The following is a 72,089-nucleotide window of genomic DNA, read 5'->3' as shown; positions in this document are numbered from 1 at the left end:
ATACGGCGTCGTCGATGTCGAGGTTGCAAGAGTGAGCAGCGCTCACGGCGTCGAGAGGGCTCGAAGTCGATGCGATCAGCAGCGGTGCAGACACGGGGTCACTTGGAGCTGGAGCCGAACTCACTACTCACTGGCGTTGCTGCTGGCGTCGATCGGGCCCGGCGGCCGGCGTCGAGGAAGCGGGACACTGGAGCCGTTACTCACGATGTCGAGCTGGATTCGGCGGCGTCCGTCGGCGTCGAGATTGCTGGATTCTTTCAGAGGTGCTGGATTCACAAACTCCAGCAAATAGCACTTTAAGCAGATGAAGTCCTTTAGCCCTGTGACTTCAACAGGAGACTGGCACTCTTCCAGCCCTTGGAGATTTTCTCAGCAAAGAGTGAGAGTACACACAAAGTTCCTCTCTCCTGGTTCCTTGGCAAAAATAAAGAAGCAATGCAGGATTCCCCCAACAAACAGCACTCTGGCAGAAGGGGTAGGCAGTCCTTAGATCAGCAGGCTTCTTGTCCTTGGTTCAGGTTTCCTTGTCAGAAGTGATCTGATTTCTTGGTTCAGGGGTCCTTCTCTTATACCCCTTTTTGGCTTTGATCCCTTTGTCCATGCAGGGGAATTTCCCCCCATCCTAGGTTTGTTGTGGGTGTTGCCAGGCCAGAGCACCTGGCCTATTCACTGGGCAGGGCAGAGTCCTCAGCCGCTCAGCAGGAGCGGAGCCAGCATTGTCACTGGCAGGGGCAGGGCCATCAGCTGCCCGGCAGGAGGCGGGCCAGGAAAGTCCCAGGCAAGCACAGAGTCATCAGTCGCCTGGCAGGGGGGGCGGAGCCAACATTGTATCAGGCAGGGCAGGCTATCAAGAGCTACTCTCCCCTACTCTCAATGCAAATGCCCCACTCATCCCACAATGACTCATTCAGACTCTCTGGAGCCACCCAGCTCCTGTCACACGCACACCAGAACCAGCAGAGACCGGTAGACAGTTAGACAAGAAAATAGCTACTTTCTAAAAGTGCTATTTTCAAACACAGAGTCCAAAAACCATCCACACAAACGGATGCGTTATTACACCCTGAGTTCAGGGATACCAAACTCGACATTGCACCATGCTCCCCGAGCCCGCTAGGATTATAGCATTAATAATCCTGGCAGCCCATTCTAACTGATGGAGAGCAGGTTACCTTACAATAGTGAAAAACGACTATGGCTGTAATTCACTATTAGGACATGCCAACCTTGTCAGGCTTGTCCTACCTTATGCTTACAATGCACCCTGCCCGTGGGCCTACCATAGGGGTGACTAACATGAAGTTAAGGGAAGGTTTAGGGACTGGCAAGTAGGTGTACTTGCGCAGTCCTCGTGACAGTCAGACTGCACGTGGTCTGGCAATGGCAGACCTTCAGACATACTTTTACTAGGCCGCTCTTGTGGGTGGCACAACATGTGCTGCAAGCCCACTAGCAGCATTTGTATTTACAAGCCCTGGCACTCCTGGTGCACTCTACTAGGGACTGATAGTAAACCAAATAAGCCAAACATGGAAGTCAATCAATACAGCAATTTCACATAGGGAGCACTTGCACTGTGGCACTGATCAGCAGTGGCACAGTGCCCAAAGCATATACCAGCAAAAACATCGTAAACAGAGGAGGCAAACAGAAAAAAACGGAGGAGAGACTCATGCCAATGATGCCAGGTCTAACAGTGCCTAAGATCACACTGTGAGTGAAGCTTGATTCACCCATCAGTATGATTTTAGGCAGAGACACACATACTGTTTGCAGAGACAGACATGGTAGATTATATGTAACATTCTGATCATGTGCCTAGATCACACTGTGAGTGAAGCTTGATTCATCCATCAGTGTGATCTTAGGCAGGGACACACATACTGTTTACAGAGACAGACATGGTAGATTATATGTAACATTCTGATCACGTGCCTAAAATCACACTGTGAGTGAAGCTTGATTCACCTATCACTGTGATCTTAGGCAGAGACACACATACTGTTTGCAGAGATAGACATGGTAGATCATATGTAACATTCAGATCATCTGCCTAAGATCACACTGTGAGTGAAGCTTGATTCACCCATCACTGTGATCTTAGGCAGAGACACACATACTGTTTGCAGAGGCAGACATGGTAGATTATATGTAACATTCTGATCATGTGCCTAAGATCACACTGTGAGTGAAGCTTGATTCATCCATCAGTGTGATCTTAGGCATAGACACACATACTGTTTGCAGAGACAGACATGGTAGATTATATGTAACATTCTGATCATGTGCCTAAGATCAACCTGTGAGTGAAGCTTGATTCACCCATCTGTATGATCTTAGCCATAGACACACATACTGTTTGCAGAGACAGACATGGTAGATTATATGTAACATTCTGATCATGTGCCTAAGATCACACTGTGAGTGAAGCTTGATTCATCCATCAGTGTGATCCTAGGCAGAGACACACATACTGTTTGCAGAGACAGACATGGTAGATTATATGTAACATTCTGATCATGTGCCTAAAATCAAACTGATGGGTGAATAAAGCTTCACTCACAGTGTGATCCTAGGCACATGACCAGGATGTTACATGTAATGAGAAATTAATGTTATGTCTTGCTAATATATAGGTAGCCTTTTTTTTGTCTGTAGAGACAGTGAAATAATATGAGCAGAGACACACATACTGTTTGCAGAGACAAACATGGTACATTATATGTAACATTCTGGTCATGTGCCTAAGATCACACTGTGAGTGAAACTTGATTCATCCACCAGTGTGATCTTAGGCAGGGACACACATACTGTTTGCAGAGGCAGACATAGTAGATTATATGTAACATTCTGATCATGTGCCTAAGATCACACTGTGAGTGAAGCTTGATTCACCCATCAGTATGATTTTAGGCAGAGACACACATACTTTTTGCAGAGACAGACATGGTAGATTATATGTAACATTCTGATCATGTGCCTAGATCACACTGTGAGTGAAGCTTGATTCATCCATCAGTGTGATCTTAGGCAGGGACACACATACTGTTTACAGAGACAGACATGGTAGATTATATGTAACATTCTGATCATGTGCCTAAAATCACACTGTGAGTGAAGCTTGATTCACCTATCACTGTGATCTTAGGCAGAGACACACATACTGTTTGCAGAGATAGACATGGTAGATCATATGTAACATTCAGATCATGTGCCTAAGATCACACTGTGAGTGAAGCTTGATTCACCCATCACTGTGATCTTAGGCAGAGACACACATACTGTTTGCAGAGGCAGACATGGTAGATTATATGTAACATTCTGATCATGTGCCTAAGATCACACTGTGAGTGAAGCTTGATTCATCCATCAGTGTGATCTTAGGCATAGACACACATACTGTTTGCAGAGACAGACATGGTAGATTATATGTAACATTCTGATCATGTGCCTAAGATCAAACTGTGAGTGAAGCTTGATTCACCCATCTGTATGATCTTAGCCATAGACACACATACTGTTTGCAGAGACAGACATGGTAGATTATATGTAACATTCTGATCATGTGCCTAAAATCACACTGTGAATGAAGCTTGATTCACCCATCAGTGTGATCTTAGGCAGAGACACACATACTGTTGGCAGAGACAGACATGGTAGATTATATGTAACATTCTGATCATGTGCCTAAGATCACACTGTGAGTGAAGCTTGATTAACCCAACAGTATGATTTTAGGCAGAGACACACATACTGTTTGCAGAGACAGACATGGTAGATTATATGTAACATTCTGATCATGTGCCTAGATCACACTGTGAGTGAAGCTTGATTCATCCATCAGTGTGATCTTAGGCAGAGACACACATACTGTTGGCAGAGACAGACATGGTAGATTATATGTAACATTCTGATCATGTGCCTAAGATCACACTGTGAGTGAAGCTTGATTAACCCAACAGTATGATTTTAGGCAGAGACACACATACTGTTTGCAGAGACAGACATGGTAGATTATATGTAACATTCTGATCATGTGCCTAAGATGACACTGTGAGTGAAGCTTGATTCATCCATCAGTGTGATCTTAGGCAGAGACACACATACTGTTTACAGAGACAGACATGGTAGATTATATGTAACATTCTGATCCTGTGCCTAAAATCACACTGTGAGTGAAGCTTGATTCACCCATCACTGTGATCTTAGGCAGAGACACACATACTGTTTGCAGAGACAGACATGGTAGATCATATGTAACATTCTGATCATGTGCCTAAGATCACACTGTGAGTGAAGCTTGATTCACCCATCAGTGTGATCTTGGGCATAGACACACATACTGTTTGCAGAGACAGACATGGTAGATTATATGTAACATTCTGATCATGTGCCTAAGATCACACTGTGAGTGCAGCTTGATTCACCCATCAGTATGATCTTAGGCAGAGACACACATACTGTTGGCAGAGACAGACATGGTAGATTATATGAAACATTCTGATCATGTGCCTAAGATCACACTGTGAGTGAAGCTTGATTCACCCATCAGTATGATTTTAGGCAGCGACACACATACTGTTTGCAGAGACAGACATGGTAGATTATATGTAACATTCTGATCATGTGCCTAGAGTACACTGTGAGTGAAGCTTGATTCATCCATCAGTGTGATCTTAGGCAGAGACACACATTCTCTTTGCAGAGACAGACATGGTAGATTATATGTAACATTCTGATCATGTGCCTAAAATCACACTGTGAGTGAAGCTTGATTCACCCATCACTGTGATCTTAGGCAGAGACAAACATACTGTTTGCAGAGACAGACATGGTAGATTATATGTAACATTCTGATCATGTGCCTAAGATCACACTGTGAGTGAAGCTTGATTCATCCATCAGTGTGATCTTAGGCAGAGACACACAGATTGTTTGCAGAGACAGACATGGTAGATTATATGTAACATTCTGATCATGTGCCTAAGATCACACTGTGAGTGAAGCCTAAATCATCCATCAGTGTGATCTTAGGCAGAGACACACATACTGTTTGCAGAGACAGACATGGTAGATTATATGTAACATTCTGATCATGTGCCTAAGATCACACTGTGAGTGCAGCTTGATTCACCTATCAGTGTGATCTTAGGCAGGGACACACATACTGTTTGCAGAGGCAGACAAGGTAGATTATATGTAACATTCTGATTGTGTGCCTAAGATCACACTGTGAGTGAAGCTTGATTCACCCATCAGTATGATCTTAGCCATAGACACACATACTGTTTGCAGAGACAGACATGGTAGATTATATGTAACATTCTGATCATGTGCCTAAGATCACACTGTGAGTGAAGCTTGATTCACCCATCAGTATGATCTTAGGCAGAGACACACATACTGTTGTCAGAGACAGACATGGTAGATTATATGTAACATTCTGATCATGAGCCTAAGATCACACTATGAGTGAAGCTTGATTAGCCCATCAGTATGATTTTAGGCAGAGACACACATACTGTTTGCAGAGACAGACATGGTAGATTATATGTAACATTCTGATCATGTGCCTAGATCACACTGTGAGAGAAGCTTGATTCATCCATTAGTGTGATCTTAGGCAGAGACACACATACTGTTTACAGAGACAGACATGGTAGATTATATGTAACATTCTGATCCTGTGCCTAAAATCACACTGTGAGTGAAGCTTGATTCACCCATCACTGTGATCTTAGGCAGAGACACACATACTGTTTGCAGAGACAGACATGGTAGATCATATGTAACATTCTGATCATGTGCCTAAGATCACACTGTGAGTGAAGCTTGATTCACCCATCAGTGTGATCTTAGGCGGAGACACACATACTGTTTGCAGAGACAGACATGGTAGATTATATGTAACATTCTGATCATGTGCCTAAGATCACACTGTGAGTGAAGCTTGATTAACCCAACAGTATGATTTTAGGCAGAGACACACATACTGTTTGCAGAGACAGACATGGTAGATTATATGTAACATTCTGATCATGTGCCTAGATCACACTGTGAGTGAAGCTTGATTCATCCATCAGTGTGATCTTAGGCAGAGACACACATACTGTTTACAGAGACAGACATGGTAGATTATATGTAACATTCTGATCATGTGCCTAAAATCACACTGTGAGTGAAGCTTGATTCACCCATCACTGTGATCTTAGGCAGAGACACACATACTGTTTGCAGAGAAAGACATGGTAAATTATATGTAACATTTTGATCATGTGCCTAAGATCACACTGTGAGTGAAGCTTGATTCATCCATCAGTGTGATCTTAGGCTGAGACACACATACTGTTTGCAGAGACAGACATGGTAGATTATATGTAACATTCTGATCATGTGCCTAGATCACACTGTGAGTGAATCTTGATTCATCCATCAGTGTGATCTTAGGCAGAGACACACATACTGTTTGCAGAGACAGACATGGTAGATTATATGTAACATTCTGATCATGTGCCTAGATCACACTGTAAGTGAATCTTGATTCATCCATCAGTGTGATCTTAGGCAGAGACACACATACTGTTTGCAGAGACAGACATGGTAGATTATATGTAACATTCTGATCATGTGCCTAATATCACACTGTGAGTGAAGCTTGATTCACCCATCACTGTGATCTTAGGCAGAGACACACATACTGTTTGCAGAGACAGACATGGTAGATCATATGTAACATTCTGATCATGTGCCTAAGATCAAACTGTGAGTGAAGCTTGATGCACCCATCAGTGTGATCTTAGGCAGAGACACACATACTGTTTGCAGAGACAGACAGGGTAGATTATATGTAACATTCTGATCATGTGCCTAAGATCACACTGTGAGTGAAACTTGATTCATCCATCAGTGTGATCTTAGGCAGAGACACACATACTGTTTACAGAGACAGACATGGTAGATTATACGTAACATTCTGATCATGTGCCTAAAATCACATTGTGAGTGAAGCTTGATTCACCCATCACTATGATCTTAGGCAGAGACACACATACTGTTTGCAGGGGCAGACATGGTAGATTATATGTAACATTCTGATCATGTGCCTAAGATCACACTGTGAGTGAAGCTTGATTCATCCATCAGTGTGATCTTAGGCAGAGACACACATACTGTTGGCAGAGACAGACATGGTAGATTATATGTAACATTCTGATCATGTGCCTAAAATCACACTGTGAGTGAAGCTTGATTAACCCAACAGTATGATTTTAGGCAGAGACACACATACTGTTTGCAGAGACAGACATGGTAGATTATATGTAACATTCTGATCATGTGCCTAGATCACAATGTGAGTGAAGCTTGATTCATCCATCAGTGTGATCTTAGGCAGAGACACACATACTGTTTACAGAGACAGACATGGTAGATTATATGTAACATTCTGATCATGTGCCTAAAATCACACTGTGAGTGAAGCTTGATTCACCCATCACTGTGATCTTAGGCAGAGACACACATACTGTTTGCAGAGACAGACATGGTAGATCATATGTAACATTCTGATCATGTGCCTAAGATCACACTGTGAGTGAAGCTTGATTCATCCATCAGTGTGATCTTAGGCAGAGACACACATACTGTTTGCAGAGACAGACATGGTAGATTATACGTAACATTCTGATCATGTGCCTAAGATCACACTGTGAGTGAAGCTTGATTCACCCATCAGTGTGATCTTAGGCAGAGACACACATACTGTTTGCAGAGACAGACATGGCAGATTATATGTAACATTCTGATCATGTGCCTAAGATCACACTGTGAGTGAAACTTGATTCATCCATCAGTGTGATCTTAGGCAGAGACACACATACTGTTTGCAGAGACAGACATGGTAGAGTATATGTAACACTCTGATCATGTGCCTAAGATCACACTGTGAGTGAAACTTGATTCATCCATCAGTGTGATCTTAGGCAGAGACACACATACTGTTTGCAGAGACAGACATGGTAGATTATATGTAACATTCTGATCATGTGCCTAAGATCACACTGTGAGTGAAGCTTGATTCACCCATCAGTGTGATCTTCGGCAGAGACACACATACTGTTGGCAGAGACAGACATGGTACATTATATGTAACATTCTGATCATGTGCCTAAGGTCACACTGTGAGTGAAGCTTGATTCACACATCAGTGTGATCTTAGGCAGAGACACACATACTGTTTGCAGAGACAGACATGGTACATTATATGTAACATTCTGATCATGTGCCTAAGATCACACTGTGAGTGAAGCTTGATTCACCCATCAGTGTGATCTTAGGCAAAAACACACATACTGTTTGTAGAGCCAGACATGGTAGATTATATGTAACATTCTGATCATGTGCCTAAGATCACACTGTGAGTGAAGCTTAAATCATCCAACAATGTGATCTTAGGCAGAGACACACATACTGTTTGCAGAGACAGACATGGTAGATTATATGTAACATTCTGATCATGTGCCTAATATCACACTGTGAGTGAAGCTTGATTCATCCATCAGTGTAATCTTAGGCAGAGACACACATACTGTTGGCAGAGACAGACATGGTAGATTATATGTAACATTCTGATCATGTGCCTAAGATCACACTGTGAGTGAAGCTTGATTCACCCATCAGTATGATTTTAGGCAGAGACACACATACTGTTTGCAGAGACAGACATGGTAGATTATACGTAACATTCTGATCATGTGCCTAAGATCACACTGTGAGTGAAGCTTGATTCACCCATCAGTATGATTTTAGGCAGAGACACACATACTGTTTGCAGAGACAGACATGGTAGATTATATGTAACATTCTGATCATGTGCCTAGATCACACTGTGAGTGAATCTTGATTCATCCATCAGTGTGATCTTAGGCAGAGACACACATACTGTTTACAGAGACAGACATGGTAGATTATACGTAACATTCTGATCATGTGCCTAAAATCACACTGTGAGTGAAGCTTGATTCACCCATCACTGTGATCTTAGGCAGAGACACACATACTGTTTGCAGAGGCAGAAATGGTAGATCATATGTAACATTCTGATCATGTGCCTAAGATCACACTGTGAGTGAAGCTTGATTCACCCATCAGTGTGATCTTCGGCAGAGACACACATACTGTTGGCAGAGACAGACATGGTACATTATATGTAACATTCTGATCATGTGCCTAAGGTCACACTGTGAGTGAAGCTTGATTCACACATCAGTGTGATCTTAGGCAGAGACACACATACTGTTTGCAGAGACAGACATGGTAGATTATATGTAACATTCTGATCATGTGCCTAAGATCACACTGTGAGTGAAGCTTGATTCATCCATCAGTGTGATCTTAGGCAGAGACACACATACTGTTGGCAGAGACAGACATGGTACATTATATGTAACATTCTGATCATGTGCCTAAGGTCACACTGTGAGTGAAGCTTGATTCACACATCAGTATGATCTTAGGCAGAGACACACATACTGTTGGCAGAGACAGACATGGTAGATTATATGTAACATTCTGATCATGTGCCTAAGATCACACTGTGAGTGAAGCTTGATTCATCCATCAGTGTGATCTTAGGCAGAGACACACATACTGTTGGCAGAGACAGACATGGTAGATTATATGTAACATTCTGATCATGTGCCTAAGATCACACTGTGAGTGAAGCTTGATTAACCCAACAGTATGATTTTAGGCAGAGACACACATACTGTTTGCAGAGACAGACATGGTAGATTATATGTAACATTCTGATCATGTGCCTAGATCACACTGTGAGTGAAGCTTGATTCATCCATCAGTGTGATCTTAGGCAGAGACACACATACTGTTTGCAGAGACAGACATGGTAGATTATATGTAACATTCTGATCATGTGCCTAAAATCACACTGTGAGTGAAGCTTGATTCACCCATCACTGTGATCTTAGGCAGAGACACACATACTGTTTGCAGAGACAGACATGGTAGATCATATGTAACATTCTGATCATGTGCCTAAGATCACACTGTGAGTGAAGCTTGATGCACCCATCAGTGTGATCTTAGGCAGAGACACACATACTGTTTGCAGAGACAGACATGGTAGATTATATGTAACATTCTGATCATGTGCCTAAGATCACACTGTGAGTGAAACTTGATTCATCCATCAGTGTGATCTTAGGCAGAGACACACATACTGTTTGCAGAGACAGGCATGGTAGATTATATGTAACACTCTGATCATGTGCCTAAGATCACACTGTGAGTGAAGCTTGATTCATCCATCAGTGTGATCTTAGGCAGAGACACACATACTGTTTACAGAGACAGACATGGTAGATTATACGTAACATTCTGATCATGTGCCTAAGATCACACTGTGAGTGAAGCTTGATTCATCCATCAGTGTGATCTTAGGCAGAGACACACATACTGTTGGCAGAGACAGACATGGTAGATTATATGTAACATTCTGATCATGTGCCTAAAATCACACTGTGAGTGAAGCTTGATTAACCCAACAGTATGATTTTAGGCAGAGACACACATACTGTTTGCAGAGACAGACATGGTAGATTATATGTAACATTCTGATCATGTGCCTAGATCACACTGTGAGTGAAGCTTGATTCATCCATCAGTGTGATCTTAGGCAGAGACACACATACTGTTTACAGAGACAGACATGGTAGATTATATGTAACATTCTGATCATGTGCCTAAAATCACACTGTGAGTGAAGCTTGATTCACCCATCACTGTGATCTTAGGCAGAGACACACATACTGTTTGCAGAGACAGACATGGTAGATCATATGTAACATTCTGATCATGTGCCTAAGATCACACTGTGAGTGAAGCTTGATTCACCCATCAGTGTGATCTTAGGCAGAGACACACATACTGTTTGCAGAGACAGACATGGTAGATTATATGTAACATTCTGATCACGTGCCTAAGATCACACTGTGAGTGAAACTTGATTCATACATCAGTGTGATCTTAGGCAGAGACACACATACTGTTGGCAGAGACAGACATGGTACATTATATGTAACATTCTGATCATGTGCCTAAGAACACACTGTGAGTGAAGCTCGATTCACCCATCACTGTGATCTTAGGCAGAGACACACATACTGTTTGCAGAGACAGACATGGTAGATCATATGTAACATTCTGATCATGTGCCTAAGATCACACTGTGAGTGAAGCTTGATTCACCCATCAGTGTTATCTTAGGCAGAGACACACATACTGCTTGCAGAGACAGACATGGTAGATTATATGTAACATTCTGATCATGTGCCTAAGATCACACTGTGAGTGAAACTTGATTCATCCATCAGTGTGATCTTAGGCAGAGACACACATACTGTTGGCAGAGACAGACATGGTACATTATATGTAACATTCTGATCATGTGCCTAAGATCACACTGTGAGTGAAGCTTGATTTACCCATCAGTGTGATCTTAGGCATAGACACACATACTGTTTGCAGAGACAGACATGGTAGAGTATATGTAACACTCTGATCATGTGCCTAAGATCACACTGTGAGTGAAACTTGATTCATCCATCAGTGTGATCTTAGGCAGAGACACACATACTGTTTGCAGAGACAGACATGGTAGATTATATGTAACACTCTGATCATGTGCCTAAGATCACACTGTGAGTGAAGCTTGATTCATCCATCAGTGTGATCTTAGGCAGAGACACACATACTGTTTGCAGAGACAGACACCTGATGGGTGAATAAAGCTTCACTCACAGTGTGATCCTAGGCACATGACCAGGATGTTACATGTAATGAGAAATTAATGTTATGTCTTGCTAATATATAGGTAGCCTTTTTTTGTCTGTAGAGACAGTGAAATAATATGAGCCGAGACACACATACTGTTTGCAGAGACAAACATGGTACATGATATGTAACATTCTGGTCATGTGCCTAAGATCACACTGTGAGTGAAGCTTGATTCACCTATCAGTGTGATCTTAGGCAGAGACACACATACTGTTTGCAGAGGCAGACATGGTAGATTATATGTAACATTCTGATCATGTGCCTAAGATCACACTGTGAGTGAAGCTTTAATCATCCATCAGTGTGATCTTAGGCAGAGACACACATACTGTTTGCAGAGACAGACATGGTAGACCATATGTAACATTCTGATCATGTGCCTAAGATCACACTGTGAGTGAAGCTTGATTCACCTATCAGTGTGATCTTAGGCAGAGACACACATACTGTTTACAGAGACAGACATGGTAGATTATATGTAACATTCTGATCGTGTGCCTAAAGTCACACTGTGAGTGAAGCTTGATACACCCATCACTGTGATCTTAGGCAGAGACACACATACTGATGCAGAGACAGACATGGTAGATCATATGTAACATTCTGATCATGTGCCTAAGATCACACTGTGAGTGAAGCTTGATTCACCCATCAGTGTGATCTTAGGCAGAGACACACATACTGTTTGCAGAGACAGACATGGTAGATTATATGTAACATTCTGATCATGTGCCTAAAATCACACTGTGAGTGAAGCTTGATTCATCCATCAGTGTGATCTTAGGCAGAGACACACATACTGTTTGCAGAGACAGACATGGTAGATTATATGTAACATTCTGATCATGTGCCTAAAATCACACTGTGAGTGAAGCTTGATTCACCCATCACTGTGATCTTAGGCAGAGACACACATACTGTTTGCAGAGACAGACATGGTAGATCATATGTAACATTCTGATCATGTGCCTAAGATCACACTGTGAGTGAAGCTTGATGCACCCATCAGTGTGATCTTAGGCAGAGACACACATACTGTTTGCAGAGACAGACATGGTAGATTATATGTAACATTCTGATCATGTGCCTAAGATCACACTGTGAGTGAAACTTGATTCATCCATCAGTGTGATCTTAGGCAGAGACACACATACTGTTTGCAGAGACAGACATGGTAGATTATATGTAACACTCTGATCATGTGCCTAAGATCACACTGTGAGTGAAGCTTGATTCATCCATCAGTGTGATCTTAGGCAGAGACACACATACTGTTTGCAGGGGCAGACATGGTAGATTATATGTAACATTCTGATCATGTGCCTAAGATCACACTGTGAGTGAAGCTTGATTCATCCATCAGTGTGATCTTAGGCAGAGACACACATACTGTTGGCAGAGACAGACATGGTAGATTATATGTAACATTCTGATCATGTGCCTAAAATCACACTGTGAGTGAAGCTTGATTAACCCAACAGTATGATTTTAGGCAGAGACACACATACTGTTTGCAGAGACAGACATGGTAGATTATATGTAACATTCTGATCATGTGCCTAGATCACACTGTGAGTGAAGCTTGATTCATCCATCAGTGTGATCTTAGGCAGAGACACACATACTGTTTACAGAGACAGACATGGTAGATTATATGTAACATTCTGATCATGTGCCTAGATCACACTGTGAGTGAAGCTTGATTCATCCATCAGTGTGATCTTAGGCAGAGACACACATACTGTTTACAGAGACAGACATGGTAGATTATATGTAACATTCTGATCATGTGCCTAAGATCACACTGTGAGTGAAGCTTGATTCACCCATCAGTGTGATCTTAGGCAAAAACACACATACTGTTTGTAGAGACAGACATGGTAGATTATATGTAACATTCTGATCATGTGCCTAAGATCACACTGTGAGTGAAGCTTGATTCATCCATCAGTGTGATCTTAGGCAGAGACACACATACTGTTTGCAGAGACAGACACCTAATGGGTGAATAAAGCTTCACTCACAGTGTGATCCTAGGCACATGACCAGGATGTTACATGTAATGAGAAATTAATGTTATGTCTTGCTAATATATAGGTAGCTTTTTTTGTCTGTAGAGACAGTGAAATAATATGAGCAGAGACACACATACTGTTTGCAGAGACAAACATGGTACATTATATGTAACATTCTGGTCATGTGCCTAAGATCACACTGTGAGTGAAGCTTGATTCACCTATCAGTGTGATCTTAGGCAGAGACACACATACTGTTTGCAGAGACAGACATGGTAGATCATATGTAACATTCTGATCATGTGCCTAAGATCACACTGTGAGTGAAGCTTGATTCACCCATCAGTGTTATCTTAGGCAGAGACACACATACTGCTTGCAGAGACAGACATGGTAGATTATATGTAACATTCTGATCATGTGCCTAAGATCACACTGTGAGTGAAACTTGATTCATCCATCAGTGTGATCTTAGGCAGAGACACACATACTGTTGGCAGAGACAGACATGGTACATTATATGTAACATTCTGATCATGTGCCTAAGATCACACTGTGAGTGAAGCTTGATTTACCCATCAGTGTGATCTTAGGCATAGACACACATACTGTTTGCAGAGACAGACATGGTAGAGTATATGTAACACTCTGATCATGTGCCTAAGATCACACTGTGAGTGAAACTTGATTCATCCATCAGTGTGATCTTAGGCAGAGACACACATACTGTTTGCAGAGACAGACATGGTAGATTATATGTAACACTCTGATCATGTGCCTAAGATCACACTGTGAGTGAAGCTTGATTCGTCCATCAGTGTGATCTTAGGCAGAGACACACATACTGTTTGCAGAGACAGACACCTGATGGGTGAATAAAGCTTCACTCACAGTGTGATCCTAGGCACATGACCAGGATGTTACATGTAATGAGAAATTAATGTTATGGCTTGCTAATATATAGGTAGCCTTTTTTTGTCTGTAGAGACAGTGAAATAATATGAGCAGAGACACACATACTGTTTGCAGAGACAAACATGGTACATTATATGTAACATTCTGGTCATGTGCCTAAGATCACACTGTGAGTGAAGCTTGATTCACCTATCAGTGTGATCTTAGGCAGAGACACACATACTGTTTGCAGAGGCAGACATGGTAGATTATATGTAACATTCTGATCATGTGCCTAAGATCACACTGTGAGTGAAGCTTTAATCATCCATCAGTGTGATCTTAGGCAGAGACACACATACTGTTTGCAGAGACAGACATGGTAGACCATATGTAACATTCTGATCATGTGCCTAAGATCACACTGTGAGTGAAGCTTGATTCACCTATCAGTGTGATCTTAGGCAGAGACACACATACTGTTTACAGAGACAGACATGGTAGATTATATGTAACATTCTGATCGTGTGCCTAAAGTCACACTGTGAGTGAAGCTTGATTCACCCATCACTGTGATCTTAGGCAGAGACACACATACTGATGCAGAGACAGACATGGTAGATCATATGTAACATTCTGATCATGTGCCTAAGATCACACTGTGAGTGAAGCTTGATTCACCCATCAGTGTGATCTTAGGCAGAGACACACATACTGTTTGCAGAGACAGACATGGTAGATTATATGCAACATTCTGATCATGTGCCTAAAATCACACTGTGAGTAAAACTTGATTCATCCATCAGTGTGATCTTAGGCAGAGACACACATACTGTTTGCAGAGACAGACATGGTAGATTATATGTAACATTCTGATCATGTGCCTAAGATCACACTGTGAGTGAAGCTTGATTCACCCATCACTGTGATCTTAGGCAGAGACACACATACTGTTTGCAGAGGCAGACATGGTAGATTATATGTAACATTCTGATCATGTGCCTAAGATCACACTGTGAGTGATGCTTGATTCATCCATCAGTGTGATCTTAGGCATAGACACACATACTGTTTGCAGAAACAGACATGGTAGATTATGTGTAACATTCTGATCATGTGCCTAAGATCAAACTGTGAGTGAAGCTTGATTCACCCATCTGTATGATCTTAGCCATAGACACACATACTGTTTGCAGAGACAGACATGGTAGATTATATGTAACATTCTTATCATGTGCCTAAAATCACACTGTGAGTGAAGCTTGATTAACCCAACAGTATGATTTTAGGCAGAGACATGCATACTGTTTGCAGAGACAGACATGGTAGATTATATGTAACATTCTGATCATGTGCCTAAAATCACACTGTGAGTGAAGCTTGATTCACCCATCACTGTGATCTTAGGCAGAGACACACATACTGTTTGCAGAGACAGACATGGTAGATCATATGTAACATTCTGATCATGTGCCTAAGATCACACTGTGAGTGAAGCTTGATTCATCCATCAGTGTGATCTTAGGCAGAGACACACATACTGTTTGCAGAGACAGACATGGTAGAGTATATGTAACACTCTGATCATGTGCCTAAGATCACACTGTGAGTGAAACTTGATTCATCCATCAGTGTGATCTTAGGCAGAGACACACATACTGTTTGCAGAGACAGACATGGTAGATTATATGTAACATTCTGATCATGTGCCTAAGATCACACTGTGAGTGAAGCTTGATTCACCCATCAGTGTGATCTTCGGCAGAGACACACATACTGTTGGCAGAGACAGACATGGTACATTATATGTAACATTCTGATCATGTGCCTAAGGTCACACTGTGAGTGAAGCTTGATTCACACATCAGTGTGATCTTAGGCAGAGACACACATACTGTTTGCAGAGACAGACATGGTACATTATATGTAACATTCTGATCATGTGCCTAAGATCACACTGTGAGTGAAGCTTGATTCACCCATCAGTGTGATCTTAGGCAAAAACACACATACTGTTTGTAGAGCCAGACATGGTAGATTATATGTAACATTCTGATCATGTGCCTAAGATCACACTGTGAGTGAAGCTTAAATCATCCAACAGTGTGATCTTAGGCAGAGACACACATACTGTTTGCAGAGACAGACATGGTAGATTATATGTAACATTCTGATCATGTGCCTAATATCACACTGTGAGTGAAGCTTGATTCATCCATCAGTGTAATCTTAGGCAGAGACACACATACTGTTGGCAGAGACAGACATGGTAGATTATATGTAACATTCTGATCATGTGCCTAAGATCACACTGTGAGTGAAGCTTGATTCACCCATCAGTATGATTTTAGGCAGAGACACACATACTGTTTGCAGAGACAGACATGGTAGATTATACGTAACATTCTGATCATGTGCCTAAGATCACACTGTGAGTGAAGCTTGATTCACCCATCAGTATGATTTTAGGCAGAGACACACATACTGTTTGCAGAGACAGACATGGTAGATTATATGTAACATTCTGATCATGTGCCTAGATCACACTGTGAGTGAATCTTGATTCATCCATCAGTGTGATCTTAGGCAGAGACACACATACTGTTTACAGAGACAGACATGGTAGATTATACGTAACATTCTGATCATGTGCCTAAAATCACACTGTGAGTGAAGCTTGATTCACCCATCAGTGTGATCTTAGGCAGAGACACACATACTGTTTGCAGAGGCAGAAATGGTAGATCATATGTAACATTCTGATCATGTGCCTAAGATCACACTGTGAGTGAAGCTTGATTCACCCATCAGTATGATCTTAGGCAGAGACACACATACTGTTGGCAGAGACAGACATGGTAGATTATATGTAACATTCTGATCATGTGCCTAAGATCACACTGTGAGTGAAGCTTGATTCATCCATCAGTGTGATCTTAGGCAGAGACACACATACTGTTGGCAGAGACAGACATGGTAGATTATATGTAACATTCTGATCATGTGCCTAAGATCACACTGTGAGTGAAGCTTGATTAACCCAACAGTATGATTTTAGGCAGAGACACACATACTGTTTGCAGAGACAGACATGGTAGATTATATGTAACATTCTGATCATGTGCCTAGATCACACTGTGAGTGAAGCTTGATTCATCCATCAGTGTGATCTTAGGCAGAGACACACATACTGTTTGCAGGGGCAGACATGGTAGATTATATGTAACATTCTGATCATGTGCCTAAGATCACACTGTGAGTAAAGCTTGATTCATCCATCAGTGTAATCTTAGGCAGAGACACACATACTGTTGGCAGAGACAGACATGGTAGATTATATGTAACATTCTGATCATGTGCCTAAAATCACACTGTGAGTGAAGCTTGATTAACCCAACAGTATGATTTTAGGCAGAGACACACATACTGTTTGCAGAGACAGACATGGTAGATTATATGTAACATTCTGATCATGTGCCTAGATCACACTGTGAGTGAAGCTTGATTCATCCATCAGTGTGATCTTAGGCAGAGACACACATACTGTTTACAGAGACAGACATGGTAGATTATATGTAACATTCTGATCATGTGCCTAAAATCACACTGTGAGTGAAGCTTGATTCACCCATCACTGTGATCTTAGGCAGAGACACACATACTGTTTGCAGAGACAGACATGGTAGATCATATGTAACATTCTGATCATGTGCCTAAGATCACACTGTGAGTGAAGCTTGATTCACCCATCAGTGTGATCTTAGGCAGAGACACACATACTGTTTGCAGAGACAGACATGGTGGATTATATGTAACATTCTGATCACGTGCCTAAGATCACACTGTGAGTGAAACTTGATTCATCCATCAGTGTGATCTTAGGCAGAGACACACATACTGTTTGCAGAGACAGACATGGTACATTATATGTAACATTCTGATCATGTGCCTAAGAACACACTGTGAGTGAAGCTCGATTCACCCATCACTGTGATCTTAGGCAGAGACACACATACTGTTTGCAGAGACAGACATGGTAGATCATATGTAACATTCTGATCATGTGCCTAAGATCACACTGTGAGTGAAGCTTGATTCACCCATCAGTGTTATCTTAGGCAGAGACACACATACTGCTTGCAGAGACAGACATGGTAGATTATATGTAACATTCTGATCATGTGCCTAAGATCACACTGTGAGTGAAACTTGATTCATCCATCAGTGTGATCTTAGGCAGAGACACACATACTGTTGGCAGAGACAGACATGGTACATTATATGTAACATTCTGATCATGTGCCTAAGATCACACTGTGAGTGAAGCTTGATTTACCCATCAGTGTGATCTTAGGCATAGACACACATACTGTTTGCAGAGACAGACATGGTAGAGTATATGTAACACTCTGATCATGTGCCTAAGATCACACTGTGAGTGAAACTTGATTCATCCATCAGTGTGATCTTAGGCAGAGACACACATACTGTTTGCAGAGACAGACATGGTAGATTATATGTAACACTCTGATCATGTGCCTAAGATCACACTGTGAGTGAAGCTTGATTCATCCATCAGTGTGATCTTAGGCAGAGACACACATACTGTTTGCAGAGACAGACACCTGATGGGTGAATAAAGCTTCACTCACAGTGTGATCCTAGGCACATGACCAGGATGTTACATGTAATGAGAAATTAATGTTATGTCTTGCTAATATATAGGTAGCATTTTTTGTCTGTAGAGACAGTGAAATAATATGAGCAGAGACACACATACTGTTTGCAGAGACAAACATGGTACATTATATGTAACATTCTGGTCATGGGCCTAAGATCACACTGTGAGTGAAGCTTGATTCACCTATCAGTGTGATCTTAGGCAGAGACACACATACTGTTTGCAGAGGCAGACATGGTAGATTATATGTAACATTCTGATCATGTGCCTAAGATCACACTGTGAGTGAAGCTTTAATCATCCATCAGTGTGATCTTAGGCAGAGACACACATACTGTTTGCAGAGACAGACATGGTAGACCATATGTAACATTCTGATCATGTGCCTAAGATCACACTGTGAGTGAAGCTTGATTCACCTATCAGTGTGATCTTAGGCAGAGACACACATACTGTTTACAGAGACAGACATGGTAGATTATATGTAACATTCTGATTGTGTGCCTAAAGTCACACTGTGAGTGAAGCTTGATTCACCCATCACTGCGATCTTAGGCAGAGACACACATACTGATGCAGAGACAGACATGGTAGATCATATGTAACATTCTGATAATGTGCCTAAGTTCACACTGTGAGTGAAGCTTGATTCACCCATCAGTGTGATGTTAGGCAGAGACACACATACTGTTTGCAGAGACAGACATGGTAGATTATATGCAACATTCTGATCATGTGCCTAAAATCACACTGTGAGTAAAACTTGATTCATCCATCAGTGTGATCTTAGGCAGAGACACACATACTGCTTACAGAGACAGACATGGTAGATTATATGTAACATTCTGATCATGTGCCTAAGATCACACTGTGAGTGAAACTTGATTCATCCATCAGTGTGATCTTAGGCAGTGACACACATACTGTTGGCAGAGACAGACATGGTACATTATATGTAACATTCTGATCATGTGCCTAAGATCACACTGTGAGTGAAGCTTGATTTACCCATCCGTGTGATCTTAGGCATAGACACACATACTGTTTGCAGAGACAGACATGGTAGAGTATATGTAACACTCTGATCATGTGCCTAAGATCACACTGTGAGTGAAACTTGATTCATCCATCAGTGTGATCTTAGGCAGAGACACACATACTGTTTGCAGAGACAGACATGGTAGATTATATGTAACACTCTGATCATGTGCCTAAGATCACACTGTGAGTGAAGCTTGATTCATCCATCAGTGTGATCTTAGGCAGAGACACACATACTGTTTGCAGAGACAGACACCTGATGGGTGAATAAAGCTTCACTCACAGTGTGATCCTAGGCACATGACCAGGATGTTACATGTAATGAGAAATTAATGTTATGTCTTGCTAATATATAGGTAGCCTTTTTTGTCTGTAGAGACAGTGAAATAATATGAGCAGAGACACACATACTGTTTGCAGAGACAAACATGGTACATTATATGTAACATTCTGGTCATGGGCCTAAGATCACACTGTGAGTGAAGCTTGATTCACCTATCAGTGTGATCTTAGGCAGAGACACACATACTGTTTGCAGAGACAGACATGGTACATTATATGTAAAATTCTGATCATGTGCCTAAGAACACACTGTGAGTGAAGCTCGATTCACCCATCACTGTGATCTTAGGCAGAGACACACATACTGTTTGCAGAGACAGACATGGTAGATCATATGTAACATTCTGATCATGTGCCTAAGATCACACTGTGAGTGAAGCTTGATTCACCCATCAGTGTTATCTTAGGCAGAGACACACATACTGCTTGCAGAGACAGACATGGTAGATTATATGTAACATTCTGATCATGTGCCTAAGATCACACTGTGAGTGAAACTTGATTCATCCATCAGTGTGATCTTAGGCAGAGACACACATACTGTTGGCAGAGACAGACATGGTACATTATATGTAACATTCTGATCATGTGCCTAAGATCACACTGTGAGTGAAGCTTGATTTACCCATCAGTGTGATCTTAGGCATAGACACACATACTGTTTGCAGAGACAGACATGGTAGAGTATATGTAACACTCTGATCATGTGCCTAAGATCACACTGTGAGTGAAACTTGATTCATCCATCAGTGTGATCTTAGGCAGAGACACACATACTGTTTGCAGAGACAGACATGGTAGATTATATGTAACACTCTGATCATGTGCCTAAGATCACACTGTGAGTGAAGCTTGATTCATCCATCAGTGTGATCTTAGGCAGAGACACACATACTGTTTGCAGAGACAGACACCTGATGGGTGAATAAAGTTTCACTCACAGTGTGATCCTAGGCACATGACCAGGATGTTACATGTAATGAGAAATTAATGTTATGTCTTGCTAATATATAGGTAGCCTTTTTTGTCTGTAGAGACAGTGAAATAATATGAGCAGAGACACACATACTGTTTGCAGAGACAAACATGGTACATTATATGTAACATTCTGGTCATGGGCCTAAGATCACACTGTGAGTGAAGCTTGATTCACCTATCAGTGTGATCTTAGGCAGAGACACACATACTGTTTGCAGAGGCAGACATGGTAGATTATATGTAACATTCTGATCATGTGCCTAAGATCACACTGTGAGTGAAGCTTTAATCATCCATCAGTGTGATCTTAGGCAGAGACACACATACTGTTTGCAGAGACAGACATGGTAGACCATATGTAACATTCTGATCATGTGCCTAAGATCACACTGTGAGTGAAGCTTGATTCACCTATCAGTGTGATCTTAGGCAGAGACACACATACTGTTTACAGAGACAGACATGGTAGATTATATGTAACATTCTGATTGTGTGCCTAAAGTCACACTGTGAGTGAAGCTTGATTCACCCATCACTGCGATCTTAGGCAGAGACACACATACTGATGCAGAGACAGACATGGTAGATCATATGTAACATTCTGATCATGTGCCTAAGATCACACTGTGAGTGAAGCTTGATTCACCCATCAGTGTGATCTTAGGCAGAGACACACATACTGTTTGCAGAGACAGACATGGTAGATTATATGCAACATTCTGATCATGTGCCTAAAATCACACTGTGAGTAAAACTTGATTCATCCATCAGTGTGATCTTAGGCAGAGACACACATACTGCTTGCAGAGACAGACATGGTAGATTATATGTAACATTCTGATCATGTGCCTAAGATCACACTGTGAGTGAAACTTGATTCATCCATCAGTGTGATCTTAGGCAGTGACACACATACTGTTGGCAGAGACAGACATGGTACATTGTATGTAACATTCTGATCATGTGCCTAAGATCACACTGTGAGTGAAGCTTGATTTACCCATCCGTGTGATCTTAGGCATAGACACACATACTGTTTGCAGAGACAGACATAGTAGAGTATATGTAACACTCTGATCATGTGCCTAAGATCACACTGTGAGTGAAACTTGATTCATCCATCAGTGTGATCTTAGGCAGAGACACACATACTGTTTGCAGAGACAGACATGGTAGATTATATGTAACACTCTGATCATGTGCCTAAGATCACACTGTGAGTGAAGCTTGATTCATCCATCAGTGTGATCTTAGGCAGAGACACACATACTGTTTGCAGAGACAGACACCTGATGGGTGAATAAAGCTTCACTCACAGTGTGATCCTAGGCACATGACCAGGATGTTACATGTAATGAGAAATTAATGTTATGTCTTGCTAATATATAGGTAGCCTTTTTTGTCTGTAGAGACAGTGAAATAATATGAGCAGAGACACACATACTGTTTGCAGAGACAAACATGGTACATTATATGTAACATTCTGGTCATGGGCCTAAGATCACACTGTGAGTGAAGCTTGATTCACCTATCAGTGTGATCTTAGGCAGAGACACACATACTGTTTGCAGAGGCAGACATGGTAGATTATATGTAACATTCTGATCATGTGCCTAAGATCACACTGTGAGTGAAGCTTTAATCATCCATCAGTGTGATCTTAGGCAGAGACACACATACTGTTTGCAGAGACAGACATGGTAGACCATATGTAACATTCTGATCATGTGCCTAAGATCACACTGTGAGTGAAGCTTGATTCACCTATCAGTGTGATCTTAGGCAGAGACACACATACTGTTTACAGAGACAGACATGGTAGATTATATGTAACATTCTGATTGTGTGCCTAAAGTCACACTGTGAGTGAAGCTTGATTCACCCATCACTGTGATCTTAGGCAGAGACACACATACTGATGCAGAGACAGACATGGTAGATCATATGTAACATTCTGATCATGTGCCTAAGATCACACTGTGAGTGAAGCTTGATTCACCCATCAGTGTGATCTTAGGCAGAGACACACATACTGTTTGCAGAGACAGACATGGTACATTATATGTAACATTCTGATCATGTGCCTAAGATCACACTGTGAGTGAAGCTTGATTCACCCATCAGTGTGATCTTAGGCAAAAACACACATACTGTTTGTAGAGCCAGACATGGTAGATTATATGTAACATTCTGATCATGTGCCTAAGATCACACTGTGAGTGAAGCTTAAATCATCCAACAGTGTGATCTTAGGCAGAGACACACATACTGTTTGCAGAGACAGACATGGTAGATTATATGTAACATTCTGATCATGTGCCTAATATCACACTGTGAGTGAAGCTTGATTCATCCATCAGTGTAATCTTAGGCAGAGACACACATACTGTTGGCAGAGACAGACATGGTAGATTATATGTAACATTCTGATCATGTGCCTAAGATCACACTGTGAGTGAAGCTTGATTCACCCATCAGTATGATTTTAGGCAGAGACACACATACTGTTTGCAGAGACAGACATGGTAGATTATACGTAACATTCTGATCATGTGCCTAAGATCACACTGTGAGTGAAGCTTGATTCACCCATCAGTATGATTTTAGGCAGAGACACACATACTGTTTGCAGAGACAGACATGGTAGATTATATGTAACATTCTGATCATGTGCCTAGATCACACTGTGAGTGAATCTTGATTCATCCATCAGTGTGATCTTAGGCAGAGACACACATACTGTTTACAGAGACAGACATGGTAGATTATACGTAACATTCTGATCATGTGCCTAAAATCACACTGTGAGTGAAGCTTGATTCACCCATCAGTGTGATCTTAGGCAGAGACACACATAATGTTTGCAGAGGCAGAAATGGTAGATTATATGTAACATTCTGATCTTGTGCCTAAGATCACACTGTGAGTGAAGCTTGATTCACCCATCAGTGTGATCTTCGGCAGAGACACATATACTGTTGGCAGACACAAACATTGTACATTATATGTAACATTCTGATCATGTGCCTAAGAACACATTGTGAGTGAAGCTTGATTCATCCATCAGTGTGATGTTAGGCAGAGACACACATACTGTTTGCAGAGACAGACATGGTAGATTTTATGTAACATTCTGATCATGTGCCTAAGATCACACTGTGAGTGAAGCTTGATTCACCCATCAGTGTTATCTTAGGCAGAGACACACATACTGCTTGCAAAGACAGACATGGTAGATTATATGTAACATTCTGATCATGTGCCTAAGATCACACTGTGAGTGAAACTTGATTCATCCATCAGTGTGATCTTAGGCAGAGACACACATACTGTTGGCAGAGACAGACATGGTACATTATATGTAACATTCTGATCATGTGCCTAAGATCACACTGTGAGTGAAGCTTGATTTACCCATCAGTGTGATCTTAGGCATAGACACACATACTGTTTGCAGAGACAGACATGGTAGAGTATATGTAACACTCTGATCATGTGCCTAAGATCACACTGTGAGTGAAACTTGATTCATCCATCAGTGTGATCTTAGGCAGAGACACACATACTGTTTGCAGAGACAGACATGGTAGATTATATGTAACACTCTGATCATGTGCCTAAGATCACACTGTGAGTGAAGCTTGATTCATCCATCAGTGTGATCTTAGGCAGAGACACACATACTGTTTGCAGAGACAGACACCTGATGGGTGAATAAAGCTTCACTCACAGTGTGATCCTAGGCACATGACCAGGATGTTACATGTAATGAGAAATTAATGTTATGTCTTGCTAATATATAGGTAGCCTTTTTTGTCTGTAGAGACAGTGAAATAATATGAGCAGAGACACACATACTGTTTGCAGAGACAAACATGGTACATTATATGTAACATTCTGGTCATGGGCCTAAGATCACACTGTGAGTGAAGCTTGATTCACCTATCAGTGTGATCTTAGGCAGAGACACACATACTGTTTGCAGAGGCAGACATGGTAGATTATATGTAACATTCTGATCATGCGCCTAAGATCACACTGTGAGTGAAGCTTTAATCATCCATCAGTGTGATCTTAGGCAGAGACACACATACTGTTTGCAGAGACAGACATGGTAGACCATATGTAACATTCTGATCATGTGCCTAAGATCACACTGTGAGTGAAGCTTGATTCACCTATCAGTGTGATCTTAGGCAGAGACACACATACTGTTTACAGAGACAGACATGGTAGATTATATGTAACATTCTGATTGTGTGCCTAAAGTCACACTGTGAGTGAAGCTTGATTCACCCATCACTGCGATCTTAGGCAGAGACACACATACTGATGCAGAGACAGACATGGTAGATCATATGTAACATTCTGATCATGTGCCTAAGTTCACACTGTGAGTGAAATTTGATTCACCCATCAGTGTGATCTTAGGCAGAGACACACATACTGTTTGCAGAGACAGACATGGTAGATTATATGCAACATTCTGATCATGTGCCTAAAATCACACTGTGAGTAAAACTTGATTCATCCATCAGTGTGATCTTAGGCAGAGACACACATACTGCTTACAGAGACAGACATGGTAGATTATATGTAACATTCTGATCATGTGCCTAAGATCACACTGTGAGTGAAACTTGATTCATCCATCAGTGTGATCTTAGGCAGTGACACACATACTGTTGGCAGAGACAGACATGGTACATTATATGTAACATTCTGATCATGTGCCTAAGATCACACTGTGAGTGAAGCTTGATTTACCCATCCGTGTGATCTTAGGCATAGACACACATACTGTTTGCAGAGACAGACATGGTAGAGTATATGTAACACTCTGATCATGTGCCTAAGATCACACTGTGAGTGAAACTTGATTCATCCATCAGTGTGATCTTAGCCATAGACACACATACTGTTTGCAGAGACAGACATGGTAGATCATATGTAACATTCTGATCCTGTGCCTAAGATCACACTGTGAGTGAAGCTTGATTCACCCATCAGTGTGATCTTAGGCAGAGACACACATTCTGTTTGCAGAGACAGACATGGTAGATTATATGTAACATTCTGATCATGTGCCTAAGATCACACTGTGAGTGAAGATTGATTCACCCATCAGTGTGATCTTAGGCAGAGACACACATACTGTTTGTAGAGACAGACGTGGTAGATTATATGTAACATTCTGATCATGTGCCTAAGATCACACTGTGAGTGAAGCTTGATTCACCCATCAGTATGATCGTAGGCATAGACACACATACTGTTTGCAGAGGCAGACATGGTAGATTATATGTAACATTCTGATCATGTGCCTAGATCACACTGTGAGTAAAGCTTGATTCATCCATCAGTTTGATCTTAGGCAGAGACACACATACTGTTTGCAGAGACAGACATGGTAGATCATATGTAACATTCTGATCATGTGCCTAAGATCACACTGTGAGTGAAGCTTGATTCACCAATCACTGTGATCTTAGGCAGAGACACAAATACTGTTTGCAGAGACAGACATGGTAGATTATATGCAACATTCTGATCATGTGCCTAAAATCACACTGTGAGTGAAACTTGATTCATCCATCAGTGTGATCTTAGGCAGAGACACACATACTGTTTGCAGAGACAGACATGGTAGATTATATGTAACATTCTGATCTTGTGCCTAAGATCACACTGTGAGTGAAGCTTGATTCACCCATCAGTGTGATCTTCGGCAGAGACACATATACTGTTGGCAGACACAAACATTGTACATTATATGTAACATTCTGATCATGTGCCTAAGAACACATTGTGAGTGAAGCTTGATTCATCCATCAGTGTGATGTTAGGCAGAGACACACATACTGTTTGCAGAGACAGACATGGTAGATTTTATGTAACATTCTGATCATGTGCCTAAGATCACACTGTGAGTGAAGCTTAAATCATCCATCAGTGTGATCTTAGCCATAGACACACATACTGTTTGCAGAGACAGACATGGTAGATTATATGTAACATTCTGATCATGTGCCTAAGATCACACTGTGAGTGAAGCTTGATTCACCTATCAGTGTGATCTTAGGCAGGGACACACATACTGTTTGCAAAGACAGACATGGTAGATTATATGTAACATTCTGATCATGTGCCTAAGATCACACTGTGAGTGAAGCTTGATTCACCCATCAGTATGATCTTAGCCATAGACACACATACTGTTTGCAGAGACAGACATGGTAGATTATATGTAACATTCTGATCATGTGCCTACGATCACACTGTGAGTGAAGCTTGATTCACCCATCAGTGTGATCTTAGGCAGAGACACACATACTGTTTGCAGAGACAGACATGCTAGATCATATGTAACATTCTGATCATGTGCCTAAGATCACACTGTGAGTGAAGCTTGATTCACCCCTCAGTGTGATCTTAGGCAGAGACACACATACTGCTTGCAGAGACAGACATGGTAGATTATATGTAACATTCTGATCATGTGCCTAAGATCACACTGTGAGTGAAACTTGATTCATCCATCAGTATGATCTTAGCCATAGACACACATACTGTTTGCAGAGACAGACATGGTAGATCATATGTAACATTCTGATCCTGTGCCTAAGATCACACTGTGAGTGAAGCTTGATTCACCCATCAGTGTGATCTTAGGCAGAGACACACATTCTGTTTGCAGAGACAGACATGGTAGATTATATGTAACATTCTGATCATGTGCCTAAGATCACACTGTGAGTGAAGCTTGATTCACCCATCAGTGTGATCTTAGGCAGAGACACACATACTGTTTGTAGAGACAGACGTGGTAGATTATATGTAACATTCTGATCATGTGCCTAAGATCACACTGTGAGTGAAGCTTGATTCACCCATCAGTATGATCGTAGGCATAGACACACATACTGTTTGCAGAGACAGACATGGTAGATTATATGTAACATTCTGATCATGTGCCTAATATCACACTGTGAGTGAAGCTTGATTCATCCATCAGTATGATTTTCGGCAGAGACACACATACTGTTTGCAGAGACAGACATGGTACATTATATGTAACATTCTGATCATGTGCCTAAGATCACACTGTGAGTGAAGCTTGATTCACCCATCAGTGTGATCCTAGGCAGAGACACACATACTGTTTGCAGAGACAGACATGGTAGATTATATGTAACATTCTGATCATGTGCCTAAGATCACACTGTGAGTGAAGCTTGATTCGCCTATCAGTGTGATCTTAGGCAGAGACACATATACTGTTGGCAGACACAAACATGGTACATTATATGTAACATTCTGATCATGTGCCTAAGAACACATTGTGAGTGAAGCTTGATTCATCCATCAGTGTGATGTTAGGCAGAGACACACATACTGTTTGCAGAGACAGACATGGTAGATTATATGTAACATTCTGATCATGTGCCTAAGATCACACTATGAGTGAAGCTTAAATCATCCATCAGTGTGATCTTAGGCAGAGACACACATACTGTTTGCAGAGACAGACATGGTAGATTATATGTAACATTCTGATCATGTGCCTAAGATCACACTGTGAGTGAAGCTTGATTCACCTATCAGTGTGATCTTAGGCAGGGACACACATACTGTTTGCAGAGGCAGACATGGTAGATTATATGTAACATTCTGATCATGTGCCTAAGATCACACTGTGAGTGAAGCTTGATTCATCCATCAGTGTGATCTTAGGCATAGACACACATACTGTTTGCAAAGACAGACATGGTAGATTATATGTAACATTCTGATCATGTGCCTACGATCACACTGTGAGTGAAGATTGATTCACCCATCAGTATGATCTTAGGCAGAGACACACATACTGTTGGCAGAGACAGACATGGTAGATTATATGTAACATTCTTATCATGTGCCTAAGATCACACTGTGAGGGAAGCTTGATTCACCCATCAGTATGATTTTAGGCAGAGACACACATACTGTTTGCAGAGACAGACATGGTAGAGTATATGTAACATTCTGATCATGTGCCTAGATCACACTGTGAGTGAAGCTTGATTCATCCATCAGTGTGATCTTAGGCAGAGACACACATACTGTTTACAGAGACAGACATGGTAGATTATATGTAACATTCTGATCATGTGCCTAAAATCTCACTGTGATTGAAGCTTGATTCACCCATCACTGTGATCTTAGGCAGAGACACACATACTGTTTGCAGAGACAGACATGGTAGATCATATGTAGCATTCTGATCATGTGCCTAAGATAACACTGTGAGTGAAGCTTGATTCGCCCATCAGTGTGATCTTAGGCAGAGACACGCATACTGTTTGCAGAGACAGACATGGTAGATCATATGTAACATTCTGGTCATGTGCCTAAGATCACACTGTGAGTGAAGCTTGAATTACCCATCGCTGTGATCTTAGGCAGAGACACACATACTGTTTGCAGAGGCAGACATGGTAGATTATATGTAACATTCTGATCATGTGCCTAAGATCACACTTTGAGTGAAGCTTGATTCATCCATCAGTGTGATCTTAGGCATAGACACACATACTGTTTGCAGAGACATACATGGTAGATTATATGTAACATTCTGATCATGTGCCTAAGATCAAACTGTGAGTGAAGCTTGATTCACCCATCTGTATGATCTTAGCCATAGACACACATACTGTTTGCAGAGACAGACATGGTAGATTATATGTAACATTCTGATCATGTGCCTAAGATCACACTGTGAGTGAAGCTTGATTCACCCATCAGTATGATCTTAGGCAGAGACACACATACTGTTGGCAGAGACAGACATGGTAGATTATATGTAACATTCTGATCATGTGCCTAAGATCACACTGTGAGTGAAGCTTGATTAACCCAACAGTATGATTTTAGGCAGAGACACACATACTGTTTGCAGAGACAGACATGGTAGATTATATGTAACATTCTGATCATGTGCCTAGATCACACTGTGAGTGAAGCTTGATTCATCCATCAGTGTGATCTTAGGCAGAGACACACATACTGTTTACAGAGACAGACATGGTAGATTATATGTAACATTCTGATCATGTGCCTAAAATCACACTGTGAGTGAAGCTTGATTCACCCATCACTGTGATCTTAGGCAGAGACACACATACTGTTTGCAGAGACAGACATGGTAGATCATATGTAACATTCTGATCATGTGCCTAAGATCACACTGTGAGTGAAGCTTGATTCACCCATCAGTGTGATCTTAGGCAGAGACACACATACTGTTTGCAGAGACAGACATGGTAGATTATATGTAACACTCTGATCATGTGCCTAAGATCACACTGTGAGTGAAGCTTGATTCATCCATCAGTGTGATCTTAGGCAGAGACACACATACTGTTTGCAGAGACAGACATGGTAGATTATATGTAACATCCTGGTCATGTGCCTAAGATCACACTGATGGGTGAATAAAGCTTCACTCACAGTGTGATCCTAGGCACATGACCAGGATGTTACATGTAATGAGAAATTAATGTTATGGCTTGCTAATATATAGGTAGCCTTTTTTTGTCTGTAGAGACAGTGAAATAATATGAGCAGAGACACACATACTGTTTGCAGAGACAAACATGGTACATTATATGTAACATTCTGGTCATGTGCCTAAGGTCACACTGTGAGTGAAACTTGATTCATCCATCAGTGTGATCTTAGGCAGAGACACACATACCGTTTGCAGAGACAGACATGGTAGATTATATGTAACATTCTGATCATGTGCCTAAGATCACACTGTGAGTGAAGCTTGATTCACCCATCAGTGTGATCTTAGGCATAGACACACATACTGTTTGCAGAGGCAGACATGGTAGATTATATGTAACATTCTAATCATGTGCCTAGATCACACTGTGAGTAAAGCTTGATTCATCCATCAGTGTGATCTTAGGCAGAGACACACATACTGTTTGCAGAGACAGACATGGTAGATCATATGTAACATTCTGATCGTGTGCCTAAGATCACACTGTGAGTGAAGCTTGATTCACCCATCACTGTGATCTTAGGCAGAGACACAAATACTGTTTGCAGAGACAGACATGGTAGATTATATGCAACATTCTGATCATGTGCCTAAAATCACACTGTGAGTGAAACTTGATTCATCCATCAGTGTGATCTTAGGCATAGACACACATACTGTTTGCAGAGACGGACATGGTAGATTATATGTAACATTCTGATCATGTGCTTAACATCACACTGTGAGTGAAGCTTGATTTTAGGCAGAGACACACATACTGTTTGCAGAGGCAGACATGGTAGATTATATGTAACATTCTGATCATGTGCCTAGATCACACTGTGAGTAAAGCTTGATTCATCCATCAGTGTGATCGCAGGCAGAGACACACATACTGTTTACAGAGACAGACATGGTAGATGATATGTAACATTCTGATCATGTGCCTAAGATCACACTGTGAGTGAAGCTTGATTCACCCATCAGTGTGATCTTAGGCAGAGACACACATACTGTTTGCAGAGACAGACATGATAGATTATATGTAACATTCTGATCATGTGCCTAAGATCACACTGTGGGTGAAACTTGATTCATCCATCAGTGTGATCTTAGGCAGAGACACACATACTGTTTGCAGAGACAGACATGTTAGATTATATGTAACATTCTGATCATGTGCCTAAGATCACACTGTGAGTGAAGCTTGATTCACCTATCAGTGTGATCTTAGGCAGGGACACACATACTGTTTGCAGAGGCAGACATGGTAGATTATATGTAACATTCTGATCATGTGAGTGAAGCTTGATTCATCCATCAGTGTGATCTTAGGCATAGACACACATACTGTTTGCAGAGACAGACATGGTAGATTATATGTAACATTCTGATCATGTGCCTACGATCACACTGTGAGTGAAGCTTGATTCACCCATCAGTGTGATCTTAGGCAGAGACACACATACTGTTTGCAGAGACAGACATGCTAGATCATATGTAACATTCTGATCATGTGCCTAAGATCACACTGTGAGTGAAGCTTGATTCACCCCTCAGTGTGATCTTAGGCAGAGACACACATACTGCTTGCAGAGACAGACATGGTAGATTATATGTAACATTCTGATCATGTGCCTAAGATCACACTGTGAGTGAAACTTGATTCATCCATCAGTGTGATCTTAGGCAGAGACACACATACTGTTTGCAGAGACAGACATGGGAGATCATATGTAACATTCTGATCATGTGCCTACGATCACACTGTGAGTGAAGCTTGATTCACCCATCAGTGTGATCTTAGGCAGAGACACACATTCTGTTTGCAGAGACAGACATGGTAGATTATATGTAACATTCTGATCATGTGCCTAAGATCACACTGTGAGTGAAGCTTAATTCACCCATCAGTGTGATCTTAGGCAGAGACACACATACTGTTTGTAGAGACAGACGTGGTAGATTATATGTAACATTCTGATCATGTGCCTAAGATCACACTGTGAGTGAAGCTTGATTTACCCATCAGTATGATCGTAGGCATAGACACACATACTGTTTGCAGAGACAGACATGGTAGATTATATGTAACATTCTGATCATGTGCCTAATATCACACTGTGAGTGAAGCTTGATTCATCCATCAGTATGATTTTCGGCAGAGACACACATACTGTTTGCAGAGACAGACATGGTACATTATATGTAACATTCTGATCATGTGCCTAAGATCACACTGTGAGTGAAGCTTGATTCACCCATCAGTGTGATCCTAGGCAGAGACACACATACTGTTTGCAGAGACAGACATGGTAGATTATATGTAACATTCTGATCATGTGCCTAAGATCACACTGTGAGTGAAGCTTGATTCGCCTATCAGTGTGATCTTAGGCAGATACACATATACTGTTGGCAGACACAAACATGGTACATTATATGTAACATTCTGATCATGTGCCTAAGAACACATTGTGAGTGAAGCTTGATTCATCCATCAGTGTGATGTTAGGCAGAGACACACATACTGTTTGCAGAGACAGACATGGTAGATTATATGTAACATTCTGATCATGTGCCTAAGATCACACTATGAGTGAAGCTTAAATCATCCATCAGTGTGATCCTAGGCAGAGACACACATACTGTTTGCAGAGACAGACATGGTAGATTATATGTAACATTCTGATCATGTGCCTAAGATCACACTGTGAGTGAAGCTTGATTCACCTATCAGTGTGATCTTAGGCAGGGACACACATACTGTTTGCAGAGGCAGACATGGTAGATTATATGTAACATTCTGATCATGTGCCTAAGATCACACTGTGAGTGAAGCTTGATTCATCCATCAGTGTTATCTTAGGCATAGACACACATACTGTTTGCAAAGACAGACATGGTAGATTATATGTAACATTCTGATTATGTGCCTAAGATCACACTGTGAGTGAAGCTTGATTCACCCATCAGTATGATCTTAGCCATAGGCACACATACTGTTTGCAGAGACAGACATGGTAGATTATATGTAACATTCTGATCATGTGCCTACGATCACACTGTGAGTGAAGCTTGATTCACCCATCAGTATGATTTTAGGCAGAGACACACATACTGTTTGCAGAGACAGACATGGTAGATTATATGTAACATTCTGATCATGTGCCTAGATCACACTGTGAGTGAAGCTTGATTCATCCATCAGTGTGATCTTAGGCAGAGACACACATACTGTTTACAGAGACAGACATGGTAGATTATATGTAACATTCTGATCATGTGCCTAAAATCACACTGTGATTGAAGCTTGATTCACCCATCACTGTGATCTTAGGCAGAGACACACATACTGTTTGCAGAGACAGACATGGTAGATCATATGTAACATTCTGATCATGTGCCTAAGATAACACTGTGAGTGAAGCTTGATTCACCCATCAGTGTGATCTTAGGCAGAGACACACATTCTGTTTGCAGAGACAGACATGGTAGATTATATGTAACATTCTGATCATGTGCCTAAGATCACACTGTGAGTGAAGCTTGATTCACCCATCAGTGTGATCTTAGGCAGAGACACACATACTGTTTGTAGAGACAGACGTGGTAGATTATATGTAACATTCTGATCATGTGCCTAAGATCACACTGTGAGTGAAGCTTGATTCACCCATCAGTATGATCGTAGGCATAGACACACATACTGTTTGCAGAGGCAGACATGGTAGATTATATGTAACATTCTGATCATGTGCCTAGATCACACTGTGAGTAAAGCTTGATTCATCCATCAGTGTGATCTTAGGCAGAGACACACATACTGTTTGCAGAGACAGACATGGTAGATCATATGTAACATTCTGATCATGTGCCTAAGATCACACTGTGAGTGAAGCTTGATTCACCAATCACTGTGATCTTAGGCAGAGACACAAATACTGTTTGCAGAGACAGACATGGTAGATTATATGCAACATTCTGATCATGTGCCTAAAATCACACTGTGAGTGAAACTTGATTCATCCATCAGTGTGATCTTAGGCAGAGACACACATACTGTTTGCAGAGACAGACATGGTAGATTATATGTAACATTCTGATCTTGTGCCTAAGATCACACTGTGAGTGAAGCTTGATTCACCCATCAGTGTGATCTTCGGCAGAGACACATATACTGTTGGCAGACACAAACATTGTACATTATATGTAACATTCTGATCATGTGCCTAAGAACACATTGTGAGTGAAGCTTGATTCATCCATCAGTGTGATGTTAGGCAGAGACACACATACTGTTTGCAGAGACAGACATGGTAGATTTTATGTAACATTCTGATCATGTGCCTAAGATCACACTGTGAGTGAAGCTTAAATCATCCATCAGTGTGATCTTAGCCATAGACACACATACTGTTTGCAGAGACAGACATGGTAGATTATATGTAACATTCTGATCATGTGCCTAAGATCACACTGTGAGTGAAGCTTGATTCACCTATCAGTGTGATCTTAGGCAGGGACACACATACTGTTTGCAAAGACAGACATGGTAGATTATATGTAACATTCTGATCATGTGCCTAAGATCACACTGTGAGTGAAGCTTGATTCACCCATCAGTATGATCTTAGCCATAGACACACATACTGTTTGCAGAGACAGACATGGTAGATTATATGTAACATTCTGATCATGTGCCTACGATCACACTGTGAGTGAAGCTTGATTCACCCATCAGTGTGATCTTAGGCAGAGACACACATACTGTTTGCAGAGACAGACATGCTAGATCATATGTAACATTCTGATCATGTGCCTAAGATCACACTGTGAGTGAAGCTTGATTCACCCCTCAGTGTGATCTTAGGCAGAGACACACATACTGCTTGCAGAGACAGACATGGTAGATTATATGTAACATTCTGATCATGTGCCTAAGATCACACTGTGAGTGAAACTTGATTCATCCATCAGTATGATCTTAGCCATAGACACACATACTGTTTGCAGAGACAGACATGGTAGATCATATGTAACATTCTGATCCTGTGCCTAAGATCACACTGTGAGTGAAGCTTGATTCACCCATCAGTGTGATCTTAGGCAGAGACACACATTCTGTTTGCAGAGACAGACATGGTAGATTATATGTAACATTCTGATCATGTGCCTAAGATCACACTGTGAGTGAAGCTTGATTCACCCATCAGTGTGATCTTAGGCAGAGACACACATACTGTTTGTAGAGACAGACGTGGTAGATTATATGTAACATTCTGATCATGTGCCTAAGATCACACTGTGAGTGAAGCTTGATTCATCCATCAGTGTAATCTTAGGCAGAGACACACATACTGTTGGCAGAGACAGACATGGTAGATTATATGTAACATTCTGATCATGTGCCTAAAATCACACTGTGAGTGAAGCTTGATTAACCCAACAGTATGATTTTAGGCAGAGACACACATACTGTTTGCAGAGACAGACATGGTAGATTATATGTAACATTCTGATCATGTGCCTAGATCACACTGTGAGTGAAGCTTGATTCATCCATCAGTGTGATCTTAGGCAGAGACACACATACTGTTTACAGAGACAGACATGGTAGATTATATGTAACATTCTGATCATGTGCCTAAAATCACACTGTGAGTGAAGCTTGATTCACCCATCACTGTGATCTTAGGCAGAGACACACATACTGTTTGCAGAGACAGACATGGTAGATCATATGTAACATTCTGATCATGTGCCTAAGATCACACTGTGAGTGAAGCTTGATTCACCCATCAGTGTGATCTTAGGCAGAGACACACATACTGTTTGCAGAGACAGACATGGTGGATTATATGTAACATTCTGATCACGTGCCTAAGATCACACTGTGAGTGAAACTTGATTCATCCATCAGTGTGATCTTAGGCAGAGACACACATACTGTTTGCAGAGACAGACATGGTACATTATATGTAACATTCTGATCATGTGCCTAAGAACACACTGTGAGTGAAGCTCGATTCACCCATCACTGTGATCTTAGGCAGAGACACACATACTGTTTGCAGAGACAGACATGGTAGATCATATGTAACATTCTGATCATGTGCCTAAGATCACACTGTGAGTGAAGCTTGATTCACCCATCAGTGTTATCTTAGGCAGAGACACACATACTGCTTGCAAAGACAGACATGGTAGATTATATGTAACATTCTGATCATGTGCCTAAGATCACACTGTGAGTGAAACTTGATTCATCCATCAGTGTGATCTTAGGCAGAGACACACATACTGTTGGCAGAGACAGACATGGTACATTATATGTAACATTCTGATCATGTGCCTAAGATCACACTGTGAGTGAAGCTTGATTTACCCATCAGTGTGATCTTAGGCATAGACACACATACTGTTTGCAGAGACAGACATGGTAGAGTATATGTAACACTCTGATCATGTGCCTAAGATCACACTGTGAGTGAAACTTGATTCATCCATCAGTGTGATCTTAGGCAGAGACACACATACTGTTTGCAGAGACAGACATGGTAGATTATATGTAACACTCTGATCATGTGCCTAAGATCACACTGTGAGTGAAGCTTGATTCATCCATCAGTGTGATCTTAGGCAGAGACACACATACTGTTTGCAGAGACAGACACCTGATGGGTGAATAAAGCTTCACTCACAGTGTGATCCTAGGCACATGACCAGGATGTTACATGTAATGAGAAATTAATGTTATGTCTTGCTAATATATAGGTAGCCTTTTTTGTCTGTAGAGACAGTGAAATAATATGAGCAGAGACACACATACTGTTTGCAGAGACAAACATGGTACATTATATGTAACATTCTGGTCATGGGCCTAAGATCACACTGTGAGTGAAGCTTGATTCACCTATCAGTGTGATCTTAGGCAGAGACACACATACTGTTTGCAGAGGCAGACATGGTAGATTATATGTAACATTCTGATCATGCGCCTAAGATCACACTGTGAGTGAAGCTTTAATCATCCATCAGTGTGATCTTAGGCAGAGACACACATACTGTTTGCAGAGACAGACATGGTAGACCATATGTAACATTCTGATCATGTGCCTAAGATCACACTGTGAGTGAAGCTTGATTCACCTATCAGTGTGATCTTAGGCAGAGACACACATACTGTTTACAGAGACAGACATGGTAGATTATATGTAACATTCTGATTGTGTGCCTAAAGTCACACTGTGAGTGAAGCTTGATTCACCCATCACTGCGATCTTAGGCAGAGACACACATACTGATGCAGAGACAGACATGGTAGATCATATGTAACATTCTGATCATGTGCCTAAGTTCACACTGTGAGTGAAGCTTGATTCACCCATCAGTGTGATCTTAGGCAGAGACACACATACTGTTTGCAGAGACAGACATGGTAGATTATATGCAACATTCTGATCATGTGCCTAAAATCACACTGTGAGTAAAACTTGATTCATCCATCAGTGTGATCTTAGGCAGAGACACACATACTGCTTACAGAGACAGACATGGTAGATTATATGTAACATTCTGATCATGTGCCTAAGATCACACTGTGAGTGAAACTTGATTCATCCATCAGTGTGATCTTAGGCAGTGACACACATACTGTTGGCAGAGACAGACATGGTACATTATATGTAACATTCTGATCATGTGCCTAAGATCACACTGTGAGTGAAGCTTGATTTACCCATCCGTGTGATCTTAGGCATAGACACACATACTGTTTGCAGAGACAGACATGGTAGAGTATATGTAACACTCTGATCATGTGCCTAAGATCACACTGTGAGTGAAACTTGATTCATCCATCAGTGTGATCTTAGCCATAGACACACATACTGTTTGCAGAGACAGACATGGTAGATCATATGTAACATTCTGATCCTGTGCCTAAGATCACACTGTGAGTGAAGCTTGATTCACCCATCAGTGTGATCTTAGGCAGAGACACACATTCTGTTTGCAGAGACAGACATGGTAGATTATATGTAACATTCTGATCATGTGCCTAAGATCACACTGTGAGTGAAGATTGATTCACCCATCAGTGTGATCTTAGGCAGAGACACACATACTGTTTGTAGAGACAGACGTGGTAGATTATATGTAACATTCTGATCATGTGCCTAAGATCACACTGTGAGTGAAGCTTGATTCACCCATCAGTATGATCGTAGGCATAGACACACATACTGTTTGCAGAGGCAGACATGGTAGATTATATGTAACATTCTGATCATGTGCCTAGATCACACTGTGAGTAAAGCTTGATTCATCCATCAGTTTGATCTTAGGCAGAGACACACATACTGTTTGCAGAGACAGACATGGTAGATCATATGTAACATTCTGATCATGTGCCTAAGATCACACTGTGAGTGAAGCTTGATTCACCAATCACTGTGATCTTAGGCAGAGACACAAATACTGTTTGCAGAGACAGACATGGTAGATTATATGCAACATTCTGATCATGTGCCTAAAATCACACTGTGAGTGAAACTTGATTCATCCATCAGTGTGATCTTAGGCATAGACACACATACTGTTTGCAGAGACAGACATGGTAGATTATATGTAACATTCTGATCTTGTGCCTAAGATCACACTGTGAGTGAAGCTTGATTCACCCATCAGTGTGATCTTCGGCAGAGACACATATACTGTTGGCAGACACAAACATTGTACATTATATGTAACATTCTGATCATGTGCCTAAGAACACATTGTGAGTGAAGCTTGATTCATCCATCAGTGTGATGTTAGGCAGAGACACACATACTGTTTGCAGAGACAGACATGGTAGATTTTATGTAACATTCTGATCATGTGCCTAAGATCACACTGTGAGTGAAGCTTAAATCATCCATCAGTGTGATCTTAGCCATAGACACACATACTGTTTGCAGAGACAGACATGGTAGATTATATGTAACATTCTGATCATGTGCCTAAGATCACACTGTGAGTGAAGCTTGATTCACCTATCAGTGTGATCTTAGGCAGGGACACACATACTGTTTGCAAAGACAGACATGGTAGATTATATGTAACATTCTGATCATGTGCCTAAGATCACACTGTGAGTGAAGCTTGATTCACCCATCAGTATGATCTTAGCCATAGACACACATACTGTTTGCAGAGACAGACATGGTAGATTATATGTAACATTCTGATCATGTGCCTACGATCACACTGTGAGTGAAGCTTGATTCACCCATCAGTGTGATCTTAGGCAGAGACACACATACTGTTTGCAGAGACAGACATGCTAGATAATATGTAACATTCTGATCATGTGCCTAAGATCACACTGTGAGTGAAGCTTGATTCACCCCTCAGTGTGATCTTAGGCAGAGACACACATACTGCTTGCAGAGACAGACATGGTAGATTATATGTAACATTCTGATCATGTGCCTAAGATCACACTGTGAGTGAAACTTGATTCATCCATCAGTATGATCTTAGCCATAGACACACATACTGTTTGCAGAGACAGACATGGTAGATCATATGTAACATTCTGATCCTGTGCCTAAGATCACACTGTGAGTGAAGCTTGATTCACCCATCAGTGTGATCTTAGGCAGAGACACACATTCTGTTTGCAGAGACAGACATGGTAGATTATATGTAACATTCTGATCATGTGCCTAAGATCACACTGTGAGTGAAGCTTGATTCACCCATCAGTGTGATCTTAGGCAGAGACACACATACTGTTTGTAGAGACAGACGTGGTAGATTATATGTAACATTCTGATCATGTGCCTAAGATCACACTGTGAGTGAAGCTTGATTCACCCATCAGTATGATCGTAGGCATAGACACACATACTGTTTGCAGAGACAGACATGGTAGATTATATGTAACATTCTGATCATGTGCCTAATATCACACTGTGAGTGAAGCTTGATTCATCCATCAGTATGATTTTCGGCAGAGACACACATACTGTTTGCAGAGACAGACATGGTACATTATATGTAACATTCTGATCATGTGCCTAAGATCACACTGTGAGTGAAGCTTGATTCACCCATCAGTGTGATCCTAGGCAGAGACACACATACTGTTTGCAGAGACAGACATGGTAGATTATATGTAACATTCTGATCATGTGCCTAAGATCACACTGTGAGTGAAGCTTGATTCGCCTATCAGTGTGATCTTAGGCAGAGACACATATACTGTTGGCAGACACAAACATGGTACATTATATGTAACATTCTGATCATGTGCCTAAGAACACATTGTGAGTGAAGCTTGATTCATCCATCAGTGTGATGTTAGGCAGAGACACACATACTGTTTGCAGAGACAGACATGGTAGATTATATGTAACATTCTGATCATGTGCCTAAGATCACACTATGAGTGAAGCTTAAATCATCCATCAGTGTGATCTTAGGCAGAGACACACATACTGTTTGCAGAGACAGACATGGTAGATTATATGTAACATTCTGATCATGTGCCTAAGATCACACTGTGAGTGAAGCTTGATTCACCTATCAGTGTGATCTTAGGCAGGGACACACATACTGTTTGCAGAGGCAGACATGGTAGATTATATGTAACATTCTGATCATGTGCCTAAGATCACACTGTGAGTGAAGCTTGATTCATCCATCAGTGTGATCTTAGGCATAGACACACATACTGTTTGCAAAGACAGACATGGTAGATTATATGTAACATTCTGATCATGTGCCTACGATCACACTGTGAGTGAAGCTTGATTCACCCATCAGTATGATCTTAGGCAGAGACACACATACTGTTGGCAGAGACAGACATGGTAGATTATATGTAACATTCTTATCATGTGCCTAAGATCACACTGTGAGGGAAGCTTGATTCACCCATCAGTATGATTTTAGGCAGAGACACACATACTGTTTGCAGAGACAGACATGGTAGAGTATATGTAACATTCTGATCATGTGCCTAGATCACACTGTGAGTGAAGCTTGATTCATCCATCAGTGTGATCTTAGGCAGAGACACACATACTGTTTACAGAGACAGACATGGTAGATTATATGTAACATTCTGATCATGTGCCTAAAATCTCACTGTGATTGAAGCTTGATTCACCCATCACTGTGATCTTAGGCAGAGACACACATACTGTTTGCAGAGACAGACATGGTAGATCATATGTAGCATTCTGATCATGTGCCTAAGATAACACTGTGAGTGAAGCTTGATTCGCCCATCAGTGTGATCTTAGGCAGAGACACGCATACTGTTTGCAGAGACAGACATGGTAGATCATATGTAACATTCTGGTCATGTGCCTAAGATCACACTGTGAGTGAAGCTTGAATTACCCATCGCTGTGATCTTAGGCAGAGACACACATACTGTTTGCAGAGGCAGACATGGTAGATTATATGTAACATTCTGATCATGTGCCTAAGATCACACTTTGAGTGAAGCTTGATTCATCCATCAGTGTGATCTTAGGCATAGACACACATACTGTTTGCAGAGACATACATGGTAGATTATATGTAACATTCTGATCATGTGCCTAAGATCAAACTGTGAGTGAAGCTTGATTCACCCATCTGTATGATCTTAGCCATAGACACACATACTGTTTGCAGAGACAGACATGGTAGATTATATGTAACATTCTGATCATGTGCCTAAGATCACACTGTGAGTGAAGCTTGATTCACCCATCAGTATGATCTTAGGCAGAGACACACATACTGTTGGCAGAGACAGACATGGTAGATTATATGTAACATTCTGATCATGTGCCTAAGATCACACTGTGAGTGAAGCTTGATTAACCCAACAGTATGATTTTAGGCAGAGACACACATACTGTTTGCAGAGACAGACATGGTAGATTATATGTAACATTCTGATCATGTGCCTAGATCACACTGTGAGTGAAGCTTGATTCATCCATCAGTGTGATCTTAGGCAGAGACACACATACTGTTTACAGAGACAGACATGGTAGATTATATGTAACATTCTGATCATGTGCCTAAAATCACACTGTGAGTGAAGCTTGATTCACCCATCACTGTGATCTTAGGCAGAGACACACATACTGTTTGCAGAGACAGACATGGTAGATCATATGTAACATTCTGATCATGTGCCTAAGATCACACTGTGAGTGAAGCTTGATTCACCCATCAGTGTGATCTTAGGCAGAGACACACATACTGTTTGCAGAGACAGACATGGTAGATTATATGTAACACTCTGATCATGTGCCTAAGATCACACTGTGAGTGAAGCTTGATTCATCCATCAGTGTGATCTTAGGCAGAGACACACATACTGTTTGCAGAGACAGACATGGTAGATTATATGTAACATCCTGGTCATGTGCCTAAGATCACACTGATGGGTGAATAAAGCTTCACTCACAGTGTGATCCTAGGCACATGACCAGGATGTTACATGTAATGAGAAATTAATGTTATGGCTTGCTAATATATAGGTAGCCTTTTTTTGTCTGTAGAGACAGTGAAATAATATGAGCAGAGACACACATACTGTTTGCAGAGACAAACATGGTACATTATATGTAACATTCTGGTCATGTGCCTAAGGTCACACTGTGAGTGAAACTTGATTCATCCATCAGTGTGATCTTAGGCAGAGACACACATACCGTTTGCAGAGACAGACATGGTAGATTATATGTAACATTCTGATCATGTGCCTAAGATCACACTGTGAGTGAAGCTTGATTCACCCATCAGTGTGATCTTAGGCATAGACACACATACTGTTTGCAGAGGCAGACATGGTAGATTATATGTAACATTCTAATCATGTGCCTAGATCACACTGTGAGTAAAGCTTGATTCATCCATCAGTGTGATCTTAGGCAGAGACACACATACTGTTTGCAGAGACAGACATGGTAGATCATATGTAACATTCTGATCGTGTGCCTAAGATCACACTGTGAGTGAAGCTTGATTCACCCATCACTGTGATCTTAGGCAGAGACACAAATACTGTTTGCAGAGACAGACATGGTAGATTATATGCAACATTCTGATCATGTGCCTAAAATCACACTGTGAGTGAAACTTGATTCATCCATCAGTGTGATCTTAGGCATAGACACACATACTGTTTGCAGAGACGGACATGGTAGATTATATGTAACATTCTGATCATGTGCTTAACATCACACTGTGAGTGAAGCTTGATTTTAGGCAGAGACACACATACTGTTTGCAGAGGCAGACATGGTAGATTATATGTAACATTCTGATCATGTGCCTAGATCACACTGTGAGTAAAGCTTGATTCATCCATCAGTGTGATCGCAGGCAGAGACACACATACTGTTTACAGAGACAGACATGGTAGATGATATGTAACATTCTGATCATGTGCCTAAGATCACACTGTGAGTGAAGCTTGATTCACCCATCAGTGTGATCTTAGGCAGAGACACACATACTGTTTGCAGAGACAGACATGATAGATTATATGTAACATTCTGATCATGTGCCTAAGATCACACTGTGGGTGAAACTTGATTCATCCATCAGTGTGATCTTAGGCAGAGACACACATACTGTTTGCAGAGACAGACATGTTAGATTATATGTAACATTCTGATCATGTGCCTAAGATCACACTGTGAGTGAAGCTTGATTCACCTATCAGTGTGATCTTAGGCAGGGACACACATACTGTTTGCAGAGGCAGACATGGTAGATTATATGTAACATTCTGATCATGTGAGTGAAGCTTGATTCATCCATCAGTGTGATCTTAGGCATAGACACACATACTGTTTGCAGAGACAGACATGGTAGATTATATGTAACATTCTGATCATGTGCCTACGATCACACTGTGAGTGAAGCTTGATTCACCCATCAGTGTGATCTTAGGCAGAGACACACATACTGTTTGCAGAGACAGACATGCTAGATCATATGTAACATTCTGATCATGTGCCTAAGATCACACTGTGAGTGAAGCTTGATTCACCCCTCAGTGTGATCTTAGGCAGAGACACACATACTGCTTGCAGAGACAGACATGGTAGATTATATGTAACATTCTGATCATGTGCCTAAGATCACACTGTGAGTGAAACTTGATTCATCCATCAGTGTGATCTTAGGCAGAGACACACATACTGTTTGCAGAGACAGACATGGGAGATCATATGTAACATTCTGATCATGTGCCTACGATCACACTGTGAGTGAAGCTTGATTCACCCATCAGTGTGATCTTAGGCAGAGACACACATTCTGTTTGCAGAGACAGACATGGTAGATTATATGTAACATTCTGATCATGTGCCTAAGATCACACTGTGAGTGAAGCTTAATTCACCCATCAGTGTGATCTTAGGCAGAGACACACATACTGTTTGTAGAGACAGACGTGGTAGATTATATGTAACATTCTGATCATGTGCCTAAGATCACACTGTGAGTGAAGCTTGATTTACCCATCAGTATGATCGTAGGCATAGACACACATACTGTTTGCAGAGACAGACATGGTAGATTATATGTAACATTCTGATCATGTGCCTAATATCACACTGTGAGTGAAGCTTGATTCATCCATCAGTATGATTTTCGGCAGAGACACACATACTGTTTGCAGAGACAGACATGGTACATTATATGTAACATTCTGATCATGTGCCTAAGATCACACTGTGAGTGAAGCTTGATTCACCCATCAGTGTGATCCTAGGCAGAGACACACATACTGTTTGCAGAGACAGACATGGTAGATTATATGTAACATTCTGATCATGTGCCTAAGATCACACTGTGAGTGAAGCTTGATTCGCCTATCAGTGTGATCTTAGGCAGATACACATATACTGTTGGCAGACACAAACATGGTACATTATATGTAACATTCTGATCATGTGCCTAAGAACACATTGTGAGTGAAGCTTGATTCATCCATCAGTGTGATGTTAGGCAGAGACACACATACTGTTTGCAGAGACAGACATGGTAGATTATATGTAACATTCTGATCATGTGCCTAAGATCACACTATGAGTGAAGCTTAAATCATCCATCAGTGTGATCCTAGGCAGAGACACACATACTGTTTGCAGAGACAGACATGGTAGATTATATGTAACATTCTGATCATGTGCCTAAGATCACACTGTGAGTGAAGCTTGATTCACCTATCAGTGTGATCTTAGGCAGGGACACACATACTGTTTGCAGAGGCAGACATGGTAGATTATATGTAACATTCTGATCATGTGCCTAAGATCACACTGTGAGTGAAGCTTGATTCATCCATCAGTGTTATCTTAGGCATAGACACACATACTGTTTGCAAAGACAGACATGGTAGATTATATGTAACATTCTGATTATGTGCCTAAGATCACACTGTGAGTGAAGCTTGATTCACCCATCAGTATGATCTTAGCCATAGGCACACATACTGTTTGCAGAGACAGACATGGTAGATTATATGTAACATTCTGATCATGTGCCTACGATCACACTGTGAGTGAAGCTTGATTCACCCATCAGTATGATCTTAGGCAGAGACACACATACTGTTGGCAGAGACAGACATGGTAGATTATATGTAACATTCTTATCATGTACCTAACATCACACTGTGAGGGAAGCTTGATTCACCCATCAGTATGATTTTAGGCAGAGACACACATACTGTTTGCAGAGACAGACATGGTAGATTATATGTAACATTCTGATCATGTGCCTAGATCACACTGTGAGTGAAGCTTGATTCATCCATCAGTGTGATCTTAGGCAGAGACACACATACTGTTTACAGAGACAGACATGGTAGATTATATGTAACATTCTGATCATGTGCCTAAAATCACACTGTGATTGAAGCTTGATTCACCCATCACTGTGATCTTAGGCAGAGACACACATACTGTTTGCAGAGACAGACATGGTAGATCATATGTAACATTCTGATCATGTGCCTAAGATAACACTGTGAGTGAAGCTTGATTCACCCATCAGTGTGATCTTAGGCAGAGACACACATACTGTTTGCAGAGACAGACATGGTAGATCATATGTAACATTCTGGTCATGTGCCTAAGATCACACTGTGAGTGAAGCTTGAATTACCCATCGCTGTGATCTTAGGCAGAGACACACATACTGTTTGCAGAGGCAGACATGGTAGATTATATGTAACATTCTGATCATGTGCCTAAGATCACACTTTGAGTGAAGCTTGATTCATCCATCAGTGTGATCTTAGGCATAGACACACATACTGTTTGCAGAGACAGACATGGTAGATTATATGTAACATTCTGATCATGTGCCTAAGATCACACTGTGAGTGAAGCTTGATTAACCCAACAGTATGATTTTAGGCAGAGACACACATACTGTTTGCAGAGACAGACATGGTAGATTATATGTAACATTCTGATCATGTGCCTAGATCACACTGTGAGTGAAGCTTGATTCATCCATCAGTGTGATCTTAGGCAGAGACACACATACTGTTTACAGAGACAGACATGGTAGATTATATGTAACATTCTGATCATGTGCCTAAAATCACACTGTGAGTGAAGCTTGATTCACCCATCACTGTGATCTTAGGCAGAGACACACATACTGTTTGCAGAGACAGACATGGTAGATCATATGTAACATTCTGATCATGTGCCTAAGATCACACTGTGAGTGAAGCTTGATTCACCCATCAGTGTGATCTTAGGCAGAGACACACATACTGTTTGCAGAGACAGACATGGTAGATTATATGTAACACTCTGATCATGTGCCTAAGATCACACTGTGAGTGAAGCTTGATTCATCCATCAGTGTGATCTTAGGCAGAGACACACATACTGTTTGCAGAGACAGACATGGTAGATTATATGTAACATCCTGGTCATGTGCCTAAGATCACACTGATGGGTGAATAAAGCTTCACTCACAGTGTGATCCTAGGCACATGACCAGGATGTTACATGTAATGAGAAATTAATGTTATGTCTTGCTAATATATAGGTAGCCTTTTTTTGTCTGTAGAGACAGTGAAATAATATGAGCAGAGACACACATACTGTTTGCAGAGACAAACATGGTACATTATATGTAACATTCTGGTCATGTGCCTAAGGTCACACTGTGAGTGAAACTTGATTCATCCATCAGTGTGATCTTAGGCAGAGACACACATACCGTTTGCAGAGACAGCCATGGTAGATTATATGTAACATTCTGATCATGTGCCTGAGATCACACTGTGAGTGAAGCTTGATTCACCCATCAGTGTGATCTTAGGCATAGACACACATACTGTTTGCAGAGGCAGACATGGTAGATTATATGTAACATTCTGATCATGTGCCTAGATCACACTGTGAGTAAAGCTTGATTCATCCATCAGTGTGATCTTAGGCAGAGACACACATACTGTTTGCAGAGACAGACATGGTAGATCATATGTAACATTCTGATCATGTGCCTAAGATCACACTGTGAGTGAAGCTTGATTCACCCATCACTGTGATCTTAGGCAGAGACACAAATACTGTTTGCAGAGACAGACATGGTAGATTATATGCAACATTCTGATCATGTGCCTAAAATCACACTGTGAGTGAAACTTGATTCATCCATCAGTGTGATCTTAGGCAGAGACACACATACTGTTTGCAGAGACAGACATGGTAGATTATATGTAACATTCTGATCTTGTGCCTAAGATCACACTGTGAGTGAAGCTTGATTCACCCATCAGTGTGATCTTAGGCATAGACACACATACTGTTTGCAGAGACGGACATGGTAGATTATATGTAACATTCTGATCATGTGCTTAACATCACACTGTGAGTGAAGCTTGATTCACCCATCAGTATGATCGTAGGCATAGACATACATACTGTTTGCAGAGACAGACATGGTAGATTATATGTAACATTCTGATCATGTGCCTAATATCACACTGTGAGTGAAGCTTGATTCACCCATCAGTATGATTTTAGGCAGAGACACACATACTGTTTGCAGAGACAGACACCTGATGGGTGAATAAAGCTTCACTCACAGTGTGATCCTAGGCACATGACCAGGATGTTACATGTAATGAGAAATTAATGTTATGTCTTGCTAATATATAGGTAGCCTTTTTTGTCTGTAGAGACAGTGAAATAATATGAGCAGAGACACACATACTGTTTGCAGAGACAGACATGGTAGATTATATGTAACATTCTGATCATGTGCCTAGATCACACTGTGAGTGAAGCTTGATTCATCCATCAGTGTGATCTTAGGCAGAGACACACATACTGTTTACAGAGACAGACATGGTAGATTATATGTAACATTCTGATCATGTGCCTAAAATCACACTGTGAGTGAAGCTTGATTCACCCATCACTGTGATCTTAGGCAGAGACACACATACTGTTTGCAGAGACAGACATGGTAGATCATATGTAACATTCTGATCATGTGCCTAAGATCACACTGTGAGTGAAGCTTGATTCACCCATCAGTGTGATCTTAGGCAGAGACACACATACTGTTTGCAGAGACAGACATGGTAGATTATATGTAACACTCTGATCATGTGCCTAAGATCACACTGTGAGTGAAGCTTGATTCATCCATCAGTGTGATCTTAGGCAGAGACACACATACTGTTTGCAGAGACAGACATGGTAGATTATATGTAACATCCTGGTCATGTGCCTAAGATCACACTGATGGGTGAATAAAGCTTCACTCACAGTGTGATCCTAGGCACATGACCAGGATGTTACATGTAATGAGAAATTAATGTTATGTCTTGCTAATATATAGGTAGCCTTTTTTTGTCTGTAGAGACAGTGAAATAATATGAGCAGAGGCACACATACTGTTTGCAGAGACAAACATGGTACATTATATGTAACATTCTGGTCATGTGCCTAAGGTCACACTGTGAGTGAAACTTGATTCATCCATCAGTGTGATCTTAGGCAGAGACACACATACCGTTTGCAGAGACAGCCATGGTAGATTATATGTAACATTCTGATCATGTGCCTAAGATCACACTGTGAGTGAAGCTTGATTCACCCATCAGTGTGATCTTAGGCATAGACACACATACTGTTTGCAGAGGCAGACATGGTAGATTATATGTAACATTCTGATCATGTGCCTAGATCACACTGTGAGTAAAGCTTGATTCATCCATCAGTGTGATCTTAGGCAGAGACACACATACTGTTTGCAGAGACAGACATGGTAGATCATATGTAACATTCTGATCATGTGCCTAAGATCACACTGTGAGTGAAGCTTGATTCACCCATCACTGTGATCTTAGGCAGAGACACAAATACTGTTTGCAGAGACAGACATGGTAGATTATATGCAACATTCTGATCATGTGCCTAAAATCACACTGTGAGTGAAACTTGATTCATCCATCAGTGTGATCTTAGGCAGAGACACACATACTGTTTGCAGAGACAGACATGGTAGATTATATGTAACATTCTGATCTTGTGCCTAAGATCACACTGTGAGTGAAGCTTGATTCACCCATCAGTGTGATCTTAGGCATAGACACACATACTGTTTGCAGAGACGGACATGGTAGATTATATGTAACATTCTGATCATGTGCTTAACATCACACTGTGAGTGAAGCTTGATTCACCCATCAGTATGATCGTAGGCATAGACATACATACTGTTTGCAGAGACAGACATGGTAGATTATATGTAACATTCTGATCATGTGCCTAATATCACACTGTGAGTGAAGCTTGATTCACCCATCAGTATGATTTTAGGCAGAGACACACATACTGTTTGCAGAGACAGACACCTGATGGGTGAATAAAGCTTCACTCACAGTGTGAACCTAGGCACATGACCAGGATGTTACATGTAATGAGAAATTAATGTTATGTCTTGCTAATATATAGGTAGCCTTTTTTGTCTGTAGAGACAGTGAAATAATATGAGCAGAGACACACATACTGTTTGCAGAGACAAACATGGTACATTATATGTAACATTCTGGTCATGGGCCTAAGATCACACTGTGAGTGAAGCTTGATTCACCTATCAGTGTGATCTTAGGCAGAGACACACATACTGTTTGCAGAGGCAGACATGGTAGATTATATGTAACATTCTGATCATGTGCCTAAGATCACACTGTGAGTGAAGCTTTAATCATCCATCAGTGTGATCTTAGGCAGAGACACACATACTGTTTGCAGAGACAGACATGGTAGACCATATGTAACATTCTGATCATGTGCCTAAGATCACACTGTGAGTGAAGCTTGATTCACCTATCAGTGTGATCTTAGGCAGAGACACACATACTGTTTACAGAGACAGACATGGTAGATTATATGTAACATTCTGATTGTGTGCCTAAAGTCACACTGTGAGTGAAGCTTGATTCACCCATCACTGCGATCTTAGGCAGAGACACACATACTGATGCAGAGACAGACATGGTAGATCATATGTAACATTCTGATCATGTGCCTAAGTTCACACTGTGAGTGAAGCTTGATTCACCCATCAGTGTGATCTTAGGCAGAGACACACATACTGTTTGCAGAGACAGACATGGTAGATTATATGCAACATTCTGATCATGTGCCTAAAATCACACTGTGAGTAAAACTTGATTCATCCATCAGTGTGATCTTAGGCAGAGACACACATACTGCTTACAGAGACAGACATGGTAGATTATATGTAACATTCTGATCATGTGCCTAAGATCACACTGTGAGTGAAACTTGATTCATCCATCAGTGTGATCTTAGGCAGTGACACACATACTGTTGGCAGAGACAGACATGGTACATTATATGTAACATTCTGATCATGTGCCTAAGATCACACTGTGAGTGAAGCTTGATTTACCCATCCGTGTGATCTTAGGCATAGACACACATACTGTTTGCAGAGACAGACATGGTAGAGTATATGTAACACTCTGATCATGTGCCTAAGATCACACTGTGAGTGAAACTTGATTCATCCATCAGTGTGATCTTAGCCATAGACACACATACTGTTTGCAGAGACAGACATGGTAGATCATATGTAACATTCTGATCCTGTGCCTAAGATCACACTGTGAGTGAAGCTTGATTCACCCATCAGTGTGATCTTAGGCAGAGACACACATTCTGTTTGCAGAGACAGACATGGTAGATTATATGTAACATTCTGATCATGTGCCTAAGATCACACTGTGAGTGAAGCTTGATTCACCCATCAGTGTGATCTTAGGCAGAGACACACATACTGTTTGTAGAGACAGACGTGGTAGATTATATGTAACATTCTGATCATGTGCCTAAGATCACACTGTGAGTGAAGCTTGATTCACCCATCAGTATGATCGTAGGCATAGACACACATACTGTTTGCAGAGACAGACATGGTAGATTATATGTAACATTCTGATCATGTGCCTAGATCACACTGTGAGTAAAGCTTGATTCACCCATCAGTGTGATCTTAGGCATAGACACACATACTGTTTGCAGAGACAGATATGGTAGATCATATGTAACATTCTGATCATGTGCCTAAGATCACACTGTGAGTGAAGCTTGATTCACCCATCACTGTGATCTTAGGCAGAGACACAAATACTGTTTGCAGAGACAGACATGGTAGATTATATGCAACATTCTGATCATGTGCCTAAAATCACACTGTGAGTGAAACTTGATTCATCCATCAGTGTGATCTTAGGCAGAGACACACATACTGTTTGCAGAGACAGACATGGTAGATTATATGTAACATTCTGATCTTGTGCCTAAGATCACACTGTGAGTGAAGCTTGATTCACCCATCAGTGTGATCTTCGGCAGAGACACATATACTGTTGGCAGACACAAACATTGTACATTATATGTAACATTCTGATCATGTGCCTAAGATCACACTGTGAGTGAAGCTTGATTCACCCATCACTGTGATCTTAGGCAGAGACACAAATACTGTTTGCAGAGGCAGACATGGTAGATTATATGTAACATTCTGATCATGTGCCTAAGATCACACTTTGAGTGAAGCTTGATTCATCCATCAGTGTGATCTTAGGCATAGACACACATACTGTTTGCAGAGACAGACATGGTAGATTATATGTAACATTCTGATCATGTGCCTAAGATCAAACTGTGAGTGAAGCTTGATTCACCCATCTGTATGATCTTAGCCATAGACACACATACTGTTTGCAGAGAAAGACATGGTAGATTATATGTAACATTCTGATCATGTGCCTAAAATCACACTGTGAGTGAAGCTTGATTCACCCATCAGTATGATCTTAGGCAGAGACACACATACTGTTGGCAGAGACAGACATGGTAGATTATATGTAACATTCTGATCATGTGCCTAAGATCACACTGTGAGTGAAGCTTGATTAACCCAACAGTATGATTTTAGGCAGAGACACACATACTGTTTGCAGAGACAGACATGGTAGAGTATATGTAACATTCTGATCATGTGCCTAGATCACACTGTGAGTGAAGCTTGATTCATCCATCAGTGTGATCTTAGGCAGAGACACACATACTGTTTACAGAGACAGATATGGTAGATTATATGTAACATTCTGATCATGTGCCTAAAATCACACTGTGAGTGAAGCTTGATTCACCCATCACTGTGATCTTAGGCAGAGACACACATACTGTTTGCAGAGACAGACATGGTAGATCATATGTAACATTCTGATCATGTGCCTAAGATCACACTGTGAGTGAAGCTTGATTCACCCATCAGTGTGATCTTAGGCAGAGACACACATACTGTTTGCAGAGACAGACATGGTAGATCATATGTAACATTCTGATCATGTGCCTAAGATCACACTGTGAGTGAAGCTTGATTCACCCATCAGTATGATCTTAACCATTGACACACATACTGTTGGCAGAGACAGACATGGTAGATTATATGTAACACTCTGATCATGTGCCTAAGATCACACTGTGAGTGAAGCTTGATTCATCCATCAGTGTGATCTTAGGCAGAGACACACATACTGTTTGCAGAGACAGACATGGTAGATTATATGTAACATCCTGGTCATGTGCCTAAGATCACACTGATGGGTGAATAAAGCTACACTCACAGTGTGATCCTAGGCACATGACCAGGATGTTACATGTAATGAGAAATTAATGTTATGTCTTGCTAATATATAGGTAGCCTTTTTTTGTCTGTAGAGACAGTGAAATAATATGAGCAGAGACACACATACTGTTTGCAGAGACAAACATGGTACATTATATGTAACATTCTGGTCATGTGCCTAAGGTCACACTGTGAGTGAAACTTGATTCATCCATCAGTGTGATCTTAGGCAGAGACACACATACCGTTTGCAGAGACAGACATGGTAGATTATATGTAACATTCTGATCATGTGCCTAAGATCACAATGTGAGTGAAGCTTGATTCACCCATCAGTGTGATCTTAGGCATAGACACACATACTGTTTGCAGAGGCAGACATGGTAGATTATATGTAACATTCTGATCATGTGCCTAGATCACACTGTGAGTAAAGCTTGATTCACCCATCAGTGTGATCTTAGGCATAGACACACATACTGTTTGCAGAGACAGACATGGTAGATCATATGTAACATTCTGATCATGTGCCTAAGATCACACTGTGAGTGAAGCTTGATTCACCCATCACTGTGATCTTAGGCAGAGACACAAATACTGTTTGCAGAGACAGACATGGTAGATTATATGCAACATTCTGATCATGTGCCTAAAATCACACTGTGAGTGAAACTTGATTCATCCATCAGTGTGATCTTAGGCAGAGACACACATACTGTTTGCAGAGACAGACATGGTAGATTATATGTAACATTCTGATCTTGTGCCTAAGATCACACTGTGAGTGAAGCTTGATTCACCCATCAATGTGATCTTCGGCAGAGACACATATACTGTTGGCAGACACAAACATTGTACATTATATGTAACATTCTGATCATGTGCCTAAGAACACATTGTGAGTGAAGCTTGATTCATCCATCAGTGTGATGTTAGGCAGAGACACACATACTGTTTGCAGAGACAGACATGGTAGATTTTATGTAACATTCTGATCATGTGCCTAAGATCACACTGTGAGTGAAGCTTAAATCATCCATCAGTGTGATCTTAGCCATAGACACACATACTGTTTGCAGAGACAGACATGGTAGATTATATGTAACATTCTGATCATGTGCCTAAGATCACACTGTGAGTGAAGCTTGATTCACCTATCAGTGTGATCTTAGGCAGGGACACACATACTGTTTGCAAAGACAGACATGGTAGATTATATGTAACATTCTGATCATGGGCCTAAGATCACACTGTGAGTGAAGCTTGATTAACCCAACAGTATGATTTTAGGCAGAGACACACATACTGTTTGCAGAGACAGACATGGTAGATTATATGTAACATTCTGATCATGTGCCTAGATCACACTGTGAGTGAAGCTCGATTCATCCATCAGTGTGATCTTAGGCAGAGACACACATACTGTTTGCAGAGACAGACATGGTAGATTATATGTAACATCCTGGTCATGTGCCTAAGATCACACTGATGGGTGAATAAAGCTACACTCACAGTGTGATCCTAGGCACATGACCAGGATGCTACATGTAATGAGAAATTAATGTTATGTCTTGCTAATATATAGGTAGCCTTTTTATGTCTGTAGAGACAGTGAAATAATATGAGCAGAGACACACATACTGTTTGCAGAGACAAACATGGTACATTATATGTAACATTCTGGTCATGTGCCTAAGGTCACACTGTGAGTGAAACTTGATTCATCCATCAGTGTGATCTTAGGCAGAGACACACATACCGTTTGCAGAGACAGACATGGTAGATTATATGTAACATTCTGATCATGTGCCTAAGATCACACTGTGAGTGAAGCTTGATTCACCCATCAGTGTGATCTTAGGCATAGACACACATACTGTTTGCAGAGGCAGACATGGTAGATTATATGTAACATTCTGATCATGTGCCTAGATCACACTGTGAGTAAAGCTTGATTCATCCATCAGTGTGATCTTAGGCAGAGACACACATACTGTTTGCAGAGACAGACATGGTAGATCATATGTAACATTCTGATCATGTGCCTAAGATCACACTGTGAGTGAAGCTTGATTCACCAATCACTGTGATCTTAGGCAGAGACACAAATACTGTTTGCAGAGACAGACATGGTAGATTATATGCAACATTCTGATCATGTGCCTAAAATCACACTGTGAGTGAAACTTGATTCATCCATCAGTGTGATCTTAGGCAGAGACACACATACTGTTTGCAGAGACAGACATGGTAGATTATATGTAACATTCTGATCTTGTGCCTAAGATCACACTGTGAGTGAAGCTTGATTCACCCATCAGTGTGATCTTCGGCAGAGACACATATACTGTTGGCAGACACAAACATTGTACATTATATGTAACATTCTGATCATGTGCCTAAGAACACATTGTGAGTGAAGCTTGATTCATCCATCAGTGTGATGTTAGGCAGAGACACACATACTGTTTGCAGAGACAGACATGGTAGATTTTATGTAACATTCTGATCATGTGCCTAAGATCACACTGTGAGTGAAGCTTAAATCATCCATCAGTGTGATCTTAGCCATAGACACACATACTGTTTGCAGAGACATACATGGTAGATTATATGTAACATTCTGATCATGTGCCTAAGATCACACTGTGAGTGAAGCTTGATTCACCTATCAGTGTGATCTTAGGCAGGGACACACATACTGTTTGCAAAGACAGACATGGTAGATTATATGTAACATTCTGATCATGTGCCTAAGATCACACTGTGAGTGAAGCTTGATTCACCCATCAGTATGATCTTAGCCATAGACACACATACTGTTTGCAGAGACAGACATGGTAGATTATATGTAACATTCTGATCATGTGCCTACGATCACACTGTGAGTGAAGCTTGATTCACCCATCAGTGTGATCTTAGGCAGAGACACACATACTGTTTGCAGAGACAGACATGCTAGATCATATGTAACATTCTGATCATGTGCCTAAGATCACACTGTGAGTGAAGCTTGATTCACCCCTCAGTGTGATCTTAGGCAGAGACACACATACTGCTTGCAGAGACAGACATGGTAGATTATATGTAACATTCTGATCATGTGCCTAAGATCACACTGTGAGTGAAACTTGATTCATCCATCAGTATGATCTTAGCCATAGACACACATACTGTTTGCAGAGACAGACATGGTAGATCATATGTAACATTCTGATCCTGTGCCTAAGATCACACTGTGAGTGAAGCTTGATTCACCCATCAGTGTGATCTTAGGCAGAGACACACATTCTGTTTGCAGAGACAGACATGGTAGATTATATGTAACATTCTGATCATGTGCCTAAGATCACACTGTGAGTGAAGCTTGATTCACCCATCAGTGTGATCTTAGGCAGAGACACACATACTGTTTGTAGAGACAGACGTGGTAGATTATATGTAACATTCTGATCATGTGCCTAAGATCACACTGTGAGTGAAGCTTGATTCACCCATCAGTATGATCGTAGGCATAGACACACATACTGTTTGCAGAGACAGACATGGTAGATTATATGTAACATTCTGATCATGTGCCTAATATCACACTGTGAGTGAAGCTTGATTCATCCATCAGTATGATTTTCGGCAGAGACACACATACTGTTTGCAGAGACAGACATGGTACATTATATGTAACATTCTGATCATGTGCCTAAGATCACACTGTGAGTGAAGCTTGATTCACCCATCAGTGTGATCCTAGGCAGAGACACACATACTGTTTGCAGAGACAGACATGGTAGATTATATGTAACATTCTGATCATGTGCCTAAGATCACACTGTGAGTGAAGCTTGATTCGCCTATCAGTGTGATCTTAGGCAGAGACACATATACTGTTGGCAGACACAAACATGGTACATTATATGTAACATTCTGATCATGTGCCTAAGAACACATTGTGAGTGAAGCTTGATTCATCCATCAGTGTGATGTTAGGCAGAGACACACATACTGTTTGCAGAGACAGACATGGTAGATTATATGTAACATTCTGATCATGTGCCTAAGATCACACTATGAGTGAAGCTTAAATCATCCATCAGTGTGATCTTAGGCAGAGACACACATACTGTTTGCAGAGACAGACATGGTAGATTATATGTAACATTCTGATCATGTGCCTAAGATCACAATTTGAGTGAAGCTTGATTCACCTATCAGTGTGATCTTAGGCAGGGACACACATACTGTTTGCAGAGGCAGACATGGTAGATTATATGTAACATTCTGATCATGTGCCTAAGATCACACTGTGAGTGAAGCTTGATTCATCCATCAGTGTGATCTTAGGCATAGACACACATACTGTTTGCAAAGACAGACATGGTAGATTATATGTAACATTCTGATCATGTGCCTAAGATCACACTGTGAGTGAAGCTTGATTCACCCATCAGTATGATCTTAGCCATAGACACACATACTGTTTGCAGAGACAGACATGGTAGATTATATGTAACATTCTGATCATGTGCCTACGATCACACTGTGTGTGAAGCTTGATTCACCCATCAGTATGATCTTAGGCAGAGACACACATACTGTTGGCAGAGACAGACATGGTAGATTATATGTAACATTCTTATCATGTGCCTAAGATCACACTGTGAGGGAAGCTTGATTCACCCATCAGTATGATTTTAGGCAGAGACACACATACTGTTTGCAGAGACAGACATGGTAGAGTATATGTAACATTCTGATCATGTGCCTAGATCACACTGTGAGTGAAGCTTGATTCATCCATCAGTGTGATCTTAGGCAGAGACACACATACTGTTTACAGAGACAGACATGGTAGATTATATGTAACATTCTGATCATGTGCCTAAAATCTCACTGTGATTGAAGCTTGATTCACCCATCACTGTGATCTTAGGCAGAGACACACATACTGTTTGCAGAGACAGACATGGTAGATTATATGTAACATTCTGATCATGTGCCTAAAATCACACTGTGAGTGAAGCTTGATTCACCCATCAGTATGATCTTAGGCAGAGACACACATACTGTTGGCAGAGACAGACATGGTAGATTATATGTAACATTCTGATCATGTGCCTAAGATCACACTGTGAGTGAAGCTTGATTAACCCAACAGTATGATTTTAGGCAGAGACACACATACTGTTTGCAGAGACAGACATGGTAGATTATATGTAACATTCTGATCATGTGCCTAGATCACACTGTGAGTGAAGCTTGATTCATCCATCAGTGTGATCTTAGGCAGAGACACACATACTGTTTACAGAGACAGACATGGTAGATTATATGTAACATTCTGATCATGTGCCTAAAATCACACTGTGAGTGAAGCTTGATTCACCCATCACTGTGATCTTAGGCAGAGACACACATACTGTTTGCAGAGACAGACATGGTAGATCATATGTAACATTCTGATCATGTGCCTAAGATCACACTGTGAGTGAAGCTTGATTCACCCATCAGTGTGATCTTAGGCAGAGACACACATACTGTTTGCAGAGACAGACATGGTAGATTATATGTAACACTCTGATCATGTGCCTAAGATCACACTGTGAGTGAAGCTTGATTCATCCATCAGTGTGATCTTAGGCAGAGACACACATACTGTTTGCAGAGACAGACATGGTAGATTATATGTAACATCCTGGTCATGTGCCTAAGATCACACTGATGGGTGAATAAAGCTTCACTCACAGTGTGATCCTAGGCACATGACCAGGATGTTACATGTAATGAGAAATTAATGTTATGTCTTGCTAATATATAGGTAGCCTTTTTTTGTCTGTAGAGACAGTGAAATAATATGAGCAGAGACACACATACTGTTTGCAGAGACAAACATGGTACATTATATGTAACATTCTGGTCATGTGCCTAAGGTCACACTGTGAGTGAAACTTGATTCATCCATCAGTGTGATCTTAGGCAGAGACACACATACCGTTTGCAGAGACAGACATGGTAGATTATATGTAACATTCTGATCATGTGCCTAAGATCACACTGTGAGTGAAGCTTGATTCACCCATCAGTGTGATCTTAGGCATAGACACACATACTGTTTGCAGAGGCAGACATGGTAGATTATATGTAACATTCTGATCATGTGCCTAGATCACACTGTGAGTAAAGCTTGATTCATCCATCAGTGTGATCTTAGGCAGAGACACACATACTGTTTGCAGAGACAGACATGGTAGATCATATGTAACATTCTGATCGTGTGCCTAAGATCACACTGTGAGTGAAGCTTGATTCACCCATCACTGTGATCTTAGGCAGAGACACAAATACTGTTTGCAGAGAAAGACATGGTAGATTATATGCAACATTCTGATCATGTGCCTAAAATCACACTGTGAGTGAAACTTGATTCATCCATCAGTGTGATCTTAGGCAGAGACACACATACTGTTTGCAGAGACAGACATGGTAGATTATATGTAACATTCTGATCTTGTGCCTAAGATCACACTGTGAGTGAAGCTTGATTCACCCATTAGTGTGATCTTAGGCATAGACACACATACTGTTTGCAGAGACGGACATGGTAGATTATATGTAACATTCTGATCATGTGCTTAACATCACACTGTGAGTGAAGCTTGATTCACCCATCAGTATGATCGTAGGCATAGACATACATACTGTTTGCAGAGACAGACATGGTAGATTATATGTAACATTCTGATCATGTGCCTAATATCACACTGTGAGTGAAGCTTGATTCACCCATCAGTGTGATCTTAGGCAGAGACACACATACTGTTTGCAGAGACAGACATGGTAGATTATATGTACATTCTGATCATGTGCCTAAGATCACACTGTGAGTGAAGCTTGATTCACCCATCAGTGTGATCTTAGGCAGAGACACACATACTGTTTGCAGAGACAGACATGATAGATTATATGTAACATTCTGATCATGTGCCTAAGATCACACTGTGAGTGAAACTTGATTCATCCATCAGTGTGATCTTAGGCAGAGACACACATACTGTTTGCAGAGACAGACATGGTAGATTATATGTAACACTCTGATCATGTGCCTAAGATCACACTATGAGTGAAGCTTAAATCATCCATCAGTGTGATCTTAGGCAGAGACACACATACTGTTTGCAGAGACAGACATGGTAGATTATATGTAACATTCTGATCATGTGCCTAAGATCACACTGTGAGTGAAGCTTGATTCACCTATCAGTGTGATCTTAGGCAGGGACACACATACTGTTTGCAGAGGCAGACATGGTAGATTATATGTAACATTCTGATCATGTGAGTGAAGCTTGATTCATCCATCAGTGTGATCTTAGGCATAGACACACATACTGTTTGCAGAGACAGACATGGTAGATTATATGTAACATTCTGATCATGTGCCTGCGATCACACTGTGAGTGAAGCTTGATTCACCCATCAGTGTGATCTTAGGCAGAGACACACATACTGTTTGCAGAGACAGACATGCTAGATCATATGTAACATTCTGATCATGTGCCTAAGATCACACTGTGAGTGAAGCTTGATTCACCCCTCAGTGTGATCTTAGGCAGAGACACACATACTGCTTGCAGAGACAGACATGGTAGATTATATGTAACATTCTGATCATGTGCCTAAGATCACACTGTGAGTGAAACTTGATTCATCCATCAGTGTGATCTTAGGCAGAGACACACATACTGTTTGCAGAGACAGACATGGTAGATCATATGTAACATTCTGATCCTGTGCCTAAGATCACACTGTGAGTGAAGCTTGATTCACCCATCAGTGTGATCTTAGGCAGAGACACACATTCTGTTTGCAGAGACAGACATGGTAGATTATATGTAACATTCTGATCATGTGCCTAAGATCACACTGTGAGTGAAGCTTGATTCACCCATCAGTGTGATCTTAGGCAGAGACACACATACTGTTTGTAGAGACAGACGTGGTAGATTATATGTAACATTCTGATCATGTGCCTAAGATCACACTGTGAGTGAAGCTTGATTCACCCATCAGTATGATCGTAGGCATAGACACACATACTGTTTGCAGAGACAGACATGGTAGATTATATGTAACATTCTGATCATGTGCCTAATATCACACTGTGAGTAAAGCTTGATTCATCCATCAGTATGATTTTCGGCAGAGACACACATACTGTTTGCAGAGACAGACATGGTACATTATATGTAACATTCTGATCATGTGCCTAAGATCACACTGTGAGTGAAGCTTGATTCACCCATCAGTGTGATCCTAGGCAGAGACACACATACTGTTTGCAGAGACAGACATGGTAGATTATATGTAACATTCTGATCATGTGCCTAAGATCACACTGTGAGTGAAGCTTGATTCGCCTATCAGTGTGATCTTAGGCAGAGACACATATACTGTTGGCAGACACAAACATGGTACATTATATGTAACATTCTGATCATGTGCCTAAGAACACATTGTGAGTGAATCTTGATTCATCCATCAGTGTGATGTTAGGCAGAGACACACATACTGTTTGCAGAGACAGACATGGTAGATTATATGTAACATTCTGATCATGTGCCTAAGATCACACTATGAGTGAAGCTTAAATCATCCATCAGTGTGATCTTAGGCAGAGACACACATACTGTTTGCAGAGACAGACATGGTAGATTATATGTAACATTCTGATCATGTGCCTAAGATCACACTGTGAGTGAAGCTTGATTCACCCATCAGTATGATCTTAGCCATAGACACACATACTGTTTGCAGAGACAGACATGGTAGATTATATGTAACATTCTGATCATGTGCCTACGATCACACTGTGAGTGAAGCTTGATTCACCCATCAGTATGATCTTAGGCAGAGACACACATATTGTTGGCAGAGACAGACATGGTAGATTATATGTAACATTCTTATCATGTGCCTAAGATCACACTGTGAGGGAAGCTTGATTCACCCATCAGTATGATTTTAGGCAGAGACACACATACTGTTTGCAGAGACAGACATGGTAGAGTATATGTAACATTCTGATCATGTGCCTAGATCACACTGTGAGTGAAGCTTGATTCATCCATCAGTGTGATCTTAGGCAGAGACACACATACTGTTTACAGAGACAGACATGGTAGATTATATGTAACATTCTGATCATGTGCCTAAAATCTCACTGTGATTGAAGCTTGATTCACCCATCACTGTGATCTTAGGCAGAGACACACATACTGTTGGCAGAGACAGACATGGTAGATCATATGTAGCATTCTGATCATGTGCCTAAGATAACACTGTGAGTGAAGCTTGATTCGCCCATCAGTGTGATCTTAGGCAGAGACACACATACTGTTTGCAGAGACAGACATGGTAGATCATATGTAACATTCTGGTCATGTGCCTAAGATCACACTGTGAGTGAAGCTTGAATTACCCATCGCTGTGATCTTAGGCAGAGACACACATACTGTTTGCAGAGGCAGACATGGTAGATTATATGTAACATTCTGATCATGTGCCTAAGATCACACTTTGAGTGAAGCTTGATTCATCCATCAGTGTGATCTTAGGCATAGACACACATACTGTTTGCAGAGACATACATGGTAGATTATATGTAACATTCTGATCATGTGCCTAAGATCAAACTGTGAGTGAAGCTTGATTCACCCATCTGTATGATCTTAGCCATAGACACACATACTGTTTGCAGAGACAGACATGGTAGATTATATGTAACATTCTGATCATGTGCCTAAGATCACACTGTGAGTGAAGCTTGATTCACCCATCAGTATGATCTTAGGCAGAGACACACATACTGTTGGCAGAGACAGACATGGTAGATTATATGTAACATTCTGATCATGTGCCTAAGATCACACTGTGAGTGAAGCTTGATTAACCCAACAGTATGATTTTAGGCAGAGACACACATACTGTTTGCAGAGACAGACATGGTAGATTATATGTAACATTCTGATCATGTGCCTAGATCACACTGTGAGTGAAGCTTGATTCATCCATCAGTGTGATCTTAGGCAGAGACACACATACTGTTTACAGAGACAGACATGGTAGATTATATGTAACATTCTGATCATGTGCCTAAAATCACACTGTGAGTGAAGCTTGATTCACCCATCACTGTGATCTTAGGCAGAGACACACATACTGTTTGCAGAGACAGACATGGTAGATCATATGTAACATTCTGATCATGTGCCTAAGATCACACTGTGAGTGAAGCTTGATTCACCCATCAGTGTGATCTTAGGCAGAGACACACAAAATGTTTGCAGAGACAGACATGGTAGATTATATGTAACACTCTGATCATGTGCCTAAGATCACACTGTGAGTGAAGCTTGATTCATCCATCAGTGTGATCTTAGGCAGAGACACACATACTGTTTGCAGAGACAGACATGGTAGATTATATGTAACATCCTGGTCATGTGCCTAAGATCACACTGATGGGTGAATAAAGCTTCACTCACAGTGTGATCCTAGGCACATGACCAGGATGTTACATGTAATGAGAAATTAATGTTATGTCTTGCTAATATATAGGTAGCCTTTTTTTGTCTGTAGAGACAGTGAAATAATATGAGCAGAGACACACATACTGTTTGCAGAGACAAACATGGTACATTATATGTAACATTCTGGTCATGTGCCTAAGGTCACACTGTGAGTGAAACTTGATTCATCCATCAGTGTGATCTTAGGCAGAGACACACATACCGTTTGCAGAGACAGACATGGTAGATTATATGTAACATTCTGATCATGTGCCTAAGATCACACTGTGAGTGAAGCTTGATTCACCCATCAGTGTGATCTTAGGCATAGACACACATACTGTTTGCAGAGGCAGACATGGTAGATTATATGTAACATTCTGATCATGTGCCTAGATCACACTGTGAGTAAAGCTTGATTCATCCATCAGTGTGATCTTAGGCAGAGACACACATACTGTTTGCAGAGACAGACATGGTAGATCATATGTAACATTCTGATCGTGTGCCTAAGATCACACTGTGAGTGAAGCTTGATTCACCCATCACTGTGATCTTAGGCAGAGACACAAATACTGTTTGCAGAGACAGACATGGTAGATTATATGCAACATTCTGATCATGTGCCTAAAATCACACTGTGAGTGAAACTTGATTCATCCATCAGTGTGATCTTAGGCAGAGACACACATACTGTTTGCAGAGACAGACATGGTAGATTATATGTAACATTCTGATCTTGTGCCTAAGATCACACTGTGAGTGAAGCTTGATTCACCCATTAGTGTGATCTTAGGCATAGACACACATACTGTTTGCAGAGACGGACATGGTAGATTATATGTAACATTCTGATCATGTGCTTAACATCACACTGTGAGTGAAGCTTGATTCACCCATGAGTATGATCGTAGGCATAGACATACATACTGTTTGCAGAGACAGACATGGTAGATTATATGTAACATTCTGATCATGTGCCTAATATCACACTGTGAGTGAAGCTTGATTCACCCATCAGTATGATTTTAGGCAGAGACACACATACTGTTTGCAGAGGCAGACATGGTAGATTATATGTAACATTCTGATCATGTGCCTAGATCACACTGTGAGTAAAGCTTGATTCATCCATCAGTGTGATCGCAGGCAGAGACACACATACTGTTTACAGAGACAGACATGGTAGATGATATGTAACATTCTGATCATGTGCCTAAGATCACACTGTGAGTGAAGCTTGATTCACCCATCAGTGTGATCTTAGGCAGAGACACACATACTGTTTGCAGAGACAGACATGATAGATTATATGTAACATTCTGATCATGTGCCTAAGATCACACTGTGGGTGAAACTTGATTCATCCATCAGTGTGATCTTAGGCAGAGACACACATACTGTTTGCAGAGACAGACATGTTAGATTATATGTAACATTCTGATCATGTGCCTAAGATCACACTATGAGTGAAGCTTAAATCATCCATCAGTGTGATCTTAGGCAGAGACACACATACTGTTTGCAGAGACAGACATGGTAGATTATATGTAACATTCTGATCATGTGCCTAAGATCACACTGTGAGTGAAGCTTGATTCACCTATCAGTGTGATCTTAGGCAGGGACACACATACTGTTTGCAGAGGCAGACATGGTAGATTATATGTAACATTCTGATCATGTGAGTGAAGCTTGATTCATCCATCAGTGTGATCTTAGGCATAGACACACATACTGTTTGCAGAGACAGACATGGTAGATTATATGTAACATTCTGATCATGTGCCTACGATCACACTGTGAGTGAAGCTTGATTCACCCATCAGTGTGATCTTAGGCAGAGACACACATACTGTTTGCAGAGACAGACATGCTAGATCATATGTAACATTCTGATCATGTGCCTAAGATCACACTGTGAGTGAAGCTTGATTCACCCCTCAGTGTGATCTTAGGCAGAGACACACATACTGCTTGCAGAGACAGACATGGTAGATTATATGTAACATTCTGATCATGTGCCTAAGATCACACTGTGAGTGAAACTTGATTCATCCATCAGTGTGATCTTAGGCAGAGACACACATACTGTTTGCAGAGACAGACATGGGAGATCATATGTAACATTCTGATCATGTGCCTAAGATCACACTGTGAGTGAAGCTTGATTCACCCATCAGTGTGATCTTAGGCAGAGACACACATTCTGTTTGCAGAGACAGACATGGTAGATTATATGTAACATTCTGATCATGTGCCTAAGATCACACTGTGAGTGAAGCTTAATTCACCCATCAGTGTGATCTTAGGCAGAGACACACATACTGTTTGTAGAGACAGACGTGGTAGATTATATGTAACATTCTGATCATGTGCCTAAGATCACACTGTGAGTGAAGCTTGATTTACCCATCAGTATGATCGTAGGCATAGACACACATACTGTTTGCAGAGACAGACATGGTAGATTATATGTAACATTCTGATCATGTGCCTAATATCACACTGTGAGTGAAGCTTGATTCATCCATCAGTATGATTTTCGGCAGAGACACACATACTGTTTGCAGAGACAGACATGGTACATTATATGTAACATTCTGATCATGTGCCTAAGATCACACTGTGAGTGAAGCTTGATTCACCCATCAGTGTGATCCTAGGCAGAGACACACATACTGTTTGCAGAGACAGACATGGTAGATTATATGTAACATTCTGATCATGTGCCTAAGATCACACTGTGAGTGAAGCTTGATTCGCCTATCAGTGTGATCTTAGGCAGATACACATATACTGTTGGCAGACACAAACATGGTACATTATATGTAACATTCTGATCATGTGCCTAAGAACACATTGTGAGTGAAGCTTGATTCATCCATCAGTGTGATGTTAGGCAGAGACACACATACTGTTTGCAGAGACAGACATGGTAGATTATATGTAACATTCTGATCATGTGCCTAAGATCACACTATGAGTGAAGCTTAAATCATCCATCAGTGTGATCTTAGGCAGAGACACACATACTGTTTGCAGAGACAGACATGGTAGATTATATGTAACATTCTGATCATGTGCCTAAGATCACACTGTGAGTGAAGCTTGATTCACCTATCAGTGTGATCTTAGGCAGGGACACACATACTGTTTGCAGAGGCAGACATGGTAGATTATATGTAACATTCTGATCATGTGCCTAAGATCACACTGTGAGTGAAGCTTGATTCATCCATCAGTGTTATCTTAGGCATAGACACACATACTGTTTGCAAAGACAGACATGGTAGATTATATGTAACATTCTGATTATGTGCCTAAGATCACACTGTGAGTAAAGCTTGATTCACCCATCAGTATGATCTTAGCCATAGGCACACATACTGTTTGCAGAGACAGACATGGTAGATTATATGTAACATTCTGATCATGTGCCTACGATCACACTGTGAGTGAAGCTTGATTCACCCATCAGTATGATCTTAGGCAGAGACACACATACTGTTGGCAGAGACAGACATGGTAGATTATATGTAACATTCTTATCATGTACCTAACATCACACTGTGAGGGAAGCTTGATTCACCCATCAGTATGATTTTAGGCAGAGACACACATACTGTTTGCAGAGACAGACATGGTAGATTATATGTAACATTCTGATCATGTGCCTAGATCACACTGTGAGTGAAGCTTGATTCATCCATCAGTGTGATCTTAGGCAGAGACACACATACTGTTTACAGAGACAGACATGGTAGATTATATGTAACATTCTGATCATGTGCCTAAAATCACACTGTGAGTGAAGCTTGAATTACCCATCGCTGTGATCTTAGGCAGAGACACACATACTGTTTGCAGAGGCAGACATGGTAGATTATATGTAACATTCTGATCATGTGCCTAAGATCACACTTTGAGTGAAGCTTGATTCATCCATCAGTGTGATCTTAGGCATAGACACACATACTGTTTGCAGAGACAGACATGGTAGATTATATGTAACATTCTGATCATGTGCCTAAAATCACACTGTGAGTGAAGCTTGATTCACCCATCAGTATGATCTTAGGCAGAGACACACATACTGTTGGCAGAGACAGACATGGTAGATTATATGTAACATTCTGATCATGTGACTAAGATCACACTGTGAGTGAAGCTTGATTAACCCAACAGTATGATTTTAGGCAGAGACACACATACTGTTTGCAGAGACAGACATGGTAGATTATATGTAACATTCTGATCATGTGCCTGGATCACACTGTGAGTGAAGCTTGATTCATCCATCAGTGTGATCTTAGGCAGAGACACACATACTGTTTACAGAGACAGACATGGTAGATTATATGTAACATTCTGATCATGTGCCTAAAATCACACTGTGAGTGAAGCTTGATTCACCCATCACTGTGATCTTAGGCAGAGACACACATACTGTTTGCAGAGACAGACATGGTAGATTATATGTAACATTCTGATCATGTGCCTAAGATCACACTGTGAGTGAAGCTTGATTAACCCAACAGTATGATTTTAGGCAGAGACACACATACTGTTTGCAGAGACAGACATGGTAGATTATATGTAACATTCTGATCATGTGCCTAGATCACACTGTGAGTGAAGCTTGATTCATCCATCAGTGTGATCTTAGGCAGAGACACACATACTGTTTACAGAGACAGACATGGTAGATTATATGTAACATTCTGATCATGTGCCTAAAATCACACTGTGAGTGAAGCTTGATTCACCCATCACTGTGATCTTAGGCAGAGACACACATACTGTTTGCAGAGACAGACATGGTAGATCATATGTAACATTCTGATCATGTGCCTAAGATCACACTGTGAGTGAAGCTTGATTCACCCATCAGTGTGATCTTAGGCAGAGACACACATACTGTTTGCAGAGACAGACATGGTAGATTATATGTAACACTCTGATCATGTGCCTAAGATCACACTGTGAGTGAAGCTTGATTCATCCATCAGTGTGATCTTAGGCAGAGACACACATACTGTTTGCAGAGACAGACATGGTAGATTATATGTAACATCCTGGTCATGTGCCTAAGATCACACTGATGGGTGAATAAAGCTTCACTCACAGTGTGATCCTAGGCACATGACCAGGATGTTACATGTAATGAGAAATTAATGTTATGTCTTGCTAATATATAGGTAGCCTTTTTTTGTCTGTAGAGACAGTGAAATAATATGAGCAGAGACACACATACTGTTTGCAGAGACAAACATGGTACATTATATGTAACATTCTGGTCATGTGCCTAAGGTCACACTGTGAGTGAAACTTGATTCATCCATCAGTGTGATCTTAGGCAGAGACACACATACCGTTTGCAGAGACAGACATGGTAGATTATATGTAACATTCTGATCATGTGCCTAAGATCACACTGTGAGTGAAGCTTGATTCACCCATCAGTGTGATCTTAGGCATAGACACACATACTGTTTGCAGAGGCAGACATGGTAGATTATATGTAACATTCTGATCATGTGCCTAGATCACACTGTGAGTAAAGCTTGATTCATCCATCAGTGTGATCTTAGGCAGAGACACACATACTGTTTGCAGAGACAGACATGGTAGATCATATGTAACATTCTGATCGTGTGCCTAAGATCACACTGTGAGTGAAGCTTGATTCACCCATCACTGTGATCTTAGGCAGAGACACAAATACTGTTTGCAGAGACAGACATGGTAGATTATATGCAACATTCTGATCATGTGCCTAAAATCACACTGTGAGTGAAACTTGATTCATCCATCAGTGTGATCTTAGGCAGAGACACACATACTGTTTGCAGAGACAGACATGGTAGATTATATGTAACATTCTGATCTTGTGCCTAAGATCACACTGTGAGTGAAGCTTGATTCACCCATTAGTGTGATCTTAGGCATAGACACACATACTGTTTGCAGAGACGGACATGGTAGATTATATGTAACATTCTGATCATGTGCTTAACATCACACTGTGAGTGAAGCTTGATTCACCCATCAGTATGATCGTAGGCATAGACATACATACTGTTTGCAGAGACAGACATGGTAGATTATATGTAACATTCTGATCATGTGCCTAATATCACACTGTGAGTGAAGCTTGATTCACCCATCAGTATGATTTTAGGCAGAGACACACATACTGTTTGCAGAGGCAGACATGGTAGATTATATGTAACATTCTGATCATGTGCCTAGATCACACTGTGAGTAAAGCTTGATTCATCCATCAGTGTGATCGCAGGCAGAGACACACATACTGTTTACAGAGACAGACATGGTAGATGATATGTAACATTCTGATCATGTGCCTAAGATCACACTGTGAGTGAAGCTTGATTCACCCATCAGTGTGATCTTAGGCAGAGACACACATACTGTTTGCAGAGACAGACATGATAGATTATATGTAACATTCTGATCATGTGCCTAAGATCACACTGTGGGTGAAACTTGATTCATCCATCAGTGTGATCTTAGGCAGAGACACACATACTGTTTGCAGAGACAGACATGTTAGATTATATGTAACATTCTGATCATGTGCCTAAGATCACACTATGAGTGAAGCTTAAATCATCCATCAGTGTGATCTTAGGCAGAGACACACATACTGTTTGCAGAGACAGACATGGTAGATTATATGTAACATTCTGATCATGTGCCTAAGATCACACTGTGAGTGAAGCTTGATTCACCTATCAGTGTGATCTTAGGCAGGGACACACATACTGTTTGCAGAGGCAGACATGGTAGATTATATGTAACATTCTGATCATGTGAGTGAAGCTTGATTCATCCATCAGTGTGATCTTAGGCATAGACACACATACTGTTTGCAGAGACAGACATGGTAGATTATATGTAACATTCTGATCATGTGCCTACGATCACACTGTGAGTGAAGCTTGATTCACCCATCA

This window comes from Lissotriton helveticus, chromosome 1_2 (assembly GCF_964261635.1).
Source record: "Lissotriton helveticus chromosome 1_2, aLisHel1.1, whole genome shotgun sequence".
In the NCBI taxonomy this organism is placed as follows: Eukaryota; Metazoa; Chordata; class Amphibia; order Caudata; family Salamandridae; genus Lissotriton; species Lissotriton helveticus.
The sequence above is the reverse complement of the archived record's forward strand: the minus strand, read 5'-3'. Positions refer to the sequence as shown.